Below are 71,541 nucleotides of genomic sequence, written 5' to 3'. Positions count from 1 at the left end.
CTCGAGTCAATTCAGCGACCATGAGTATTTAAAATTCTGAGAGATGTATGCAACATAAGCATAAAGGTCCTAGACAGGATGAGCAAAGTGGTTCGACGGGAACACATGAAAGGGAATTAGGCTTACACCTAGTTCCTAAATAATTTTGGTGGTTGAATTGCCTAACACAAATCTTTGGACTAACGAGTTTGCTCTAGTGTATAAGTTATACAGGTGCAAAAGGTTCACACTTAGCCAATAAAAGGACCATGTGTTGGGTTCAACAAAAGAGCAAAGAAGCAACCAAAGGCTCCTCTGGTCTGGCGCACCGGACTGTCCGGTGTGCCACCGGACATGTCCGGTGCGCCAGAGGACTCCGATTTCAAAGTCTTCGCTCTCGGGAATTTCCAGAAGCCTCTTCGCTATAATTCACCGGACTGTCCGGTGTGCACCGGACATGTCCGGTGCTCCAAGGAAGAGCGGCCTTCAGGAACTCGCTAGCCTCGGGTTTTCACTTCGGCTGCTCCGCTAAAATTCACCGGACTGTCCGGTGTACACCGGACTGTCCGGTGTAACAGCGGGGCAACGACTATTTCGGCGCCAACGGCTACCTGCGACGCATTTAATGCGCGCCAGAAGCGCGCAGTCATCAGGCACGCGGGAGCAGGCACACCGGACATTGAACAGTACATGTCCGGTGTACACCGGACATCAAGGCAGGCCCCGAAGACAGAACCTCAACGGTCGATCCAACGGCTATTTGGTGACGTGGCTGTCGCACCGGACATGTCCGGTGTGCACCGGACTGTCCGGTGCACCATACGACAGACAGCCCCACCAACGGTCAAGTTTGGTGGTTGGGGCTATAAATACCCCAACCACCCCACCATTCATAGCATCCAAGTTTTCCAACTTCTAACCACTATACAAGAGCTAGCATTCATTGCAAAGCACACCAAAAGAGATCAAATCCTCTCCAATTCCACACAAAGCCCTAGTGTCTAGTGAGAGTGATTTGTCGTGTTCATTTGAGCTCTTGCGCTTGGATTGCTTTCTCTCTTTCATTCTTTCTTGTGTTCAATCCTCACTTGTAACCGAGGCAAGAGACACCAATTGTGTGGTGATCCTTGCGGGGAGGTTTTGCTCCCGGTTGATTTAAGAAGAGAAAGCTCACTCGGTCCGAGGGACCGTTTGAGAGAGGGAAGGGTTGAAAGAGACCCGGCCTTTGTGGCCTCCTCAACGGGGAGTAGGTTTGAGAGAACCGAACCTCGGTAAAACAAATCCGCGTGTCTCACGTCATTATTCACTTGCGATTTGTTTTTGCGCCCTCTCTCGCGGACTCGTTTATATTTCTAACGCTAACCCGGCTTGTAGTTGTGATTATTTTTGAGAATTTCAGTTTCGCCCTATTCACCCCCCCTCTAGGCGACTTTCAATTGGTATCAGAGCCCGGTGCTTCATTAGAGCCTAACCGCTCGAAGTGATGACGGGAGATCACACCAAGAGGGAGATGGAGACCGGCGACAAGCCCACTACAAGCCAAGGGAGCACTTCATCGGAAGAGTCCCGCACCAAGAGGAAGGAGAAGAGGAAGGTCTCCTCCAAAGGGAAGGAGAAAAGATCTTCTTCACACCACGAAGAAAAGAAGAAGGACTCCTCCAAAGGGAAGGAGAAATCTTCTTCACATCACAAAGAGAAGAAGGAAAAGTCCTCTTCCCACAAGCCACATCGGAGCGGGGACAAGAAGAAGAGGATGAGGAAGGTGGTCTACTACGAGACCGATTCTTCATCGACATCCACCTCCGGCTCCGACGCGGCGTCCGTCACTTCTAAACGCCAAGAGCGTAAGAAGTATAGTAAGATTCCCCTACGCTACCCTTGCATTCCTAAACATACACCCTTACTTTCCGTCCCATTAGGAAAACCACCAACTTTTGATGGTGAAGATTATGCTATGTGGAGTGATTTAATGCGATTTCATCTAACCTCACTCCACAAAAGTATATGGGATGTCGTTGAGTTTGGTGTACAGGTACCATCTGTAGGGGATGAGGATTATGACACGGACGAAGTAGCCCAAATCGAGCACTTCAACTCTCAAGCTACAACCATACTCCTTGCTTCTCTAAGTAAGGAGGAATACAACAAGGTACAAGGGTTGAAGAATGCAAAGGAGATTTGGGACCTTCTCAAAACCGCGCACGAGGGTGATGAACTCACCAAGATCACCAAGCGGGAAACAATCGAGGGGGAGCTCGGTCGCTTCCGTCTTCGCCAAGGGGAGGAGCCACAAGATATGTACAACCGGCTCAAGACCTTGGTGAACCAAGTGCGCAACCTCGGGAGCAAAAAGTGGGACGACCATGAGGTGGTTAAGGTTATCCTAAGAGCACTCATTTTCCTTAACCCCACTCAAGTTCAATTAATTCGTGGTAATCCTAGATACCCACTAATGACACCCGAGGAAGTTATCGGGAATTTTGTGAGTTTTGAATGCATGATTAAAGGCTCAAAGAAGATCAACGAGCTTGACGAACCCTCCACGTCCGAGGCGCAACCGGTGGCATTTAAGGCAACGGAGGAGAAGAAGGAGGAGTCTACACCAAGTAGACAACCAATTGACGCCTCCAAGCTCGACAATGAGGAGATGGCTTTAATCATCAAAAGCTTTCGCCAAATCCTCAAGCAACGGAAGGGGAAAGACTACAAATCCCGTTCCAAGAAGGCTTGCTACAAGTGTGGTAAGCCCGGTCACTTTATCGCTAAATGTCCATTATCAAGTGACAGTGACAGGGACAACGACAAGAAGGGCAAGAGAAGAGAAAAGAAGAGGTACCACAAGAAGAGGGGCGGCGATGCCCACGTGTGCCGCGAGTGGGACTCCGACGAGAGCTCCACCGAGTCCTCCTCCGACGAGGACGCCGCCAACATCGCCGTCACCAAGGGGCTTCTCTTCCCCAACGTCGGCCACAAGTGCCTCATGGCAAAGGACGACAAAAGGAAGAAGGTTAAATCTAAATCCTCCACAAAATATGAATCCTCTAGTGATGATAATGCTAGTGATGAGGAGGATAACTTGCTTACCCTTTTTGCCAATCTTAACATGGAACAAAAGGAAAAATTAAATGAATTGATTAGTGCTATTCATGAAAAGGATGACCTTTTGGATTCCCAAGAGGATCTTCTAATTAAAGAAAACAAGAAACATGTTAAGGTTAAAAATGCTTATGCTCTGGAAGTAGAAAAATGTCAAAAACTATCTAGTGAGCTAAGCACTTGCCATGACACTATTGCCAACCTTAGAAATGAAAATGCTAATTTAATTGCTAAGGTTGATTCTCATGTTTGTGATGTTTCAATTCCCAATCCTAGAAATAATGATGATGATTTGCTTGCTAGGATTGAAGAATTAAACGTTTCTGTTGCTAGCCTTAAGATTGAGAATGAAAAATTGCTTGCTAAGGCTAAGGATTTTGATGTTTGCAAAGCTACTATTTCCGACCTTAGAACTAAAAATGATTTGTTACATGCTAAGGTTGTAGAATTGAAATCTTGCAAACCCTCTACATCTATTGTTGAGCACACTTCTATTTGTACTAGATGTAGAGATATTGATGTTAATGCTATTCATGATCACATGTCTTTAATTAAACAACAAAATGATCATATAGCAAAACTAGATGCTAAAATTGCCGAGCATAACTTGGAAAATGAAAAGTTTAAATTTGCTAGAAGTATGCTCTATAATGGGAGACGCCCGGGCATCAAGGATGGCATTGGCTTCCAAAGGGGAGACAATGTCAAACTTAATGCCCCTCCAAAAAATTTATCTAACTTTGTTAAGGGCAAGGCTCCCATGCCTCAGGATAACGAGGGTTACATTTTGTACCCTACCGGCTATCCTGAGAGCAAAATTAGGAGAACTCATTCTAGGAAGTTTCACTCTGGCCCTAACCATGCTTTTATGTATAAGGGTGAGACATCTAGCTCTAGGCAACCAACCCGTGCCAAGTTGCCTAGAAAGAAAACTCCTAATGCATCAAATGATCATGCTATTTCATTCAAAACTTTTGATGCATCATATGTGCTTACTAACAAATCCGGCAAGGTAGTTGCCAAGTTTGTTGGGGGCAAACACAAGGGCTTCAAGACTTGTGTTTGGGTACCCAAGGTTCTTGTTTCTAATGCCAAAGGACCCAAAACCGTTTGGGTACCTAAAGTCAAGAACTAAAATTGTTTTGTATGTTTATGCATCCGGGGGCTCAAGCTGGATACTCGACAGCGGGTGCACAAACCACATGACAGGGGAGAAAAAGATGTTCTCCTCATATGAGAAAAACCAAGATCCCCAACGAGCTATCACATTTGGGGATGGAAATCAAGGTTTGGTCAAAGGATTGGGTAAAATTGCTATATCACCTGACCATACTATTTCCAATGTCTTTCTTGTTGATTCATTAGATTACAATTTGCTTTCCGTATCCCAATTATGTCAAATGGGCTACAACTGTCTATTTACTGATATAGGTGTTACTGTCTTTAGAAGAAGTGATGATTCAATAGCATTTAAGGGAGTGTTAGAGGGTCAGCTATACTTGGTAGATTTTGATAGAGCTGAACTCGACACTTGCTTGGTTGCTAAGACTAACTTGGGTTGGCTCTGGCACCGCCGACTAGCCCATGTTGGAATGAAGAATCTTCATAAGCTTCTAAAGGGGGAACACATTTTAGGACTAACCAATGTTCATTTTGAGAAAGACAGGATTTGTAGCGCATGCCAGGCCGGGAAGCAAGTTGGCACTCATCATCCACACAAGAACATCATGACTAGTGACAGACCACTGGAGCTCCTACACATGGATTTATTCGGCCCGATCGCTTATATAAGCATCGACGGGAGTAAGTACTGTCTAGTTATTGTGGATGATTATTCTCGCTTCACTTGGGTGTTCTTTTTGCAGGAAAAATCTCATACCCAAGAGACCTTAAAGGGATTCTTGAGACGGGCTCAAAATGAGTTCGGCTTAAGGATCAAGAAAATTAGAAGCGACAACGGGACGGAGTTCAAGAACTCTCAAATTGAAGGCTTCCTTGAGGAGGAGGGCATCAAGCATGAGTTCTCTTCTCCCTACACTCCACAACAAAATGGTGTAGTGGAGAGGAAGAATCGAACTCTATTGGACATGGCAAGAACCATGCTTGATGAGTACAAGACACCGGATCGGTTTTGGGCGGAAGCAGTCAACACCGCTTGCTACGCCATCAACCGGTTATATCTTCACCGAATCCTCAAGAAGACATCCTATGAACTCCTAACCGGTAAAAAGCCAAACATTTCATATTTTAGAGTTTTTGGTAGCAAATGTTTTATACTTGTTAAAAGAGGTAGAAAATCTAAATTTGCTCCTAAAACTGTAGAAGGCTTTTTACTAGGATATGACTCAAACACAAGGGCATATAGAGTCTTTAACAAGTCCTCAGGACTTGTTGAAGTGTCTTGTGACGTTGTGTTTGATGAGACTAACGGCTCTCAAGTAGAGCAAATTGATCTTGATGAGATAGGTGAAGAACAGGCTCCATGCATAGCGCTAAGGAACATGTCCATTGGGGATGTGTGTCCTAAGGAATCCGAAGAGCCTCCACATGCACAAGATCAACCATCCTCCTCCATGCAAGCATCTCCACCAACTCAAATTGAGGATGAGGCTCAAGATGTTGAACAAGAAGATCAAGAAGATGAGCCACCTCAAAATGACGGCAACAATCAAGGGGGAGATGCAAATGATGAAGACAAGGAGGATGAACAACCAAGGCCGCCACACCCAAGAGTCCACCAAGCAATACAACGAGATCACCCCGTCGACACCATCCTCGGCGACATTCATAAGGGGGTAACTACTCGATCTCGTGTTGCACATTTTTCTGAACATTACTCTTTTGTTTCCTCTATTGAGCCACACAGGGTAGAGGAAGCACTTCAAGATTCGGATTGGGTGATGGCGATGCAAGAGGAGCTCAACAATTTCATAAGGAATGAGGTATGGCATTTAGTTCCACGTCCTAATCAAAATGTTGTAGGAACCAAGTGGGTCTTCCGCAACAAACAAGACGAGCATGGTGTGGTGACAAGGAACAAAACTCGACTCGTGGCCAAGGGGTATTCACAAGTCGAAGGTTTGGATTTTGGTGAAACCTATGCACCCGTAGCTAGGCTTGAATCAATTCGCATATTATTAGCCTATGCTACTTACCATGGCTTCAAGCTTTATCAAATGGACGTGAAGAGTGCCTTCCTCAATGGACCAATCAAGGAGGAGGTCTATGTTGAGCAACCTCCCGGCTTTGAAGACAGTGAGTATCCTAACCATGTCTATAGACTCTCTAAGGCGCTTTATGGGCTCAAGCAAGCCCCAAGAGCATGGTATGAATGCCTTAGAGATTTCCTTATTACAAATGGCTTCAAAGTCGGCAAAGCCGATCCTACTTTATTCACCAAAACACTTGATAATGATTTGTTTGTATGCCAAATTTATGTTGACGATATTATATTTGGGTCTACTAACAAATCTACATGTGAAGAATTTAGTAGGATCATGACACAGAAATTCGAGATGTCGATGATGGGGGAGTTGAAATATTTTCTAGGATTTCAAGTCAAGCAACTCCAAGAAGGCACTTTCATTAGCCAAACAAAGTATACTCAAGACATTTTAAGCAAGTTTGGAATGAAGGATGCCAAGCCCATCAAGACTCCCATGGGAACAAATGGGCATCTCGACCTCGACACGGGAGGTAAGTCCGTGGATCAAAAGGTATACCGGTCGATGATTGGTTCATTGCTTTATTTATGTGCATCTCGACCGGACATTATGCTTTCCGTTTGCATGTGTGCAAGATTCCAAGCCGACCCTAAGGAATCACACCTTACGGCCGTAAAACGAATCTTGAGATATTTGGCTTACACACCTAAGTTTGGGCTTTGGTACCCTCGGGGATCCACATTTGATTTGATTGGTTATTCGGATGCCGATTGGGCGGGGTGTAAGATTAATAGGAAGAGCACATCGGGGACTTGCCAGTTCTTGGGAAGATCCTTGGTGTCTTGGGCTTCAAAGAAGCAAAATTCGGTCGCTCTTTCTACCGCCGAAGCAGAGTATATTGCCGCAGGTCATTGTTGCGCGCAATTGCTTTGGATGAGGCAAACCCTGCGGGACTACGGTTACAAATTAACCAAAGTCCCTTTGCTATGTGATAATGAGAGTGCAATCAAAATGGCCGACAATCCCGTCGAGCATAGCCGCACTAAACACATAGCCATTCGGTACCATTTTCTTCGGGATCACCAACAAAAGGGGGATATCGAGATTTCATACATTAATACTAAAGATCAATTAGCCGATATCTTTACCAAGCCACTTGATGAGCAATCTTTTACCAGACTTAGGCATGAGCTTAATATTCTTGATTCTAGGAACTTCTTTTGCTAATTTGCACACATAGCACACAAGTATACCTTTGATCATATCTCTTTTATATGCTATGACTAATGTGTTTTCAAGTGTATTCCAAATCAAGTCATAGGTATATTGAAAGGGAATTGGAGTCTTCGGCAAGGACAAAGGCTTCCACTCCACTCTACTACTCATCCTTCGCCGTCGCTCCGCTCTCCTCTCCAACTTTGGTATAATCTTCACTCATTTATTTTATGACCAAAGGAGGAGAATGTACTTCATTGGGCTCTAATGATTCCGTTTTTGGCGATTCATGCCAAAGGGGGAGAAAATATGAGCCCAAAGCAAAAGGACCGCACCACCACCCTAATTTTAAAAAATTAATGATTTTCAATTGGATGGAAAATTTCAAAATTAGTATCTCTTTGTGTTCTAAAAGGGGAGCAAGTAGTATTTTCAAATTAATGTCTTAAAACCCTCTTGAACACTAAGAGGAGAATTTATTTGAGGGGGAGTTTTGTGTAGTCAAAGGAAAAGCTTTTAAAACAAGGGGATAAAATTTCAAAACTTGAAAATGCCTTGAAAATCCTATTCATTTTACCTTCGACTATTTGCAAAAGGATCTTGAAAAGAATTTACAAAAGGATTTGCAAAAACAAAACTTGTGGTGCAAATATGGTCCAATATGTCAAAAACAAAGAAACAATCCTCGCACATTATGTAAGTATTTATATTGGCTCAATTCCAAACAACCTTTGCACTTACATTATGCAAACTAGTTCAATTATGCACTTTTATATTTGCTTTGGTTTGTGTTGGCATCAATCACCAAAAAGGGGGAGATTGAAAGGGAATTAGGCTTACACCTAGTTCTTAAATAATTTTGGTGGTTGAATTGCCCAACACAAATCTTTGGACTAACGAGTTTGCTCTAGTGTATAAGTTATACAGGTGCAAAAGGTTCACACTTAGCCAATAAAAGGACCATGTGTTGGGTTCAACAAAAGAGCAAAGAAGCAACCGAAGGCTCCTCTGGTCTGGCGCACCGGACTGTCCGGTGTGCCACCGGACATGTCCGGTGCGCCAGAGGACTCCGATTTCAAAGTCTTCGCTCTCGGGAATTTCCAGAAGCCTCTTCGCTATAATTCACCGGACTGTCCAGTGTGCACCGGACATGTCCGGTGCTCCAAGGAAGAGCGGCCTTCAGGAACTCGCTAGCCTCGGGTTTTCACTTCGGCTGCTCCGCTAAAATTCACCGGACTGTCCGGTGTACACCGGACTGTCCGGTGTAACAGCGGGGCAACGGCTATTTCGGCGCCAACGGCTACCTGCGACGCATTTAATGCGCGCCAGAAGCGCGCAGTCGTCAGGCACGCGGGAGCAGGCACACCGGACATTGAACAGTACATGTCCGGTGTACACCGGACATCAAGGCAGGCCCCGAAGACAGAACCTCAATGGTCGATCCAACGGCTATTTGGTGACGTGGCTGTCGCACCGGACATGTCCGGTGTGCACCGGACTGTCCGGTGCACCATACGACAGACAACCCCACCAACGGTCAAGTTTGGTGGTTGGGGCTATAAATACCCCAACCACCCCACCATTCATAGCATCCAAGTTTTCCAACTTCTAACCACTATACAAGAGCTAGCATTCATTGCAAAGCACACCAAAAGAGATCAAATCCTCTCCAATTCCACACAAAGCCCTAGTGTCTAGTGAGAGTGATTTGTCGTGTTCATTTGAGCTCTTGCGCTTGGATTGCTTTCTCTCTTTCATTCTTTCTTGTGTTCAATCCTCACTTGTAACCGAGGCAAGAGACACCAATTGTGTGGTGATCCTTGCGGGGAGGTTTTGCTCCCGGTTGATTTGAGAAGAGAAAGCTCACTCGGTCCGAGGGACCGTTTGAGAGAGGGAAGGGTTGAAAGAGACCCGGCCTTTGTGGCCTCCTCAACAGGGAGTAGGTTTGAGAGAACCGAACCTCGGTAAAACAAATCCGCGTGTCTCACGTCATTATTCACTTGCGATTTGTTTTTGCGCCCTCTCTCGCGGACTCGTTTATATTTCTAACGCTAACCCGGCTTGTAGTTGTGATTATTTTTGAGAATTTCAGTTTCGCCCTATTCACCCCCCTCTAGGCGACTTTCAACACACAATAGTTTTCACACCAACATAGTGAAAATCTTCTCAGAATAACCTCTCGGTATACTCGCAACTTCGTGTTGCTAGCGACTACATGTCCTTTTATCTCATAGTTTGCTTCATGTCATTCAGCGACAAAGAGAGCAATGTGCTAACATCTGGTTGAGCCATGTTTGACTGAGATTTTTGGTCATAAATTATTTGGTAAGGTCATATTGCTTACTAATAAAATCCCAATTTGTGATGTCTTATGCCAAAAAGGCTTTCATGCATTATATTATATATCTTCAGGTTACTTCGGGTAAAACTTTATGCATGAGGAGAGAGCAGATAATTATTTATTTGTGTTTCATAGGTATTTCATTAACTTCCCAGATCTTACAAGCACCATAGAGCTTGTCAAAGTTAATATGGCCAATTGGCGATATATATAAATATATTAAGCCACACAACAAATGTCAAACAAAATATAGAGCCAAACTAAATTATTTATGAAGGTTGCGCTATGCTGTGACTTCAGGGGCTCGGATAACCCACCACATTCCGCGAGTACAAGCTCCAGCGTATCTGGCGGCAATACGGTTGCGGCCATCAGGGCTACGACAATATAGCAAGCCTTCGTAATAAGCGCAACAGGCACAATTATGGCTCGGTAATTGGGTACACGATAAATCCACGCAACGTACGCAACAGGCGTAATTTTGGCTCGCGTCAGACAGACAGTGCCTACAGGGCATGCAAAAAATACGCGACTCAGCGATGACGGTCTGACTCAACGGGAGCAATCCGTTTAATGGAGAGCGCGACATAGCAATCACATGACGCAGCCAAGTTCGAACGGCACAAATACTGCGTCGTGTTGCCAGGACGCAGCCAGTGCTCAGTCAATGCCATAACTCGGTCGATTAATAACGTAGTCTGATCGACGTGTCTGAGTACCCACTATACAATTTAATCGCTCGATGTGAGTCCAAAAGCTCAACACTACACAAATATTTAGAGCGATTTAAGTATACTCAATATAACCTTCACATGCATTTTAATAATTTTCTGCTATTTATTTACAGTGGGGATAAAAGCAGAAAAAATAACAAATTTAATGCATGAACATGACACATCAGGTGTAAAAGGTATTTCCCCATATTTAAGCATGTATTTTTGTTCAACTAATTATTTACTGCGGGTAATAATTAATTAAAATAAAATTGACTGAAAAACATGCATAATTCTTTTATTAAGGTAGAAATACGAAATTCAACATGTATATGAGCCGTCAATAGTTAGCAGATAAAATGTCGCTCGTAGCCTATCCGACGAGTTACTGTTTCCCAAAGAACAAGTCAAACATGCAAGAAACGTAAGGTCCACTTGATGGCTAGATTGAAGGATCCCAGCGATTGCATGCGCAAAACTCGCCAGTCGTCACTAGTGCGTACCCGCCGCTAAAATCGATGGGGACCCAACCACACGTCCACACCGTTCTTCAGCGTGTGCACCTCCATCTGCTACGCGTAGGGCGTGGAGGTCCTGATCCGGCCAAGTTGCTACGCACAAAGCAGGCAACAGAGCGCCCGGCGAGCCATGGATCCTTCGTCAGGCGGGCGAGGCAGAGCAGAGGCCGCGCTGGAGAAGAGGACGATCTCCACAGAAAAGAGCCATATCGCCCGTCACGCACGACAAGGAGGCCGACCGAGCGATTCGATCCAGCAGAGAACAGGTCGCAGCCTACCTGAAGGCATGCAGGCGGCCAATTCGTGGTATCTGCTGATTCGTGATGGCTGCAGGCGCAGGGGACTACCAGTCGCTGCGCGTAGGTTCGGACGTTCGACTGCTGGCCCTATCTGTCACGACGATTCATGTAGCGCGAGACCAAAGCCACCGTCGCATGTTCTTCTCCAACGAACAAGCAGATCCAATCTACTTAGAAGGACATACCATTCGATTGTGTAGTGGAATCGAAGTCTGTCGCGTAGGACAGTTCGGCTAGGCCGGAGACCTGCCGGATTGACGGAGAGTTGATGCAGATCCAATCCCGTAGCAACGTCGAGGTAGAGCGTGCTGATAACGTGTTGAGAACTACGTTACCACAGATCACCAGATCCGCTCCCTTCCCTCCCGTCAGCAGTAGAGGCGTAAGAAGATGTAGAGAACTCGTCTCTCTTCCCATAAGCACGACAGAGGAAACACACGAGACACTGAATATAGGGTTGGACCTCTAGCCTCTTTCTGATCTCTGTAATATGAAAGGGTGTACATGTTCTTTATATAGAGATGTGAGACCCCTCAGGAGTAAAGCTGGTATTTGCCTACATAACCTTAACTAGGGTTACTTAACAGTAGTAAACTTATTGGCGTGTTGATGTCAGCAGGTATGCTACTACAGCCATGCTATTGCTATGTGTTGGGCCCGTAAGCCGGCCTGCGTGTCGCTGAACTGTAAGTAGGCCATGGCCCGTTAAGTGACTGACATACCTACCTACCTAGAGAGGATGTGAGCACAAGGAAACAATATCTAAAGAGCTAGGTATGGACTTGCGGCGGCGATGCATGTGAAGTCTCATCTCGCCGCCGCTGGTTTGCATTACATCACCAGATCAGCCTGGTATATATGGAGGCCCACGCAGTGTGTTGCATTGGACGACTCTGGAACTCGATCGAAGATGCCACACGACACCACTGACTGCCACATCCCATGTGCTCGACCTGCTTGCTAGCTTCTCGGCGCCTCGGCGGCCACTTGCAAGTTGCAACGAAACCATGCATCCATCCAGGCTAGCAATTCAAAGCTAAGCGCAAAGCAGGCCTGTGAGAGGGTCCACGTCATCTCCTATGTTCTCAGCCGTCCGATCTTTTTCCAACGGCCACCAAACAACGATCATGAGCTTCTCAAAATCCGAAGAACAGTGTCGACGCCTCTCCTCCCTCACATCAGCACCGCACCACCGCCATTCCCACCTCGCCCAGCTCTGCCCCTGGCCCAACGCTTCTCCTCTCTCACCTCATCGCCGCACCACCACTGCACCACCTCTCCCAGCTCTGCTCCTGGCCTCGCCCGCAGCGATGCCAAGCCCTCGACGACGCCACTGCTCGCCACGACCCCGCTGCAGCGCTGCTCCAGCCTCTCCTGTCGTACCAGCACAGGCGACCACAGTGACGGCCCCTCTGCCCCTGGACCTGCCCGCGGCAACACTAAGTCCTCGGCGCAGCCGCTGCTCCATCATCTCCTGCCCCCCGGCACATGCGACCCCCCCCCCCCCCCCCCCCCCCCCCCCCCCCTCCCTGTGACCGGGCCGAGCCGATGTTTCAGTCGTCCCGATGCGGTGCCCTGTACGTCTGTACGTGAGCGCCTTGCCGATCTGGTGATTCCACTGCCACGCCCTCACTCTATTTCTGTCTCCTTAATTGTTTATACTACATATTTACTACTTTTCCACCTTTCAGCTATTTCGTGTTTGTATTTCTGGATCTGTGATTAATGATCTTTCTAATTCAATATCTATGTGCACAAACTCAGGCTACATAAATACCACACCCTGTACCCTCCCGTTCTCCAATTTCATATAGAACAAGTTGTTGCTTGATATTAGCGTCCCACTTGAATGAGTCTCTGTCAACTTTGTTTGTCTCTTGGTTTCTCCGTTATAATGCTTATATGCTCCCAAGTCAGTTCATGTCAACCAGTAAGTGTTCAATAACATTTTGTTTCAATTGTGCATACCATTTGATATGTTTGGTCATCTCAGCACAAAATTTTAGTTTGTTTTGGCTATCTGTTTTATGGAGAATTAAACCTTGGATAATTATGTTACTTTGGTGTGATTGGGCAGAATCCACTAACAACATATTTGTTCCTGTCAAACTGTGTATGAATGATTTAGTTTACATTTTAGAAGTGTCATCCATAATTTCTAGATCAAAGAAAATAAAAAAAAATTGGCGATGGCGGAGCAGGATGGCAACGTCCCCCACAGAACTTCGCAGGGCTCCCCAATATTCAGATATTATAAGTGTAACTTGCTAAATTCTTCGAACAGCCTTTTGCATTGAACATGGATATGGTATCTTTTACATATGGTTCCGTTTATTTTCACTGCAAATATGTGAACTTTGTGTGTGTATTATCCAGTGAATAGATTACAAAAGCTTCTGTTTGTAATCTTCTCGTGGCTGGATTCAAATTTTTAATCATTTTATATCATTTGAAAATAAGAATATATATGTAAAACCTTTCAAACTGTCATACATTTTTTATTATTTATGGCATCAGGATATATATGTTCCCTCAACAATCTGGAATGGCATCAGGATTATTGGAAATAGAAGCTTTGTTCTGTCTGACCTTTTTCTGCAGTAGTAGTTCTTTTCAAGTCTAACTATACATATGTAATAATATTTTACAATAACACAGAGGCTTCCAAAACGATTCTTTCAAAACAATTCTGGATACGTTTGATCCTCCCCCAAATATCACTGTAATGTATGTTATCATACATTTATGCTATGTATTTCAGTTTTCACCTCCACATGAATATCAATAGTCCCTGTACATATTGGATTGCGATTATGCACTTTTATTTACTGTATATAATATTAATAGACATTCTATATTCTGTTACAGAGCTGTATTTTTAGATAATGGAAACATTTCCAGCCTTCCCTTCAATAGAAGTTAGGGCCGAGTACAAAAGCATGACACTACCATCCACAAACAGACACACGCAATAGGAAAGCCATTAGATCGCCTATTACATGATAATGATTGCAAACCACCAACCATCCTTACATGTGTTTCTGTTTTATGCTGGGCTATCTGTACATGTAGGAATGATCTAATCTTTGACAAAAAAAAAACCCTCTCTCACTTATTTGCGAGTTCTTTTTTGAGTTACCTATTGGCTAAGGTTTTGGAGTAATCTGCAAAGGAAGGATGAAGATAAGGATTTAATAAAAGCAAGTTGCAGGTCCTTGGAGACAGTTGCTATGCAGATTTTTGCACACTTAGGTTACATTTTTCTTTTGCGTATGATTTTGTTTATTTTCATTTCGAATATTTAAAAAATATCTATAGTCATTGTGCATATTAAATTGCGATTATGCACCTTTATTTAATATATACAATGTTAATTGACATTGTATATTCTGTTATAGAGTTGTATAGACCTCCTTTTTTTTCTTTTGCATATGGTTTTGTTTATTTTCATTGCAAATATGTGAACTTTGTATACCTATTATCCAGTGAAGAGATTAGAAAAGCTCCCAGCCGCCGAGGTCCTGCAGCGGGGACAGGTCGACAAGAATGTTATAAATCTTAGATTTTGAGTGATCCCAACAATCTCGCTGCCCCCAGTACTCCTGATTTGATTACTCAAAATACGATATGCTGTTGGGAAAACAAGCATGGTGGTGTCGCTTGCTGTTGCTAACCATGATGAAAGGTCATTTCAAACTATTTGCTTAACTTCAGCTTCCACTTATAGCCTCAACTGATAGAGGTATATGCATGTTGCAAAAAAAACTTCTTTTTTTGCAAAATAACTTTGTAAGATACATTTGCTTCTAGAGTCTGCTGGTTAGGCGCGGTGGCGGCCATCCCTATCAGTCACGCAGGTATATTTGGGAGTTGAGACCTCCGGTGGTTGGCTCGCAAATAAAGGCCCCCCAAAGAGACGCAACTAGGACCAACCGCGAAGGCTCCATGGGACCTTTGCTCGACCTCGACGACAACAGCAAAGCCTTTCGAGCCAAAGGCTACATGCAAAAGATGACGGGACGGGACAAGCAAAGGGCCTAGAACGTGACTAAAGCCACTCCGAGGGCCTTTTGGGAAAACTTCAAGGGCTATGTGATGGAGGGCCCTTGGACCAGGATGCAGTTTAGCCTTCGCCTTTGAGGATCTGATGGCCCTGTAACCCTGGTAACGGCTCAACTAGGGCCCATTCAGTGAGGCTATTGTAATGAAGAATGACTCTTGAGCCCTTGTGAGGTATTTATATACTCCCTCCGTTCACATGAATTATTCGTTTTGGGTTTATCCTAACACTACAGGAAAACTGGGAACAAACGCCGACCTTGTATACATATTAAAAAAAGGAACTCCAGACAGCTGCACACGGCCTGCTGCTGTGCATGCAGTGGCCGTACTGCAATCACGCACGCATGCAGCCGATTCTGTGCATGGTCTGCCTGCCCCCTGGTGGTGAGTGCAGCAGTGAGCAGTGACTGAGTCGCACTTGTGTTGTCTCAGTGATTGCGCAAAGAAAAGAACGGACGTCCACGTCCATGCAGCCGCCTCAGCTTGACATGGTCGGCCCCTCTCCTCGCGCGCGCCGTGCAAAGGTGCAACGCACCCGTACCGTTGCCCCGCAGCTAGCTGGCCCATCTGTCTACTCGACTAGCAGCAGCTAGCTATGTACCTAGCAGTCCTAGCTGCCAGATCATGTCGATGATAGATAGATGCGGGTATCTCCTTCATAAATATATGATTTTTAACGAAAACTTATTATTTATTTTGTTATGATTTATTTTATTATTTAAGATAGTTTATGTTTAATTTAAAATTTTACATTTTTAAATAAATATTTTGAATAAGATGAATGATCAAAGTTTTTTTTAAAAAAAAGTTAACGATGTCATAAATATATTTATGAATAAAGGGTGTACATCACTACTCATTAGTGCCAGTGCTGCTGCATGCAGCATGTGATTGACATGCATATATGCCCAGCTTTATGATCATCATCATATCACCAACAAGAAACTGCAAGTGGTGCGTGCCACACTACACTACTACTCCGTACTGTATGCTTCCATGATTCTTTCTAATTTATCCGGTAGGCGCGCGTTGTTGGGTGCCATGGCAAGATTGGCTCCATCTCCATGCATGCTGCCTCTGAGACCGAGCTAGCTGGTCCGAGGCGCTATAAAAGACCGGCCCAACCTTGGTCCTCACAGTCACAGCACAGGCCGCCACACAAAGCTCTTGAGCTCCAAATCTAGCAGCAGCTAGAGCTAGAGCTACAATCACCGAAGAAGATAAAGATACACACGACTTTGTGCAACAATCACCGACACACACATAGCTAGAGCTAGAGATGGCGGCGGGAAAGCTGGGGCAGCAGCTGATGACGAGGCTGCACCTCGCGAGGACCCGACCGTCGGCGACGGCGGACGTGCCGCGGGGCCACCTGGCGGTGTACGTGGGCGAGGGGCGGAAGCGGCTGGTCATCCCAACGGCGTGCCTCAGCCACCCAGCCTTCGTCACGCTGCTGAAGCGGGTGGAGGACGAGTTCGGCTTCGACCACCGCTGCGGCGGCCTCACCATCCCCTGCGCCTCCGAGACCGAGTTCGCTCACATCGTGGGCGCCGCCGCCGCCGGGGACGGCCACCACCATCACTGACGATCGCGTGCGTGCCCGCGCCGATCGATCGAGTTAGAGTCCGGCCGTGTCGATAGATTAATTCCGCTTCCAGTTCCACCTAGCTAGGACAAAATTATTGTTCTCTTTTGGGGTGGTGTCGATCGTAGCAGCAATAGTGTTGGGTTTTGCTTGACGACACTGTAAAGATTGTGATTGGGAATTGGAAGAATAAGCTCTTCTCTCACCCTGCTTATTATTCTGACCAATGCTAGCTAGCTTCTACTCTACACAATTTTATGAACTATTTGTTTTCCCTTTTAAATTAATAAATAGTAGAGCTGATGCCATTGCTCTTAAAACAAAAATTCCATCCCATATCTACCTCAACCCCATGTCAAATTAACTGCTTTACCCAACCCACAATTTTATGGGGTTATGTCAACCAATCCAATTCATGAATTAGAAGTTGTTAGGATGGCAGGAAATGACCATATGGTAAAAACTTATGAGGGGAAATCCATCACCCATTAGCGGGGCATGCATTATTTGGGTTAAATCCCACTATAAATTTAATCTAGGTTTGCATAGGGTGAATCTATACCTTACACCCAATTCTATAGTGGGATTAAATCCATCATGCAATATCTTCATGGATTCAAACATAAACCCCCCTCGGGCGGCGGCGGTGGGAGAGAAGACGGGCGGAGGCAGCCGAATTTTTTGCATTTTGGCCCTTCCTAAAAAAAACATGTTTAGACCCTAGAAAATTTTAGTGTCATTTTTGGACCCTTTGCTTAGCGCCATATCCTATGGCGCCGAGGTAACACAGCTCGGCGCCATAGGCTATGGCGCCGAGGTACGTGTTGCGCTGACACAAACGGACGTCGTGGCGCAGACGTGACACCGAGCTTGGCGCCATAAATCTTGGCACCGAGCTCGCCGCCATAAATCTTGGCGCCGAGCTCAATTGTGTACACAAAGCCCGTCTAGCTCAGTTGGTAGAGCGCAAGGCTCTTGAAAGGGAATTAGGCTTACACCTAGTTCCTAAATAATTTTGGTGGTTGAATTGCCCAACACAAATATTGGACTGACTAGTTTGCTCTAGTGTATAAGTTATACAGGTGCAAAAGGTTCACATCTAGCCAATAAAAAGACCAAGTGTTGGATTCAATAAAGGAGCAAAGGGGCAACCGAGGGCACCCCTGGTCTGGCGCACCGGACTGTCCGGTGTGCCACCGGACAGTAAACAGTACCTGTCCGGTGCACCAGGGGACTCAGACTCCAACTCTTCACTCTCGGGAATTCTCGGAAGCCGGCGCGCTATAATTCACCGGACTGTCCGGTGTGCACCGGACATGTCCGGTGCTCCAAGGAAGCTCGGCCTCCTGAACTCGCCAGCCTCGGGTTCGCGCGGCAGCCGCTCCGCTAAAATTCACCGGACTGTCCGGTGTGCACCGGACTGTCCGGTGTGACAGCGGAGCAACGGCTCTCTGCGGCGCCAACGGCTCCCTGCGCAGCATTAAATGCGCGCGCAGCGCGCGCAGACGTCAGGGCTGCCCATACCGGTGCACCGGACATCAAACAGTGCATGTCCGGTGTGCACCGGACACCCAGGCGGGCCCACAAGTCAGAAGCTCCAACGGCTAGAATCCAACGGCAGTGATGACGTGGCAGGGGCACCGGACTGTCCGGTGTGCACCGGACTGTCCGGTGCGCCATCGAACAGAGAGCTCCCAGCAACGGCCACATTTGGTGGTTGGGGCTATAAATACCCCAACCACCCCACATTCATTGCTATCCAAGTTTTCCACTTCTCAACCACTTACAAGAGCTAGGCATTCAATTCTAGACACACCCAAAGAGATCAAATCCTCTCCAATTCCACACAAACCCTAAGTGACTAGTGAGAGTGATTTGCCGTGTTCATTTGAGCTCTTGCGCTTGGATCACATTCTTTCTTTCTCTTTTGCTCTTGTGATCAACACTCAATTGTAACCGAGGCAAGAGGCACCGATTGTGTGGTGGCCCTTGCGGGGAAGTTTTGTTCCCGGTTGATTGAGAAGAAGGAAAGCTCACTCGGTCCGAGGGACCGTTTGAGAGAGGGAAGGGTTGAAAGAGACCCGGCCTTTGTGGCCTCCTCAACGGGGAGTAGGTTTGCAAGAACCGAACCTCGGTAAAACAAATCCGCGTGTCACTCTCCTTATTTGCTTGCGATTTGTTTTGCCCCCTCTCTCGCGGACTCATTTATTATTACTAACGCTAACCCCGGCTTGTAGTTGTGTTTATATTTGTAAATTTCAGTTTCGCCCTATTCACCCCCCCTCTAGGCGACTATCAATTGGTATCAGAGCTCGGTGCTTCATTAGAGCCTAACCGCTCGAAGTGATGTCGGGAGATCACGCCAAGAAGGAGATGGAGACCGGCGAAAAGCCCACTACAAGCTACGGGAGCACTTCATCGGAAGAGTCCCGCACCAAAAGGAGGGAGAAGAAGAAGAGCTCCTCCAACAAAGGGAAGGAGAAGAAATCTTCTTCTCACCACAAAGAGAAGAAGGAAAAATCTTCTTCCCACAAGCCGCATCGGAAAGGCGACAAGCACAAAAGGATGAGGAAGGTGGTCTACTACGAGACCGACACTTCATCAACATCGACCTCCGACTCCGATGCGCCCTCCGTCACTTCTAAGCGCCAAGAGCGCAAGAAGTATAGTAAGATCCCTCTACGCTACCCTCGCATTTCCAAACATACACCTTTACTTTCCGTCCCACTAGGCAAACCACCAACTTTTGATGGTGAAGATTACGCTAGGTGGAGCGATTTAATGCGATTTCATCTAATCTCGCTCCACAAAAGCATATGGGATGTTGTTGAGTTTGGTGCGCAGGTACCATCCGTAGGGGATGAAAACTATGATGAGGATGAGGTGGCCCAAATCGAGCACTTCAACTCTCAAGCCACAACCATACTCCTTGCCTCTCTAAGCAAGGAAGAATACAACAAAGTGCAAGGGTTAAAAAATGCAAAGGAGATTTGGGATGTGCTCAAAACTGCGCACGAGGGAGATGAGCTCACCAAGATCACCAAGCGGGAAACGATCGAGGGGGAGCTCGGTCGGTTCCGGCTTCAAAAAGGGGAGGAGCCACAACACATGTACAACCGGCTCAAGACTTTGGTGAACCAAGTGCGCAACCTCGGGAGCAAGAAGTGGGATGACCACGAAGTGGTAAATGTTATTTTAAGATCTCTCATTTTTCTAAATCTCACTCAAGTTCAATTGATTCGTGGTAACCCTAGATATACTAAAATGACCCCCGAGGAAGTTATCGGGCATTTTGTAAGTTTTGAGTGCATGATAGAAGGCTCGAGGAAAATCAACGAGCTTGGCGAGCCATCCGAAGCTCAACCCGTTGCATTCAAGGCGACGGAAGAAAAGAAGGAGGAGTCTACACCAAGCCGACAACCAATAGACGCCTCCAAGCTTGACAATGAGGAGATGGCGCTCGTCATCAAGAGCTTCCGCCAAATCCTCAAACAAAGGAGGGGGAAAGACTACAAGTCCCGCTCCAAGAAGGTTTGCTACAAGTGTGGTAAGCCCGGTCATTTTATTGCTAAATGTCCTATATCTAGTGACAGTGACCGAGGTGACGACAAGAAGGGGAGACGAAAGGAAAAGAAGAGGTATTACAAGAAGAAGGGCGGCGATGCCCATATTTGTCGCGAGTGGGACTCCGACGAGAGCTCAAGCGACTCCTCCGACGACGAGGACGCCGCCAACATCGCCGTCACCAAGGGACTCCTCTTCCCCAACGTCGGCCACAAGTGCCTCATGGCAAAGGACGGCAAAAAGAAGGTTAAATCTAAATCCTCCACTAAATATGAATCCTCTAGTGATGACAATGCTAGTGATGAGGAAGATAATTTGCGTTCCCTTTTTGCCAACCTTAACATAGCTCAAAAAGAAAAATTAAATGAATTGGTTAGTGCTATTCATGAAAAGGATGACCTTTTGGATTCCCAAGAGGATTATCTAATTAAAGAAAACAAGAAACATGTTAAGGTTAAAAAGGCTTATGCTCTAGAAGTAGAAAAATGTGAAAAATTATCTAGTGAGCTAAGCACTTGTCGTGAGATGATTGACAACCTTAGAAATGAAAATGCTATTTTAAATGCTAAGGTTGATTCACATGTTTGTAATGTTTCAATTCCCAATCTTAGAGATGATAACGTTGACTTGCTTGCTAAGATTGATGAATTAAATGCATCTCTTGCTAGCCTTAGATTAGAGAATGAAAATTTAATTGCTAAGGCTAAAAATTTTGATGTTTGCAATGCTACTATTTCCGACCTTAGAACTAAGAATGAAATGTTGCATGCTAAGGTTGTAGAACTTAAATCTTGCAAACCCTCTACATCTAATATTGAGCATGTTTCTATTTGCACTAGATGTAGAGATATTGATGTTAATGCTATTCTTGATCATATGGCTTTAATTAAACAACAAAATGATCATATAGCAAAATTAGATGCTAAAATTGCCGAGCATAACTTAGAAAATGAAAAATTTAAATTTGCTAGAAGTATGCTCTATAATGGGAGACGCCCTGGCATCAAGGATGGCATTGGCTTCCAAAGGGGAGACAATGTCAAACTTAATGCCCCTCCTAAAAATTTGTCTAACTTTGTTAAGGGCAAAGCTCCCATGCCTCAGGATAACGAGGGTTACATTTTGTACCCTGCCGGTTATCCCGAGAGCAAAATTAGGAAAATTCATTCTAGGAAGTCTCACTCTGGCCCCAATCATGCTTTTATGTATAAGGGTGAGACATCTAGCTCTAGGCAACCAACCCGTGCCAAGTTGCCTAGAAAGAAAATTTCTAATGCATCAAATGAACATAGCATTTCATTTAAGACTTTTGATGCTTCTTATGTTTTGACTAACAAATCCGGCAAGGTCGTTGCCAAGTTTGTTGGGGGCAAGCACAAGGGTTCCAAGACTTGTGTTTGGGTACCCAAAGTTCTTGTATCTAATGCCAAAGGACCCAAAACAGTTTGGGTACCTAAAATCAAGAACTAAATTTGTTTTGTAGGTTTATGCATCCGGGGGCTCAAGTTGGATACTCGACAGCGGGTGCACAAACCACATGACAGGGGAGAAAAGGATGTTCTCCTCATATGAGAAAAACCAAGATCCCCAACGAGCTATCACATTCGGGGATGGAAATCAAGGTTTGGTCAAAGGATTGGGTAAAATTGCTATATCTCCTGACCATTCTATTTCCAATGTTTTTCTTGTTGATTCCTTAGACTACAACTTGCTTTCTGTTTCCCAATTATGTCAAATGGGCTACAACTGTCTTTTTACTGATATAGGTGTCACTGTCTTTAGAAGAAGTGATGATTCAATAGCATTTAAGGGTGTGTTAGAGGGTCAGCTATACTTGGTAGATTTTGATAGAGCTGAGCTCGACACATGTTTAATTGCTAAGACTAACATGGGTTGGCTCTGGCACCGCCGACTAGCCCATGTTGGGATGAAGAATCTTCATAAGCTTCTAAAGGGAGAGCACATTTTAGGACTAACCAATGTTCATTTTGAGAAAGACAGGATTTGTAGCGCATGCCAAGCAGGGAAGCAAGTTGGCACTCATCATCCACACAAGAACATAATGACGACTGACAGGCCACTGGAGCTCCTACACATGGATCTATTCGGCCCGATCGCTTACATAAGCATCGGCGGGAGTAAGTACTGTCTAGTTATTGTGGATGATTACTCTCGCTTCACTTGGGTATTCTTTTTACAGGAAAAATCTCAAACCCAAGAGACCTTAAAGGGATTCTTGAGACGGGCTCAAAATGAGTTCGCCTTAAGGATCAAGAAAATAAGAAGCGACAACGGGACGGAGTTCAAGAACTCTCAAATTGAAGGCTTCCTTGAGGAGGAGGGCATCAAGCATGAGTTCTCCTCTCCCTACACGCCACAACAAAATGGTGTAGTGGAGAGGAAGAATCGAACTCTATTGGACATGGCAAGAACCATGCTTGATGAGTACAAGACACCGGACCGGTTTTGGGCCGAAGCGGTCAACACCGCCTGCTACGCCATCAACCGGTTATATCTTCACCGAATCCTCAAGAAGACATCATATGAACTCCTAACCGGTAAAAAGCCCAACATTTCATATTTTAGAGTTTTTGGTAGCAAATGCTTCATTCTTATTAAAAGAGGTAGAAAATCTAAATTTGCTCCTAAAACTGTAGAAGGCTTTTTACTTGGTTATGACTCAAACACAAGGGCATATAGGGTCTTTAACAAGTCCACTGGACTAGTTGAAGTCTCTTGTGACGTTGTGTTTGATGAAACTAACGGCTCTCAAGTAGAGCAAGTTGATCTTGATGAGATAGGTGAAGAACAGGCTCCATGCATCGCGCTAAGGAACATGTCCATCGGGGATGTGTGTCCTAAGGAATCCGAAGAGCCTCCAAGTACACAAGATCAACCATCCTCCTCCATGCAAGCATCTCCACCAACTCAAAATGAGGATGAGGCTCAAAATGATGAAGAGCAAAATCAAGAAGACGAGCCACCTCAAGATGATAGCAATGATCAAGGGGGAGATACAAATGATCAAGAAAAGGAGGATGAGGAAGAACCAAGACCGCCACACCCAAGAGTCCACCAAGCAATCCAACGAGATCACCCCGTCGACACCATCCTCGGCGACATTCATAAGGGGGTAACTACTCGATCTCGGGTTGCTCATTTTTGTGAACATTACTCTTTTGTTTCCTCTATTGAGCCACACAGGGTAGAGGAAGCTCTCCAAGATTCGGATTGGGTGGTGGCGATGCAAGAGGAGCTCAACAATTTCACGAGGAATGAGGTCTAGCATTTAGTTCCACGTCCTAACCAAAATGTTGTAGGAACCAAATGGGTCTTCCGCAACAAGCAAGATGAGCATGGTGTGGTGACAAGGAACAAAGCTCGACTCGTGGCCAAAGGGTATTCACAAGTCGAAGGTTTGGATTTTGGTGAAACCTATGCACCCGTAGCTAGGCTTGAGTCAATTCGCATATTATTGGCCTATGCTACTTACCATGGCTTTAAGCTCTATCAAATGGACGTGAAAAGTGCCTTCCTCAACGGACCAATCAAGGAAGAGGTCTATGTTGAGCAACCTCCCGGCTTTGAAGACAGTGAGTACCCTAACCATGTCTATAGGCTCTCTAAGGCGCTTTATGGGCTCAAGCAAGCCCCAAGAGCATGGTATGAATGCCTAAGAGATTTCCTTATTGCTAATGGCTTCAAAGTTGGCAAGGCCGATCCTACACTCTTTACTAAAACTCTTGAGAATGACTTGTTTGTATGCCAAATTTATGTTGATGATATTATATTTGGGTCTACTAACGAGTCTACATGTGAAGAGTTTAGTAGGATCATGACACAGAAATTCGAGATGTCGATGATGGGGGAGTTGAAGTATTTTCTAGGATTCCAAGTCAAGCAACTCCAAGAGGGCACCTTCATTTGCCAAACGAAGTACACTCAAGACATTCTTGCTAAGTTTGGGATGAAGGATGTCAAACCCATCAAGACACCCATGGGAACAAATGGGCATCTCGACCTCGACACGGGAGGTAAGTCCGTGGATCAAAAGGTATACCGGTCGATGATTGGTTCATTGCTTTATTTATGTGCATCTCGACCGGACATTATGCTTTCCGTTTGCATGTGTGCAAGATTCCAATCCGACCCTAAGGAATCCCACCTTACGGCCGTAAAACGAATCTTGAGATATTTGGCTTATACTCCTAAGTTTGGGCTTTGGTACCCTCGGGGATCCACATTTGATTTGATTGGTTATTCTGATGCCGATTGGGCGGGGTGCAAAATCAATAGGAAGAGCACATCGGGGACTTGCCAGTTCTTGGGAAGATCCTTGGTGTCTTGGGCTTCAAAGAAGCAAAATTCGGTCGCTCTTTCCACCGCCGAAGCCGAGTACATTGCCGCAGGTCATTGTTGCGCGCAATTACTTTGGATGAGGCAGACCCTGCGGGACTATGGTTACAAATTAACCAAAGTTCCTTTGCTATGTGATAATGAGAGTGCAATCAAAATGGCCGACAATCCCGTCGAGCATAGCCGCACTAAGCACATAGCCATTCGGTATCATTTTCTTAGGGATCACCAACAAAAGGGGGATATCGAGATTTCTTACATTAATACTAAAGATCAATTAGCCGATATCTTTACCAAACCACTTGATGAACAATCCTTTACCAGACTTAGGCATGAGCTCAATATTCTTGATTCTAGAAATTTCTTTTGCTAAGCTTGCACACATAGCTCATTTGAATACCTTTGATCATATCTCTTGTATATGCTATGACTAATGTGTTTTCAAGTCTATTTCAAACCAAGTCATAGGTATATTGAAAGGGAATTGGAGTCTTCGGCGAAGAAAAAGCCTTCCACTCCGTAACTCATACTTCGCCATCACTCCGAGCAACTCTCTCTTCTTTGGGGGAGAAATGAGCATCAAGGAAAAGGACTTCATCCTTGAGGGAGAGAGTAAAAGCTCAAAAGCAAAAGGACCGGACCTCGTCTTTGGTATAATCTTAACTCATTTTCTTATGACCAAAGGGGAAGAAATTACTTCTAGGGCTCTAATGATTCCGTTTTTGGCGATTCATGCCAAAAAGGGGGAGAAATGAGCCCAAAGCAAAAGGACCGCACCACCACCACCAAATTCAAAAACTTAGTGCTTTCCAAAAGTCTTTATCATTTGGTATCCTATTGTGTTCAAAAGGGGGAGAAAGTAATATTTCAAAAATGGTATATCAAAACCCTCTTGAACACTAAGAGGTGGATCTCTTTTAGGGGGAGTTTTGTTTAGTCAAAGAAAAAGCATTTGAAATAGGGGGAGACAATTTCAAATCTTGAAAATGCTTTGCAAACTCTTATTCATGTACCTATGACTATTTGCAAAAGATCTTTGAAATGGATTTACAAAAAGAATTTGCAAAAACAAAACATGTGGTGCAAACGTGGTCCAAAATGTTATATAAGAAAGAAACATTCCTTGCATATCTTGTAAGTAGTTATATTGGCTCAACTCCAAGTAACCTTTGCACTTACATTATGTAAACTAGTTCAATTATGCACTTCTATATTTGCTTTGGTTTGTGTTGGCATCAATCACCAAAAAGGGGGAGATTGAAAGGGAATTAGGCTTACACCTAGTTCCTAAATAATTTTGGTGGTTGAATTGCCCAACACAAATATTGGACTGACTAGTTTGCTCTAGTGTATAAGTTATACAGGTGCAAAAGGTTCACATCTAGCCAATAAAAAGACCAAGTGTTGGATTCAATAAAGGAGCAAAGGGGCAACCGAGGGCACCCCTGGTCTGGCGCACCGGACTGTCCGGTGTGCCACCGGACAGTAAACAGTACCTGTCCGGTGCACCAGGGGACTCAGACTCCAACTCTTCACTCTCGGGAATTCTCGGAAGCCGGCGCGCTATAATTCACCGGACTGTCCGGTGTGCACCGGACATGTCCGGTGCTCCAAGGAAGCTCGGCCTCCTGAACTCGCCAGCCTCGGGTTCGCGCGGCAGCCGCTCCGCTAAAATTCACCGGACTGTCCGGTGTGCACCGGACTGTCCGGTGTGACAGCGGAGCAACGGCTCTCTGCGGCGCCAACGGCTCCCTGCGCAGCATTAAATGCGCGCGCAGCGCGCGCAGACGTCAGGGCTGCCCATACCGGTGCACCGGACATCAAACAGTGCATGTCCGGTGTGCACCGGACACCCAGGCGGGCCCACAAGTCAGAAGCTCCAACGGCTAGAATCCAACGGCAGTGATGACGTGGCAGGGGCACCGGACTGTCCGGTGTGCACCGGACTGTCCGGTGCGCCATCGAACAGAGAGCTCCCAGCAACGGCCACATTTGGTGGTTGGGGCTATAAATACCCCAACCACCCCACATTCATTGCTATCCAAGTTTTCCACTTCTCAACCACTTACAAGAGCTAGGCATTCAATTCTAGACACACCCAAAGAGATCAAATCCTCTCCAATTCCACACAAACCCTAAGTGACTAGTGAGAGTGATTTGCCGTGTTCATTTGAGCTCTTGCGCTTGGATCGCATTCTTTCTTTCTCTTTTGCTCTTGTGATCAACACTCAATTGTAACCGAGGCAAGAGGCACCGATTGTGTGGTGGCCCTTGCGGGGAAGTTTTGTTCCCGGTTGATTGAGAAGAAGGAAAGCTCACTCGGTCCGAGGGACCGTTTGAGAGAGGGAAGGGTTGAAAGAGACCCGGCCTTTGTGGCCTCCTCAACGGGGAGTAGGTTTGCAAGAACCGAACCTCGGTAAAACAAATCCGCGTGTCACTCTCCTTATTTGCTTGCGATTTGTTTTGCCCCCTCTCTCGCGGACTCATTTATTATTACTAACGCTAACCCCGGCTTGTAGTTGTGTTTATATTTGTAAATTTCAGTTTCGCCCTATTCACCCCCCCTCTAGGCGACTATCAGCTCTTAACCTTGTGGTCGTGGGTTCGAGCCCCACGGTGGGCGTTTAATATTTTTTTTGTCTTTGTCACTGATTTGTTTTTTGTTGTCCAGATTTTTCGTTTATGTCTCTGATTTGTCCGTCCAAATTTATTTCTCATCCAGATTTTTTTTATTTTTGTGACTGATTTGTTTATTCGTCCATACATTTTTTTGTTTATGCGGCGAGCACAACGGTTGTGTGCCACAATGGCCGCGAGACAAGTATATAATAGAGTATACTTTTATTTAGTGCATAGGAAAAAAGATGAATATGTGTGCTTCTTTTTATGTGGTCATGATTGAAGTAAGAGTGTTGTCATTTGATTTTTATTGTGGTTAGTTGAGCAAACAAGGGGAAGTTGATGGCTTACGGCCACTGTGGCACACAGTCGCTGTGCTTGCTGGATAAACAAAAAAAATCTGGACGAATAAACAAATCAGTCACAAAAACAAAAAAATCTGGATGAGAAATAAATCTGGACGGACAAATCAGCGACATAAACGAAAAATCTGGACAAAAAAACAAATTAGCGACAAAGACAAAAAGTATTAAACGTCCACCATGGGGCTCGAAACCACAACCATAAGCTTAAGAGCCTTGCACTCAACTGACTGAGCTAGACAAATTTTGTGTACACAACTAAGCTCGGCGCCAAGATCTATGGCGTCGAGATCGGTGCCACGTCAGTGCCACGACGTCCGCTCGTGCCAGCGCAGCACGTACCTCGACGCCATAGCCTATGGCGGCGAGCTGTGTTACCTCGGCGCCATAGGCTATGGCGCCGAGCAAAGGGTCCAAAAATGACATTAAAATTTTCTAGGGTCCAAACGTGATTTTTTTCCGAGAAAGGGCCAAAATGCAAAAAATTCGGTGGAGGCAGCGGCGGTGCAGAACACGAGCACGTCGGCGGTAGAAAATTAGAGACAGAGGAATGAAGCTTGGACTCTCGGGTGAGTCCCTAACAATAGTAACTCTCGTCGGCTTGGTCCAGATATCGACAGGGATTATTAACTCCCGTTGGCCTGGTAAAGCGACCGACGAGGATTATTAACGCCCGTCGGCTTCGTACAGAGACCGACGGGGATTATTTAATCCCCGTCGACTAGAGGACGGTCGACGGGGATTGCTTAATAACCGTCGACTTGGGACAAAACTGACGAGATCAAAATAGGCGACGGGGATTTTCAATATTCTTGTTGTGCCTCTCCAATAGCTCTCTAAACGAACTTCCTAAATTAGCTATTTCTCATCTAACTCCATTTCCTCTCTACATTTGACAAGCATTTACCAAGTCCCTAAACAAAAAAAACTAGTTGCATTATGTAGATAATGAATGTGGTTGTTGATATTTGTAACTTATTTTTTTGATATGGATAGATTCAAAAAAAACTACAACCTATATTTAGACAACTATTAGAGAACTCACAAATTTTGACTCCCAAAGTTATTTAGCAACTTCTTATATGTGTGATTAAGAGAGCAAAAAATTACATAACTATTGGAGTTGCTCTAATTGCCAACCTCTTTGATATGGGTACCATTTGCCATTTCACAATCACTATAGTAACAACTGGAACAAGGAGATAATGATAAAGCTACCACCGAATCATAAAATATATTCTGGTTGCTTGCCACATGCTTGAGAGTAGTATATGTGTGCTTACCTCGAATGGTTAGATAATAAATGAAACTGGACCAACTGCTAAAATTTTGCACATAAGGATGCACTACTAGTAAACTTCTTAAGAAAAGACAAAACTAAGGGGGCATTTGGTTTCTAAAGACTAATTTTTATAGTCCCTTTATTTTATTCCATTTTAGTCTTTAAATTGCCAAATATAGAAATTAAAACTCTATATTAGTTTTCGTACTTAGCAATTTAGGGACTAAAATGGAGGGACCAAAGAGCAATCTGAATATCCTTGAGATCGAGTTAGGAGACTACTTTCACCTAGTCACGTAAGTCTTATTGAGTATACAGTATACTTAGAGTTTGTTTCCCTCTGATGGAGGTAGCAGGTGGATGTTAACCATTGTTGTGTGTGGATACCTCCTGATAGGCTCAACAAGACTTTCTTTGTTATTGTGATCATGGAATTTTATTTGTTACATCTCTTCCCCTACTTTATTGTTCAAAAACTACTAAAGTTTCCACTGCTTTTGTAAAATGATCATCTTTTATTGTTTTTCTGAATCTTGCTCTATAAAATACCCTGATTTTATTACAATGTGACATATGAAACACTTTAAAAAAATGTTATAAGTTTTATCCATTTTTTATGGTCCTGATGAAAACATGAATTATTGGGTTCTTCTTTTTTGGTGTACTCGATAAATTACCGAGTTTAACTTGGTCGACTTCTCTATATTTAGTGTCAAATAACTGATATACGTACTTGTGATTAGGTTAAATTAGATGGTTATGCTACAATGGTATAATTATTAAATACATCATAGATCCACAAATCATTTAAGTGGTCATGCAACAATATATAAGCATTATTTTGATTCACGAGCATATTTGCTACTATACATGATATTCCAAGGAGTAAATATCCATGGTTAAGTTTTGGTGCATCACATTCTCCCTCCCCATTTTGTTTGTCCCTCCATTTCTTTGGTTTTACTAATTTTATTATGAATAACAATATGTGATGAATTAGAGAATATAATGCAAATTTGTTTGTTCCATTCACAATCTGAACCATGACTCGTGCTCATACAAGTTACGTAGCTGTATAACTACATTGCAGAGTCTAACCCAAAAAATATATGCACTCATATGAGTTAGAATAGCGTGTGCACATATATAGATGTATAACTCGAAAAATGCACTGAACATATTAAATATAGTTGTATATAAACCATGTTCATGATATTGTAGTGTATATAAATACAAAACTATAACAAATCACCAAATGTCAAGATGGCCGAGTTGGTCTAAGGCGCCAGTTTCAGGTACTGGTCCGAAAGGGCATGGGTTCAAATCCCATTCTTGACAATATTTTTTCTTCTTTAAAATATGTTTTTAAGATTTTCCCTCAAATTCAATGCAGGTCAGCTCGTGTTTTTTCTTTTCTTTTAAAATACATGTTTTTTTGGCTAGCAGATCTGAGCCGGCAAAACAAGACATGGTTGAAGTGGAAACTGTACTGAGAATTTGAGATAAGCTGCTTCAATGGCGTGTTCTTGGCTATGGTTTTGCCTCTATGTATACTGATACAAGTTGAAGGAGTGACATTGCTGACCTTGTAGAAACAAATTGACAATGCCGTGTCGTGCTCCTGCAACGAAACCAAACATCTTCATGACAAGCTGGAATACCTTTTTGTTGTTGTTGTTGTTGTTGGTTTGACCAGCTTGAGAGGCATCTCTAAATGCAGTGCAGCTTATGATCCACATGTGATGTCTAAGCCGGAAGCAGCAGCAAACTCATCTGCACGAGTATGTGTATTTCACCAATCTCTTATTGAGATTGTGAGATCGATGAGTAATCTTTGCATCCGGAGTAAAATAGACGGAAGGAACAGTTGACTTCACAGTTCATGCATGATTGTACACGTGCAAGCATTGCTGGCATGTTTGGCAAGCCTGCTGTTCTTGCAACATTTAGAATCTGAATTTTGTTGTTTCAAGATGATCCGCATGCTGTCCAAATTTATTATGCATTGGGTCTAGTCTAACTGAACTATGTGTTCATGTTCCTAGTATTGGCAACAAGAAGCAACATGCCAGCTTACTCCAGCTCCTATTACTGTCATATTCCCTGCGTGTTATTCCATCTTTCTGAAAGTGGCATGGTATTAGTTATTGAGAGCAAGATCCAGTTTACAAGGATTCTGTGCCTGTTGTTGAACCACATCACATGCCAAGCTACAGGAAAAATTAAGGAAGAGAGCACAAAAATTGACAACATCAGATGGATCAAAACATTGCTTTTTTATGGATTCAGTTTCTTTATATATACTCTCTCTCATATTTACATAAAAAAGATTGATGATCAGCAGATCCTCTAAAAAGTGGACGCTAATCACAGGCTGACAGACTTTTGTATGATCTATCTACAAACTAAGAGAATTCAGAAGAGGACCACTCTGCTCTGGATCAATGTCCTGAACAGAGCTTCAACTCCGTTCTCAAGATCAACAATGTCTAATTCTAACTCGTGCAATTGCTCCTCACTCACAACTCTCCTCTTCGGAGTGTCTTGAAGACAAGCGACCACTTGCTAGAAAGCAATTATGATTTGTCAAGAGATGTGACGTTTCTAGCATGGAGACTGCAACCTCTTTGGCTTCAGAAAATAGGTTGACAAGTGCACCGTCTCCTCTCTTGAGAGCCATCTGCATGTCCATGGTGTTCATCTAGAGTTCTCCAAAGCTCTTTTGCATAGTATGGCAGAGAACGAGCAAGACAAGTGAGCGTTCCAGCTCTTACTCCACTGTTTTCCTCTGTTGTGTAACTTGGTTGCTGGGCAAGCACGCCAGCTCGCAGATGCAGTTGTAGACTCCTCCGAGCTTTCTGAAACCAACACACATGGTTCCAATGGCCACAGATGATGAAGAAACTGTTGTCTTCACGCTCTGGGGCTGCTTATGAGCATCAACCTCGTTGCAGAGAGGACTACAAGGCACGCTAGCAGATCTGAGATGGTAAGCCAGGGTAGTAATGGAAACTGTGATGCTATTTTTCTCTCTAGAAAGTAAGAGAAGAGCAGATGCTGAACTGCTTCAATGGTGTCGACAGGGCTGTAGAGGCCTCTTTATATAACCAAACAATGTGAAGAAATGAACTCGTCGACGGTATCGACAACAAGAATCTCATTGATGGGAGGTGTTGTGCTGCTGCAACAAAACCACCTATCTGCATGACAAGCTGATGCTTTCGGTTTGTTTGTTTCCTTAGGTAAGAGGCAAAATGGTGTGCGCGAGTCTGTATTTTAGTGTTAGATCCAGATCATGGCATCAGTGAGCAAGCTGTGCAATGCAAGATGAGGAGCTGTTGCGAATGCTGGTGGAGGCAGCAGTTGACCTCACTGTTCATGCCTGCTACACTGTTGCCTGGTTCTGGTGGAATGGAATCCTCATGCAGCATCACTGGCATGTTCATTTTTTTGTTTAATTTAGCGCGTACTAGCATCTTTGGCAATCTCAAGATGATCTACTGATGTGCTTTGTAAATTGGTGGCTTTGTGCATATTGTGCTCCTGTTATCCACAACTTCCTTTTTTTTTGAAAGAATTTGTTATCCACAACAAAATACAGTCTAGCGCATTCACAAATCCTCAAATCAGGTATAGCTTTGTTATTGTCGATCTGGTTGATAAACACTAATAAATGAATTTATTATGTATCATTCAAGTAAATCTTGACAAAATTGTTTGAATTTTCTTACCTTTGCCGTCAATCTGAAGATCCATGCAATGAAAAAAGAGAATAGAAAAGGCATATTAAAGACTAATAAAATAGAGGACAGAAAGATCTAGCAATCCATTTTTGTGGGTCAAATTGTTCAGTGTCTAGCCAAATTATACTCATATACATAGGATAGAAGTAGATGAGACAATTTCATAAGTGATGGAAACAGGAAGGGTTACCCTTACTGATTATATATATTAACAAAAAAAAAAGAGATAAAGGTGCATACAAAGAGAAGGTCCATGTTACTAATATCTAACTGCGCAGTCAAATTTTCTCATAATACGATGACACAGCTCTCCTCATGTTCAAGGGAAAAAATGGGCAGTTGAAAGTTATTGGTGGAAACAAGCCATAGTATTACAAGATAAAGTCTCGTGGTCTGGAGTTGGCATGTTTTAGCTAGGGAGAGCAAGATCTTGTGCTTATTGTTGAGGCACATCTCACCTGAACAAGAATATTATGGCCGACTCATTTTTCTCATACTGATGTCAAATACTGTTTTTTGTTTTGTTGGTCTGCATCACGCAAAACAAAAAGAAATCACAGTAAAGAATACACACCACAAAATAGTCACAAGGGAAGAGACAGAGCAGAGGAGACAAAACGAAATAGACCAAAAACTTTGCTTCTCAATTGAGTATATTTCTGCACACTTTCTCTCATATATCTGTACATACAAAACTGTTTGTATGATCAGCAAATCCTCTAAAAGGCGGACGCTAATCACAGGGGGGGTCAGAGTGCTATATGATCTGCCTACAAACTAAGAGCATTGAGAAGAGAAACTCTGCTCTGGATCAACGTCCTGAACAAAGTCCCAACTCCGCTCTCAAGACCAGCAATCTCCGGCTCCAACCCTTGCAACTGCTCCGCCTCACACATGATTCTCTTCTTCTGGAACGATTTGGATACAAGTGACCACTTGCTGGGACTTGGGACCGCAATCTGCTTCGCCAGGAGATGCAGTGTCGACTCGAGGATCGATAGGGCAACTTCCCTCGCTTCAGCGACCAGGCTGATCACCCTGCATCCTTTGATGTCGGAGGCAGTCTTCTTGTTGACCTTCTTGAACAGCTTCTGTGCCTTCTTAGCTGAGCGCGCATAGCACTGAATCTTGGCATGAAGAGCCGCGTCGTCTCCTCTTTTGAGAGCCAACTGCGTCTCCTGGACACTGGCCTTGAGTTCTGCAAAGCTCTCTTGCATGGCGCTGCAGAGGTCAAGCAGGACAACGGAGCGCTCGAGCTCCTCCTCCATTGCCTTCCTCTGGCAGCTGGGCAGGGATGCGAGCGCGTCTATGTGGCTGTAGATGCTCCCGAGCTTGCTCAGACTATCCACCATGGTTTCGATGGTCACTGAAGGCAGAGAGATGGCTACTTTCAGGCTCAGAATCTGTTCCTCAACGGAGCGAGGGCTCGAAGGCATGCTAGCAGATCTCAGGTGGCACGCCATCCTTGGAACCGGTGAAAGCTGTGAAACGCTGAAAATTCTGGGTGGGAGTGGGAAAGAAGAAAGATCAAAGGCAAGCTGCTGCAATGGTGCCTTCCGGGCTTCGGTTTCCTTGTTTATATAGCTGCGGAGGTGAATGCAACCGCGGAGCTGAACCAGCAGATAGGGAGAATCATTCTCGTGTGTGTGTGACCAACTCATACGCTGCAACCGAAGCCAATCAAGAAGAACTGCTTTACTGAACTAGCTTGATTACGAGGCTGTCATGTCTGCGCTATTGCTGGCAAGCTCGCCTGCACGGCTGAAAGAGCATATAGATTAGCATCTGATCCAGATCATGAGATGGATTAATTAGCCTGCATGTTGCTGGTAGAGGGGTGACCATCTAGTTGACTTCGCCTCCCAGCTCTAGGTTCCCATGCATTCTGATGTAATGAGTTCTGACATGTTTAATTGAAGTGAGCATTGCTGGCATGCCCATTTTTTTTTGTTTAATCGAAGCGTGTAGCACCTTTCGCAATCTCAAGCTGATCTAAAACCATATTTTGTAATTTTGTGGCTTTGCTATAGCATGTTGTGCTCCTGTTGTCTGCAATAAACCATGACAATTCAGTCTAGCACATTCGTGCATCCTCTAACCCTTCTTTAATGGATAGAGGCATAGAACAGGGTTGGTGTCATGCGAGTCATATGTGTTGAGTTTGTGATCCAAATTCTGAAGAAGGCGGCCAAGTTGGCGAGCGAAGCGGAGGCCCGTCGCCGAACAGGGTTGGTGTCATGCGAGTCATATGCGTTGTTGCTAGATACATGTCTAATCCTGGTAAAGAGCATTGGAAAGCTGTTCAGTGGATTTTCAGATATCTACGTGGTTCTTCTAGTGCTTGTTTATGTTTTGGTAAATCTGGAGATGGTCTGATTGGCTATGTTGATTCAGATTATGGTGGTGATTTAGACAGGAGGAGATCTCTTTCAGGTTATGTCTTTACTATTGGAGATTGTGCTGTGAGTTGGAAAGCTCGTTTACAGGATACTGTTGCTTTGTCTACCACAGAAGCTGAGTATATGGCAATTGCAGAAGTTACTAAGGAAGCCTTATGGTTGAAAGGTATATATTCAGAGCTATGTGGAATTAAGTCTTGCATTACCATCTATTGTGATAGCCAGAGTGCCATTCATCTCACCAAAGATCAGATGATTACTGAGAAATCCAAACATATTGATATTCGTTATCACTTCATTCGTGATATCATTGGTACGGATCGTTTTAGGGTTTCACCTCTATAAATATCTTTGTAAGCCGCAGGAGATATCTATCTCTATTGTAAATCTCCTGCGATCTGTAACCACCCAAAAATAGTGAGAAGTTGCCGGCCGGCGCCCGTGGTTTTTTCCCCTTCACTTTGGAGGGGTTTTCCACGTTAAATTCGTGTCTTCTCTGTGATTGATCCTATTTGTGTCGCATTTATTTATAACAATATGGTCGGTAAGCACTTATTTTTAATGGATTTGCTATGTTTCATTCAAGAGAATTGATGAAATTACAAAAACTTTCTTACCTTTGGGTTTACTCTGATGATTCATGCTCTGAGTGACTGAGGGTTCACTCTGAAGATCCTTGCTCTGAAAAAAACAGTTATAAGAGGCTAGAAAAAACCATGTGTCCATGTTAATAAGAAAAAGAAACAAAAGATCTAACGAATTCATTTTGGCGAGTCAAATTAACAGTGTATAGCCAGAGCATACATAGAAGGCACAAAGTCCAATGAAATACCATAAAAATTATATAAGAGATTGCTGTTTTTTTAGGAGACTGGAGAGGTAAAACCCCTACTGATTATATATAAAAGAGTAGACCAAGTGTTGAAGGCTTCCACATGAATGGAGTCTAGGAAAGGAATAACCTGAGGCCAGCCTTCCCCTCACAAATGCGGAGAGTCAGTGACCTGGTGATTTAGCCATCACTACACCAGGCCTGCCTTTTCCCTACTAATTATATATGCTAAAAAAAGATAAAGGTGTATTCAAAGAAAAGGCCATATTAATATCAATTGTGCAGTTGTAAAGGGTTCCAGTCAATAGTAAATGCTACATTATAGGTTTCTTGGGCTTGCTTAGAGTTGGCATGTTTGAGGTAGGGACTAGGGAGAGCAAGATCCACTGTATAAGGATATTGGGCTTGCTGTTGAGGCACATCTCATGTGAACAAGATTATTCTGGCCAGCTCATTTTTCTCATAATGATATTGAATACAGGAGAACGTGTATTTGCACAGCAGTTTAAATGATATTGACCTTTGCATGATGTAAAACGTAAAGGCGTCACATGCAAGAATGGACGCTATAAAATTAATCACGAGAGAGACACCAGCTGACAACAAAATGGACGAAAAACTCTCAATTGGTAATTTTCTGTATATTTTCTCTCCTGTATATGTACACACAAAATTGTTTGGATATCAGTGAATCCTCTAAAAGGCGGATGCTAATCACAGGGGGTCAGACCTGTTGTATGATCTGTCTACAAGCTAAGAGCATTAAGAAGAGACACTCTGCTCTGGATCAACGTCCTGAACAATGTCCCAACTCTGCTCTCAAGATCAACAACGTCCAGCTCCAACCCTTGCAATTGTTCCGCATCGCATGATACAACACACTTCTTTCGGAATGACTTGGAAACAAGGGACCACTTGCTAGAGCTTGGAATCACAATTTGCTTCAACATGAGATGCAATGTCGATTCAAGGATCAACACGGCAATCTCTCTCGCTTCAGCAACCAGATTAATCACCCAGCATCCTTCGATGTCAGAGGCAGTCTTCTTGTTGACCTTCTTGAACAGCTTCTGTGCCTTCTTGGCCGAGCGCACATAGCACTGAATCTTGGTATGGGCAGCCGTGTGGTCACCTCGTTCCAGAGCCAACTGCACCTCCTGGACACTGGCCTTAAGCTCAACAAAGCTCTCTTGCACAGCGCTGCAGAGATCGAGCAGGACCAGGGAGTGCTCGAGCTCCTCCTCCACTGCCTTCCTCTGGCTCCTGGGCAAGCATGTGAGTGCGTCGATGTGGTTGTAGATGCTGCCGAGCTTGCTCAGACTATCCACCATGGTTTTGATGGACACTGAAGGCAGAGAGATGGCTGCTTTCAGGCTCAGAATCTGTTCGTCAATAGAGGTCTCACTGGAGCGAGAGCTCGAAGGCATGCTAGCAGATCTCAGGTGGCACACCATCCTTGAATTGGTGAAAGGTGTGAACCTCTGAAACTTCTGGGAGTGGGAAAGAAGAAAGATCAAAGGCAAGCTGCTGCAATGGTGTCTTCCGGGCTTCGGTTTCCTTGTTTATATAGCTACGGAGGTGGATGCCAGTGAATAGCTGAACCAGCAGACAGGGAGAATCATTCTCATGTGTGACCGACTCATACGTTGCAACCGAAGCCAACCAAGAACTGCATTATCAAACTAGCTTGATTCGAGGCTGTCATGTCTGCGCTATTGCTGGCAAGCTCGCCTGCACGGCCGAAAGGGCATAGAGATTAGCATCTGATCCAGATAATGAGATGGATTAATTAGCCTGCATGTTGCTTGTAGAGGGGTGACCATCTAGTTGACTTCGCCTCCGAGCTCCAGTGTCCCATGCATTCTGATCTGATGGACTGGCATGTTCATTCTTTTTGTTTAATTGAAGCGTGTAGCACCGTTGGCAACCTCAAGCTGATCTAAAACCATGTTTTGCAATTTTGTGGCTTTGCCATAGCATGTTGTGGTCCCGTTGTCTGCAATAAATCATGACAATTCAGTCTAGTGCATTCGCGCATCCTCTAATCCTTCTTTAATGGACAGAGGCATAGACCAGTGTTGGTGTCACATGAGTCATCTGGTTACTAAACACTTAATTTAATGAATTTGCTATGCTTCACTCAAGAGAATTGATGAAATTACAAAAAACTTTCTTGCTGTTGGGTTTACTCTGATGATTCATGCTCTAAGGGTTCACTCTGAAGATCCATGCTCTGAAAAAACAGTTATAAGAGGCCAGAAAGAATCATGTTAATAAGAAAAAGAGACAAAAAGATCTAACAAATTCATTTTGGTGGGTCAAATTAACAGTACATAACCTGATCATACGTAGATGGCACAAAGTCCAGTGAAATGCCATACAGCTATATAAGAGAGTGATGTTCTTTGAGGGACTGGAGAGGTAAAACCCCTACTGATTATGTATAAAAGAGTAGACCCAGTGTCAGAGGCTTCCACATGAATGGAGTCTAGGAAAGAAATAACCCGAGCCCAGCCTTCCCCTCGCAAATCCGGAGAGACTGCTTTAAACCCGTGCTCTCATCACTAGTCACTACACCAAGCCTGCCCTTCCCCTACTGATTATATATGTTAACAAAAAAAAAGATAAAGGTGTATTCAAAGAGAAGGCCATATTGATATCAACTGTGCAGTTGTACAAGATTCCAGTCAATAGTAAATGCTACATTATTGGTTTCTTGGCAACAAATCGTGGTAGGAGATAAATTCTCATGGTTTGGAGTTGGCATGTTTGAGCTAGGGAGAGCAAGATCCACTGTATAGGGATCCCGGGCTTGCTGTTGAGGCACATCTCATGTGAACAAGAATATTCTGGCCGGCTCATTTTTCTCACAATGATGTAGAACACAGGAGAACGCGCATTTGCATAACAGTTCAAATGATATTGACCTTGGCATGATGTAAAACGTAAAGGCATCACAGGCAAGAATGGACATCATAAAATTAATCACAAGAGAGACACCAATGATAACTTCTTATATGTTCAAAGGGTGATTATGAAGATGCACAAGAGGGGTCAGCCTGCGCTTTTCATCAAGTTTGACATCTCGAAAGCCTTCGACTCCATAAATTGGGCTTATCTCCTTGATGTATTAAAGGCCCTTGGTTTCTCCCAAAGGTGGCGAGACTGGATCGCTCTAATTCTGGGCTCATCTTCCTCCAAAATAATAATAAATGGAGAGCCGACAAATAGAATTAAACACAGGCGTGGTGTACGACAAGGGGACCCCCTTTCTCCATTTCTTTTCATTTTAGCAATGGACCCTCTCCAGCGTATGATCGATAAGGCGGCTCAGGCTGGGCTACTGGGAAGCGTCCTGCCTAAAGGGGCAAAGCTTCGTTGTTCCCTATATGCAGATGATGCTGGGGTGTTTGTGAGAGCAGACAAGTCGGACCTCAAAGTTCTCAAAACGATTCTGGAAGTCTTTGAAGGTTGTTCAGGGCTGAAGATAAATTTTGATAAAACAGAAATCTTTCCAATTCGCTATCCTCAGTCGCTTTGGTCAAATCTTGCCGAAGTGTTCCCGGGTAAATATGCTATCTTACCTGGAAAGTATCTTGGTCTTCCCCTCCACTTTAGGAAGATTAAAAGGATCTCCTTGCAACCGCTACTGGAAAAAATAAACAACAGACTGGCCGGATGGAAAGGCAGACTACTCTCTAAAGCAGGCAGAGAAACATTGGTTAAATCTGTATTAACAGCCCAACCGATTTATCATCTTACGGTTTTTCCAGTTCAAAAATGGCTGCTAAAGAAAATTGATAAGATAAGAAGAGGCTTTCTTTGGAAAGGAAACAACCCTGAAGCTTGCAGCGGAGGACACTGTTTGATCAACTGGTCTACAACATGTCAGCCAAAGAACAAGGGGGGACTTGGCATTCTGAACCTAGAACGCTTCGCAAGGGCTTTAAGAATCAGATGGCTGTGGATGCGTTGGAAGAACAGGGATAAGGCGTGGATTGGTTTGCAATCGCCATGCGACAAAATAGATGAAGAACTTTTCAATGCATCCACGGTAGTCAACGTTGGTAATGGGAGAACAGCAAGTTTTTGGAAATCTAGTTGGATCCATGGTCAGGCGCCTAAGAATATAGCGCCAATTCTGTTCAAGAAAGCAAGGAAGAAGAACATCTCAGTTTTTCATGCTCTTAGAGCCAATAGCTGGATTCAGCTATGTCTGCCATGCATACGAGAAGACGAAATAAAAGATTTTGTAACCCTATGGCAGGCTATCAGTAGCATGCACGAACTTAATAACTTGGAGGATTCCATCTCTTGGAGATGGACGACTGATGGCCAGTACAGTGCAAGCAGCGCATATAACATTCAGTTCTCAACAAACTTCTGCACAATGAAAATTTGTTCCATTTGGAAAGCAAAAACTGAACCCAAGTGTCGCTTCTTCGCTTGGACTCTTTTACACAATAGAGTGTTGACAGCAGAGAACCTTCAGAAAAGGGGATGGCCTCACAATCCTTCTTGTTGTCTCTGTAATTCGACCTTTGAAACGACGGTTCATCTCTGCAAGGACTGCCCCTTCAGCAGGGAGGTGTGGGACAGAATCTTGGCTTGGGCGAATCTTTCGTCCTTTAAGGGGATCTATGGCTCTGATTCATTGTACGACTGGTGGAGAAATTTGAGAAGTAGGTGCAACAAGCCTTGGAGAAGATCCTTTGATGGCCTTATCATTTATTTTTGGTGGAGCATTTGGTTAGAGAGGAACAATAGAATCTTTCACAGTCAGCTTAAATCAGCGGAGCAGGTCGCGCTAGTGGTCAAAGAGTTAGTTGGTTGTTTCCATGGCCTGGCTGGCTAGTAGGTACGCTTAGTAGGTCCGCTTAGTAATTTTGTTCAGGAGTTCGCTTCTAGTCTTGTAAGTCGTCTTGGTTTCTTGTAATTTCCTGTTAGTCCTACACCTTCTAATATATTGGAGCGGCAAGTCTTTTGCCTCTCCCTTTCAAAAAAAAAACAAAATGGATGAAAAACTATCTCTCATTGAGTAATTTTCTGTACATTTTCTCCTGTGTATGTGCACACAAAATTGTTTGGATATCAGCGAATCCTCTAAAAGGCGACAGGGGGTCAGACTTGTTGTATGGTCTGTCTACAAGCTAAGAGCATTAAGAAGAGACACTCTGCTTTGGATCAACTTCCTGAACAATGTCCCTACTCTGCTCTCAAGTTCAACAATGTCCAGCTCCAACCCTTGCAATTGTTCTGCCTCACATATGACACACTTCTTTCGGAATGACTTGGAAACAAGTGACCACTTGCTAGAACTTGTGACCACAATTTGCTTTGACAGGAGATGCAATGTCGATTCAAGGATCAACGCAGCAATCTCCCTCGCTCCAGCAACCAGATTGATCACCCAGCATCCTTCGATGTCAGAGACAGTCTTCTTGTTGACCTTCTTGAACAGCTTCTGTGCCTTCTTGGCCGAGCGCACATAGCACTGAATCTTGGTATGGGCAGCTGTGTGATCACCTCGTTTCAGAGCCAACTGTATCTCCTGGACACAGGCCTTGAGTTCAACAAAGCTCTCTTGCACAATGCTGCAGAGGTCGAGCAGGACGAGGGAGTGCTCAACCTCCTCCTCCACTGCCTTCCTCTGGCTCCTGGGCAAGCATGTGAGTGCGTCGATGTGGTTGTAGATGCTCCCGAGCTTGCTCAGATCATCGAATACGGTTTCGACAGTCACTGAAGGCAGAGAGATGGCTGCTTTCAGGCATAGAATCTGTTCCTCAACATTGGTCTCCCTGGAATGAGGGCTCGAAGGCATGCTAGCCGATCTCAGGCGGCAAGCCATCCTTGGAATTCGTGAAAGCTGACACACTGGAACTTCTTGGAGTGGGAGAGAAGAAAGATAAAAGGCAAGCTGCTAAATTGGTGTCTTCTGGGCTTCGGCTTCCTTGTTTATATAGCGAAGGAGGTGGATGCAACTGCAGAGCTGAACCAGCAGACAGGGAGAATCAGATGCACTGAGCAGAATCAGCAGACAAGGAGAATCATTCTCATGTGTGACCAACTGCATGGTCAAGCGTTGCAACTAAAGCCAACTAATAAGAATTGCATTGGCCATTGGGCTTGATTACAAGGCTGTCATGTCTGTGCTATGGTTGGCTAGCTCGCCTGCATGGATGCAACGGCATCGAGATTAGCATCTGATCTAGACCGTGAGATGGATTAATTAGCATGGAAGTTGCCGGTGGAGGGGTGAACACCCAGTCGACTTCGCCTCCCAGCTCCAGGTTCCCATGCATTCTAGTCTGGTGGGTCCTCATACGTTTAATTGAAGTCAGCATTGCTGGCCTGTTCATTCTTTTTTGTTTAATTGAGGCGTGCAACACCTTTGGCAACCTCAAGATGATTTACAGGCGTGTTTTATAGTATTGTAGCTTTGATAGAGCATGTTGTGCTCCTGTTGTCTGCAAAAAATCATGACAATTCAGTGTAGCGCACTCGTGCATCCTCTAACAGTCTAACCCTTCTCTAATGGATGGAGCAGTGTTGATGTCATGCAAGTCATCTGGTTTTTTTGAAGGATCAGGAGGGGGAACCCCTACTGCGCATTTTATTAGAAAGCGAAAAGTAAAAGTTAGAACCTGGTACTTTTACAATCAATAAAAAGAAGAGAAAAAGAAAAGAAAAAGAAAGAACTATTCCTATGTTTGCCACAAACTTAGCCAATTCGGGATTGAGGTGTCAAATTCCCCCCGCGCTCTGAATGATCAGTCGCAATTCTCTACTAAATTCCTGAGTACAGCGGAGCACCGAGGGATCTTTGGTTGAAAACAGCCACTCGTTTCGGCTTTTCCAGATGCTCCAAGTCATAAGAATAATGATCTCCATAAAGAAGGGAACGTTGAGCTGGTGCTTGAGGTTCACTAATGCCTCTTCAGGATTAGAAATTCTGGGCGGGGTAATGCCAATTGAGTTCCAGCAGGCTTTCGCGAAGTTGCATCTGAGGAAAAGATGGTAAAGTGTCTCCTCTCTTTGCAAAGGCAGTTTTCGTAAGAATAGAAATCTAGCTCCATGTTTCTCCTTCTCAATATATTTTAATGAATTAATGAAACATAAATTTTAATGAATTTTCTATGTATCATTCAAGTTAAATCTTGATGAATTAATGAAACTTTCATACCTTTGAGTTTACTTTGAAGGTCCATGCTCTGAGGGTTCACTCTGAAGATCCATCTTCCCGGAAAAAACAATTACAAGAGGCTAGAAAGAACCATATTAATAGGAAAAAGAAAGACAAAAAATCTAATAAATTCATTTCGGATGGTAAAATTTTGAATGCGTAGCCTAATATCTCATATCATATCTCCTATCACAATATTCTTTAGGAGATCTCCTAAATCCACCACCATCACTCCTAAAGAAAGGGGACCTCTCCCTCTCCTAGATCAGGATTCAGGATGAGGTTTTGGCAATCTGCTGCAGCAAAGGTTTCTCATATCCTTAAGTTATTTTTGAGAGATCTCCTATAACTGGTTATAGGAGAGGTGGAATAGGAAATCTGGTGGAGATGCTTGGGCTTGCTGTTGAGGCACATCCCATGTGAACAAGAATAGTATGGTCAACTCATTTTCTCATGCTGATGTTGAATACCAAAAACATGTATTTCCATAACAGCTCTAATGATGTTGACCTTAGTTATTGTTTCGCTGGCCTTTCCATGATGTAAAAAATAAAGGAACCACATGCAAGGATGCACACTGTAAAATTAGCCACCAGGGAGAGACAAACTGCCAGAAGAAAATGGGCCAAAAACTTTGCCTCTCATTTGAGTATTTTTTGTACACTTTCTGACATATACATATCTGCCATGCAAAATTGTTTGTATGATCAGCAAATCCTCTAAAAGGCGGATGCTAATCGTATGGGTTCAGAGTCGTCGTATGATTTGTCTACAAGCTAAGAATATTCAGAAAAGACACTCTGTTCTGGACCAATTTCCTGAACAATGTCCCAACTCTGTTCTCAAGATCAACGAAGCCGAGCTCCAGCCCTTGCAATTGATCCGCCTCGCACATGACTCTCTTCTTTTGGAAAGACTTAGAGACAAGTGACCACTTGCTACAACTTGGCATTGCAATTTGCTTTGACAGGAGATGCAATGTTGATTCTAGGGTTGACACAGCAATCTCCCTCGCTTCAGCAACAAGGTTGATCACCCTGCAACTTTCGATGTCAGAAGCAGTCTTCTTGTTGAACTTCTTGAACAGCTTCTGTGCCTTCTTGACCAAGCGCGCGTAGCACTGAACCCTGGTCTGGAGAGCCGCGTCGTCTCCTCTTTTGAGAGCCAACTGCATCTCTTGAACACTGGCCTTGAGCTCCACGAAGCTCTCTTGCAAGACGCTGCAGAGGTCAAGCAGGACGAGGGAGCGCTCGAGCTCTTCCTCCACCGCCTTCCTCTGGCTGGTGGGCAAGCATGTGAGCACATCAATGCGGTCGTAGATGCTCCCGAGCTTGCTCAGACCATCGACCATGGTTTTGATGGTCACTGACGGTGATGAGATGGCTGCCTTCAGGCTCTGCAGCTGTTCCTCAACATGGATCTCATTAGAGCGAGGGCTCGAAGGCACGCTCGCAGATCTCAGATGGCACACCATCCTTGGAATGAAGCTACTGGAGGTGGAAGAGAAGGAAAGAGCAAATGCAAGCTGTTGTAATGGTGTTCTCCCTTCTAAGCTTTGCCTTGTTTTATATAGCCAGAGAGGTTGAAGCAACTGCAGCTGACCATCAGACAGAAAGAATCATTCTCATGTGTGACCAACTGCGTCCCCTTGCACTGCAAGCGAAGCCAAGAATCTCATCGCTCATTGAGCTTGATCACGAGGCTGTCGTGTCTGAATTATGGCTAGCAAGCTCGCCTGCACGGGCGAAAGGGCGTCGAGGTTAGCATCTGATCCAGATCGTGAGATTGATTAATTAGTCTGTTATAGTTGCCACCTTGCCGGCGGAGGGACGAACACTAGTTGACTTGGTTCGCCTCCAGCCTCGAGGCTCCCAAGCAATCCAGTCCGGTGGGTTCTGCATTGTTATGGCGCTGTCATGTCGCAACTAGAGGTCACAACGGATCCGCTCGAGCGTACAAGATGATGCACACGCTTGGTCGCTTGCCATGGATAAAAATAGGGACCCTCAAAACAGAAGAGGGGAACAGAGTGAAGAGGGTAATGGCAGAGGCAAGTGGGGGGCTGACCAGAGAGTTTCCGGGGACCGTAGCGTAGTCCTTGGTTGCAGCTCTGTTAACAACTCTAATGGTGGACCGGACCAGGAAGGGACAGGAAATGAAGCTGTTGGAGATGAAGGGAAGCCGTAAGCTGTCCAGAAACTAAGAAGAGGTACGCGAAGCCGAATGCAAAATATATTGGTGCCAACTGGATGTAACAGAACCACAGGGTTGTTAGGCTATGACTTTGCTTTTTGATCTCAAGTATAAAAGGAAAGCATCTGCGCTATTGTAAAGTGACTTTTGGTATTAGACACAATTGAACTTGGAAAGCAAGAAAGAATAATCGAACTACTCTGTTATCCGAGAGTCTGCCTCTGTCATCTGTATGCGCCTAACATTTGGTATTCAGAGCCTACACTGGATCCTCATCACGAGTACAACACGAGATTGCATGCCAGAGCGGGAGCGATGGCGCCCCCGAGAGTGGAAGACCCCATGGCGCTGTTGTTGGCCAAAATCGATGAAGGCAGTAAGGAAACCTGCCGACGCATGGAGGCAATCCATTCTACAATGGAGAAGATGGAGATCACAGTGCAAGGACTGGTCTCCAATCAGAGCGACTTCAAGAAGTGGCAGCCCGAGATCGAGAGGAAGGTGGTGGAGATGGCGGAAACCCTAGTGAAGATCCAAACGAAGATAAGTAATACGACCCCGTCTACCACTTCTTCGGGAGCAGTACCAGCGGTCGCCAACGTCTCGATGTCGGAAACAGCTTCGGTGGTGGTGGGGGAGAAGATGGCGGGTTCTACCCTGCACCGTACGGCGGATCCCTTCCGACGACCTGCTGCCGAATCGAAGGTGAACCAGATGTCGCTGCCCTTGGGAGGTATGGCCACGCCTAATCCTCATGCTCCTTGGTTATTCGGCCAAACCTCTGTGAGTCCCTTTGCATCTCCAACCTGGTCACAAGGATTGGGAGGAAACATGCCACCGATGAATTTTCCAGTGTTTGATGCATCCAATCCTAAGCTATGGAAAAATCGGTGTGAAACTTATTTTGAGTACTATGCTGTCCTAGTGGATATGTGGATTCGATTGGCTATCATGCACTTTGAGGGGCCGACTCTATTTTGGCTGCAGTATATGGAAGGTAGAACGAGGGAAATGAATTGGGGTGAACTTTGTGCAGCTCTGCTCACCAGATTCGGTCGTGACCAGCATAATTTGCTCACTAGACAATTTTACCATATATTCCAGACAGGATCAGTATCAGATTATATTGAACAATTTGATTTGTTATTGCATCAGTTGTTGGCTCATGAAAATCATCTCACCACTACCATGGTTACTGCCCGTTTTGTTGATGGACTGAAAGACGAACTAAGGGCAGCGGTAATCATACAGCGGCCAGCTGATTTGGATACAACATGTTCTCTAACATTATTACAAGAAGAGGTCATGAGTACTTCCGGACGTAGAGAACTGAGAAAAGTGGATACTAACTCCATTGTCAGAGTTCCAAACAAACCCAATGCCTTGCCTATGTTGTCAGGTAGTCGGATATCAGGGGTACAGGATGAACGGAGGTCTATGGCAACAGTGGGTGCTAAAGGTGAAACGAGTAAAATGGAAGCCCTCAAGGCATATCGGAAGGCTAAGGGACTGTGTTTTAAGTGTGGAGAAAGATGGGGTCAACTTCACACGTGCTCTAACACAGTGCCTTTACATCTGGTTGAAGAAATGTGGGCTCTAACAATGGGTGCATCTGAGCCGGAGATGGACTCTGAAGAGCCTGCAACTGAGACTAGCCTCGAGAGTGTGCTTGCTATTTCTGTTGCAGCAGTATCTGGCAGCGAAGGGAGCAAAACTATCAGACTGTGGGCATCCATTTATTGCCAACAGGTTTTGGTGTTAGTGGATTCTGGTAGCTCCGCGAGTTTTATGGATAACCATCTCACAGGAGTAATGTCCACAATGAAGCCATTACCAATGCCTTTGCAAGTGAAGGTTGTCGATGGAAGGACACTATGGAGTACTCACTTTGTTCCTGATTGCCAGTGGCTATGTGGGGGACATACTTTCATCCATGACTTCAAAATATTACCATTGAGTGGGTATGATCTGATTCTTAGTATGGACTGGCTGGAAAAATATAGCCCAATGTCTATACACTGGGGGGAAAAGTGGTTCCAATTTATATATAAAGGGAAGTCAGTATGGCTGCAAGGTGTTTTACCCAATACTCGGTCTTGTTTTTCCCTAAATTGTCTCCAGTTTGATTCCCTTGTCAAACAAGATGCAATTGAGCAGTTACTGGAGTTGCAAGTCGTACCACTTAGTGAACCCACTGACATGCCTATGGTGGTGGCTGATTTGGTTAACCAGTTTAACCATCTGTTCGATGAGCCAAAAGAGTTACCGCCCAAGAGGTGGATTGATCATGCTATACCACTAATCCCAGGAGCTCAACCTTTTCGACTCTGACCGTATCGGTATACACCACAGTAGAAAGATGAAATTTAAAAACAAGTGAAGGAAATGTTGGGCAATGGTATTATTCAGCAGAGTACAAGTCCATTTGCTTCACATGTTCTTCTTGTCAAGAAAAAAGATGGTGAGTGGCGGTTGTGTGTAGACTACCGCAGACTTAATGCATATACAGTGAAGAACAGGTATCCTATGCCCATTTTCAATGAGATAACAGATGAGTTGAGTGGGGCTGTTATCTTTTCTAAGCTCGATCATAGAGCGGGGTACCACCAGATACGGATTAAAGAAGGGGATGAGCCGAAAACAGCCTTTCAGACACATTCGAGCCATTTTGAATATCGTGTTATGCCATTTGGGTTAACGGGAGCACCTGCTACTTTTTAGGAGTTCATGAACCATATTTTGGCCCCATTACTGCACAAGTGTGTAGTTGTTTTTTGGACGATGTGCTTGTTTACAGTCCTAGCCTGGAACTTCATGTGCAGCACTTGAAAGCAGTATTTCAGATACTGAGTGACCATCAGCTACATCTCAAGCGATCAAAGTGTCTGATGGCTCAAGATATTTTGGAATTTTTGGGCCATGTGATCAGTGCACGAGGTGTATCTACAGATCCACGCAATGTCTAAATAATTCAAGATTGGCCAGTTCCAAATTGTGTTAAAGAACTCTGGAGTTTTCTTGGTATGGTCGGTTATTATAGAAAGTTTGTGCAGCATTTTGGCATCATCAGTACACCCCTTACTAATCTTTTGAGGAAGGACACAGTGTTTGTCTGGACCACTAAAACTCAAAAGTCTTTTGATATTCTAAAGCAAGCTTTGGCTCAAGCTCCGGTTCTAGCTATTCCTAATTTTCAGAAAACTTTTTTAATTGAGACTGATGCTAGTGGAGGCGGTATTGGGGTTGTGTTGCAGCAGGAAGGACATCCAATTGCATATATTAGCAAGGCACTTGGACCAAGAAATTTGGGTTTATAGATCTATGAGAAGGAATGTCTCGCCATTTTATTTGCGGTCGACCACTGGCGTTCGTATCTTCAGCACGGGGAATTTATCATTAAAACATATCAGCAAGGCCTTATTCACCTTGATGATCAACAGTTGTCTACAAGCTGGCAATAGAAAGCTTTGACAAAGCTTCTTGGTTTGCAATACAAGATTATCTATCATCAAGGGACCAACAACCGGGTAGCCGATGCTTTGTCACGCCGACCGGGGCTGGAACGGGATGCACCACATCTTCAACTGAATCTAGTGGCAACTTCAACAGTGGTTCCCAGTTTGTTACATCAAGTAGTTCAGGGGTATGAGCAAGATCCCAGTGCTCAAAAACTTTTGCAGATATTAGCCACTGGGACGGACCAGGGTCGGTATACTCTGACAAATGGAGTGATCAGATACAAGGGTCGTATTTGGTTGGGAACCAATCCTGTTTTGCAGCAGACAGTCATGACCGCCTTGCATGACAGCGCTCTAGGAGGTCACTCTGTTTTCCCAGTAACATACCGGCGTCTCAAAGCTATATTTGCCTAGCCTGGTATGAAGAAGCAGGTGAAGGAATTTGTGCAATCGTGTGTCACATGTCAACAGGCCAAACCTGACCGGGTCAAGTACCCTGGTCTCCTGCTGCCACTACCAGTTCCAACACATGCCTGGAATACTGTTAGCTTGGATTTTATCACCGGATTGCCTCAGTTCAATCGGTCTAATTGCATCTTAGTGGTGGTGGACAAGTTTTCTAAGTATGCTCACTTTCTTCCCTTGGCTCATCCCTTTACAGCTCTTTCAGTGGCTAAACTATATTTGTTAGAAGTCTATCGGCTACATGGGTTACTAGTTGCTATGATTTCAGACATGGACCCGGTCTTTACGAGTCACTTGTGGCAAGAACTGTTCAAAATGGCTGGTACTCAGTTATGCTTAAGCAGTGCATATCATCCTCAGTCGGATGGACAAATAGAGCGAGTGAATCAGTGTCTGGAGACGTATCTTCGCTGTTTTGTCCACTCTTCTCCCAAGAAATGGGCGCACTGGTTGCCGTTGGCTGAGTTTTGGTACAATACTTGTTCTCACTCGGCTCTTGGAACTTCTCCGTTTGAAGTGTTGTATGGCCACTCACCTATACATTTTGGGCTTGTTGACAATGGTCAGTGTACAGTACCTGATCTTCAAGAGCTGTTGGTAGAGAGACAGCTGATGCTCCAGCAAGTCAAGTTGCATCTCAATCGTGCCCAGCAACGTATGAAAAAACAATCGGATAAAGGGAGGACAGATCATGTTTTTGAAGAAGGACATCAAGTGTTTCTCAAACTTCAACCTTATTGTCAATCTTCTGTAGCTTCACGTCCTTATCCCAAATTGGCTTTTAAGTTCTTTGGTCCATTTACCATTGCTCGCAAGGTTAATGTTGTAGCTTATGAGTTGGCTCTTCCACCAGGTTGTGGTATTCATCCGGTATTCCATGTTTCTCAGTTGAAGCCTCAAGTTGGTTCCAATACACCTGTTAGCTCATTAGTACCCGATATGTCGATTGGTTTGCAAGTGCCTGAACAAATATTGGACTCCAAGTTGGTTTGGCGTGGAGGCAAAGCACTTTCCCATGTGTTGGTTAAATGGTTGGATTGGGATGTCTCTCTAGCTACGTGGGAAGATGAAGCAGTGCTGAAGCAACAATTCCCTGCAGCACCAGCTTGGGGACAAGCTGTATCTCCAGGGGGAATATGTTAACAACTCTAATGGTGGACCGGACCAGGAAGGGACAGGAGATGAAGCTGTTGGAGATGAAGGGAAGCCGGAAGCTGAAGCTGTCCAGAAACTAAGAAGAGGTACGCGAGCACGGAAGCTGAATCCAAAATACATTGGTGTCAACTGGATGTAATAGAATCACAGGGTTGTTAGGTTGTGACTTTGCTTTTTGATCTCAAGTATAAAAGGAAAGCATCTGCGCTATTGTAAAGTGGCTTTTGGTATTAGACACAACTAAACTTGGAAAGCAAGAAAGAATAATCAAACTACTCTGTTACCCGAGAGTCTGCCTCTGTCATCTGTCTGTGCCTAACAAGCTCCCACCCCACGAGTTCGGTGGCGGACCCGAGACAGTGGCGGCGACGACCTTCGGGGCTGTCCTGGCAGTGGCCTTGCGCCTCGGTGACCATGGGGGCGGCCAGCCTGCGGTGGAGATGCTGTCGCTAAAATGGCTCTCCATCAAGAGCAGGGGCAGCAGATCCTGGCACGTCCGCGACTCTGCCGCCGCCGACGATCGGAGGGGAAGCGTCGCGACTATACGTAGTTCTGGATGAGAAATTTGGAATTCTTCCATTACGAAACTCAGGATTCGCTAAAATGCTATTATAGGAACACGCTTCGCTAAGAGACCACTATCAATCGTATGTTTAGAGGTTATTTGAAAGATCAACGTTTTTTTACTGTGATGTCAACAGTTGATTGGACAGTTTTGCCCCTAGAACCAAAAGCGTCATTCTCCTCTCCTTTTCTTATCCTGTCTCCCTGAGCTCGCTCGTATCTCCTCTCTCGACCAACCTCTCTCGACCAACAGAAACTGCATAGTACGAACAAAAACTGCACAGTACGACCAAAAGCGGCATGAACAGAGGAACGCGACGGCGTCCTTTTACCTGGGTTCAGTGCCAACAGCCATTGCAAAGCATCACACACTGGGTTTCTCCTAAATTTTGCGAGAACCAGATCAAAACTGCTACGAACAGAACACCACAGGATAAGCCTGCATTCAGTTTCTCTGTAACTTATTAGCATACGAAACCAAGATTAAAGTTCTATGAATTTAGGATTTAGAGGGCCCGACAGGTGAACTGCCACATTAACCGATGCCATAAAAAATTGGAATTGTTGAGCATAACAACACACATTTTGTCCAAAGTAACTAGCACGACAAAGAGAACAACTATAAATCCTTGACTGGTCCATCTCCCAGCAACAACTTATTAAGAGAACTAAAATATTGGATAACACATAAAAACAACAACTTATTGGACTCTCTTCAGCTTCCTTGGTGTTCTTCACTAGCATCTTCTTAGGAGTTGTATTCTTGAGAGGTGACTGTCCATCTCCCAGCAACATAGCAAGCTTGCTGAAAAATTAAAGAACAATATAATTTAATGACACAACTAGTTGCGACTTTATGCAACATAATCGTAATTACCTCCTAGTGACTCTGATTGGGCTGTCCTGTAAAATAGACTCCCTTGTTGGTGTAATCGAAAGAGAAACTTCGAGTTGGATAGCTTCTTCAAGTTGGACACCATTATCACTTTGGAAAGCACCATGATCTTGAACAATTTCAAGTTCGACAGTAGCTTCACCTTGGACACTTTCTTGAAGTTGACTTTTGGGGATTTTGGCATTATCCCCATACTTTGTTCTATTCATGCGAGGCTTTCTCTTCCTACAAGTTGGACAACACAGTTAGATACAAATATAACAGTGCACATGTTCAAATTAGACATTTCATCACTTACCTTTTCTTTGTTCCGTTTACTGGGCACTTGTAGCTAGTTTCACTCTGACCTAATTCTCCACATCTTTTGCACTTTCTTTTGCCTCTAATCATCTTCCTTTTCCCCTTCTCAGATTAGTTTGAACCCTCCATGTCAGCTTCTAGTACTGCATTCTTGTCAGCTTCCTTGCCTTTCTCTGTAGCTACTTTACCCCTTTGCTATTCCCACCTTCCAAACAACTCTTAATTCTTAGTTTCTTATACCTTCCTTTACCTCTCTTGTCAAGTGGTGCAGCAACCACATAGGGCAGATCCACTGTTGGCCATTGAGACCTATCAGGTAGTGGTTCAATTATTCTCTTATATGCATTTTGAACCTTTGTACTGAGTAGAACTCATGCACAAAATCTTCCAATTCCACATGCTGGGGTACACTGTTCTAATATCTATACAAGGCTTGTCTGGGTCATGCAACATCACCCTCTCATCTGGAATTTCATCATCAATAGGGATGGCTGCATCAATAGTTTCATTCTCACTATAACTTCTATTGACATCACCCTCTTGCATCTTGAACGCTTCACCCGCCTTCTCAACAGCTTCATCCTCAGCTCTTAACCCGATCAACTCATACATTCTGTCATCGTCAACAATTTCTATCCTACCTTCCTCATCTTGGCTCTCAACAATTTGAAGTGTGTCCCAGTCAATACCAACCTTTGGGTGAGCATTAGGATGTACTACCAATGCTAAGCTAGGCGAAAGCTCATCATCAAAGCTGAAAATAAAAAATAAAAATGTACAATCATACTACTTCATTCGATTTCTATAAAAGTTGTTAAATGTAGAATCATACCCGTACATATAATCATTCCAGCTGTAATCCATCTAGCCAACTCTTGGTGACCAATAATGTGATTTGTTCAAGTAATCCAAGTGCAAGACAAATTTGTAGTCCAACTGTTGGTGACCAATAATGTAAAGATGTTGGGAGGTCTCAGCTGCTGCTAACTCAAATCAGAACAAACCCTAAAGTCTAAAGCCTAAATCCTAAAGCCTAAAGCCTAAAAGCCTAAAACCCTAAAGCCCATGTGCATACCTGGAGCTCGTCGAGGGTAGCTGAGGGGAACCGGCCACCGAGGGTAGCCGAAGGGAAGCCGCTATAGACGAGAGGAAGCCGGTGCCGAGGGTAGCCGAGGGGAAGCCGATGTAGCTCGCCGAGGGGAACCGGCCGCCGCCGTTGGAGCTCGCCGTGGGGAGCCGACCAACGCCGGTGGAGCCCGCCGTTGGTTTTGGCCCACCGAGGGGAGATCTCGCTGTGGTGCTGCTGCTAACTCAAATCAGCTTTTTGTTGGTCCAGAGAGGAGATACGAGTGAGCTTAGGGAGACAGAGGATAAGAAAAGGAGAGAAGAGAATAACGCTTTTGGTTCTAGGGGTAAAACTGTTCGATCAACTGCTCACAGCACAGTAAAAGATGTTGATCTTTTAAATAACCCCCTAAATGATATTTTGTCTGTAAATTAACATACGATTGATAGTGGTCTCTTAGTGAAGCGTGTTCCCATAATGACATTTTAGCGAATCCTAATTTTCATAATGACATAATTCTAATTTTCTCGTTCTCGATCGAGCGGTCGAGCCTCGCCTCTCGGGCTCTCAGCCATACATTTTGCATATAGGCTCCTCATTTGGATAAATATTATTAATTACAATCAAAATCACATATAGTTCCAGCATAGATAAAAAAAGAGAGCGACAAAATAACAATTATTTTTAAATATTAGCATAAAGCACCCCACATTGGATCCGACATTTTCCTTATTAGTCCCTCATTCCGCCATTCGGCCATTTCAATCCGGCGATAACTGCCGCCCTCGCCGCCGCCGACATGGACTTGCCTGAGAACCACGGTCCACGGCTGCTCTTGGGTGTGGATGTTCCGTTGTTCTTCCTTGTGGATCCTTCTGCCAAATCATGCATCCATATGTTTCCGCAGCGGCAGAGGCGCTTTGCTGTGGACACTCGATGGAGCTCAACGGTGAGAGGTTCCTGTGTTCTCCCCCGCCCATATATTTAATACTAGCGATTACTTATTTTGCTAGCATTGTATGTCTCTTTGCAAAAAGCTTGCTGGCTTGTAGTATAACTTAGTGGAGATTACACATTTTTATGTTTGGCAACATCAGTGTTATTTTCTGTTGGAATGCTTGTCTGTTTCACTGAATATACTGAACATTTCTTTGGTGACATGGCGACATTGTAAGGGGAGAAAAACATAAGAAATTGTTTTCGCTGGTAGGTAACAATTTTTGTTTGCACAAATAGGAATACTGAAATGACGCCAAGAAATGGATCTAAAACTTTGGTTCTCAATTGAGTAACTTTCTGTACACCTTCTATCATAATATATATACACACACATCAAAATTGCTTTCATGACAGCAGACCCTCTAAAAGGCGGTTGCTAATGGCAGGGGGTAGAGCTGTTTATGATCTATCTACAAGGTGAGAGTATTTAGAAGGGAAACTCTGCTATGGATTAATGCCCTGAACAAAGACTCAACTCCACCCTCAAGATCAATGATGTCCAGCTCTAACTCCTGCAGTTGCTCCTCCTCGCAAACAAAACTTTTCTTCTGGAATGTCTTGGAGAAAAGAGACCACTTGCTGGAACTCATCATGATTTTTCTTGACAGCAGATACGATGAGGATTCCAGCATTGAGGCAACAATCTCTCTGGCTTCAGACAGCATCTTGACCACCCTGCAACTTTCTTGATCTGCTGTGGTGCGCTTTTTGCTGATTTTCTTGAACTGTTTCTGTGCCTTCTTGGCAACGCGTATGTAGGACTGGATCTTGGCTTGTACAGCTGTATGATCTCCTTTCTTGAGTGCCAATTGCATGTCGAGGATGGTTTCTTTGAGCTCAGAGAATCTCTCTTGCATAGTGTTGCAGAGATTGAGAAGGACAAGGGATTGGTCGAGCTCTTGCTCCACTGCTTTCCTCTGCTGTCTAACTTGGTTGCTGGGTAAGCACACAAGCTCGCCGATGGTGTTGTATACTTCTCCAAGCTTTCTCAAACCATGGCACATGGTTCCAATGGTCACAGAAGACAAAGAGACGGTTCTCTTCAATCTCTGCATCTGTTCCTCAACACCAATGCCATTCGAGCGAGGGCTGGAAGGCACACTAGCAGATCTGAGGTGGCAAGCCATGGTTGTAGTGGAACTGTAGTGCTTCGTTTTTTCTCAAAAAAGGAAGACAATCAGAAGAGGAGAAACCTTCAATGGTGTCTTCTCGGTTGTGGTTTGCCTCTATATATAACGAAATGAACTGATGAAGTGGCATCGCTGACCTGCTAGACAGCAAGAATCGAATAAGACAATGAGGTGTGTGCTGTTGCAAACAAGCCAGCTATCTCCAATTCTCCATGACAAGCTAATGCCTTTTCTTTTAGTTTATTCCACTTGAGAGGCATTTTGAGCTGCATTGGAGCTTATTATCCACGTATCATGTCTCAAACAGAGGAAACAAACTCATCTGCATGAGTGTGTACTTTAATGTTAGATCCAGATTGCTTGATAGGTGAGTAAGCTCCGCATGATTCTTCATGCCGGAGTGCATTTTTTGGTTGATGCATGCTAGTAGCAGGAGCACTTGACTTCAGAGTTCATGGTTCTTTATGTGGGATTGCATTGCTGGCATGTTCCGCCTGCCTACTATGATTACAGCATATAGGATCTGAATTTTGCACTTCCAAGATGATGTGCATGCCATCAAATTTATTATGCATTGAGTCTGACTAAATTGCACCATCATGTTTCAAGTATTACTAACAAGAATCTGCGTTGAAGCTTACGCTACTACTGGCTACCATCACGCTCTCTGGCATGCTATCAGGTGTTGATACTTGAGAGCAACATCCAGTTTGCAAGGATCTTGTGCCTGTTATTGAGCCACATCCCATGTAAATATTCAAAATGGTCCTCTCATTTGTTGTTTTGATATACATACATGAATCACTACTATAATTGCTTCATGGTGCAAATAATGATTAACATCTTCAAAGTAATTTACTTGTTTCATGATCAAACTTCAAATGAAGCTCCCAATTTTAGGTGATTATTTTACTTGGTACCATGTCAAGTTATGAGAAATCTGGAAGAAATAAAATAGTTGACCGCATGAAATGGATAAAAATAATTTTGGTTTATCTAAACTGACTTTCTTTCTATACTCTCATATGTACATCAAAACTGTTTGCATGATCAGCCGGTCCTCTAAAAGGCAGATGCTAATCATAGGTCATACTTGGATGATCTATCTACAAGCTAAGAATGTTCAGAAGAGAAACTCTGCTCTGGATCAATGTATGGAACAAAGACTCAACTCCATTCTCAAGCTCAACAATGTCGAATTCCAACTCCTGCAATTGCTCATCCTCGCAACAACTCTTCTCTTCTGGATTGTCTTGCAGATAAGGAACTATCTGGTGGAACTTGTCATCACAATTTCCCTCGACAGGAGATGCAATGAGGATTCCAGCATTGAGGAGGCAATCTCTTTGGTTTGAGACAACATCTTGATCACCCTGCAACTCTGTTGATCTGCTGCAGTGGACTTCTTCCTGTTTTTCCTGAATCGTTTTTGTGCCTTCTTGGCAACACGGATATAGGACTAGATCTTGGTTTGGACAATGGAAATACTTAGCATACACAATAATGAGCTAACTACTAAGCTAGAAAACATTGGTAGCACCCCAGGGACATCTTTAGTTCAAATTTCTGAAATTATTAAGAAAGATGCTTCTACTTCCTGTCTTCCCCTGCAACCAAGTTCTCGTTGAGAATATTGTTGTAGAAACATGTTCGGATGAGGTTGCAAAGGAAAATGAGAAATTAAGGCAAGAAGTGGATCGCCTTGGAAAAGCTTTGTATGACAAGAAAGATAAAGCCAAACAAATCCAACCTCCACAGGATAACACCACTGCGGGAGTGAACAAGCCTATGGAGGACGAAACTATGATTTGTAGGCTATATCACAAAGAAGGTCACAAGTCTTTCCAATACAAGGCGAAGACCGGGGATAAGCAAAGGCAAAAGCTCAAGCAAAAGAGATATGGGTGGTTTGGAGCTATAAATACACCTCCAACCAGCCCATCTAATACACAAGAGCTAAGCAATAACTCCAATTCATTAGAGTAAGACTCCCAAATAGATTAAGCCTCTCAAGTGTCATAAAAGAGATAATTGAGCAAAGAGATAGTCTTTTGTAGGGATGGATTCGGATCAGATACGCATGAAAACGGATCCAAATGTCACTGTTTACCATATTTTAATTCGAATACGAATACAAATACTATCGGATACGAATACAAAACGGATATTTCGAATTCGGATTTACATTCGGATACTTATTTGATTTGGAACATAGCATCATAATAAGTATTAATTTGTTTTATCGATGGATTTATAGTTGATAAAAATCATATTACAAGCAAATTATGAACAATAGTACATATACATTATTTAGTTGAAACTTAGTTGAATATCATATTTTAAATAAATTATTTATACCTGGTTTATTTATATTTTGGACTCTAATTATAATCTTTTTGTTTATTAGTTATATTTGTATTTTGGACTCTAAAACTCCAATAATTTAATGTATTCAAAATTAGACTTTTTTATATTAATTAAAATTTATCATTGTATATCACTAGTAATGTAAGATTAACACCGTCATTTGTTTATGATATAAATATTTTTAGCATTTTAAATGGTGTACTTCAGTTTTTAGTATATTATTTAATGTTTAAAATTATTTGTAATTAGTAATTAGTAATAAAAGTAAGTTTAAATTGATTTTATTGAATACTTTTTCCTTTTGGATACGGATAGTATCGAATATTTCACGGTTTTGTCGAATGTTGTCGAATACGAATCTTAAACCGGATAGAGAAAAAACGAATTCGAATATGTTTGTTTAACATCCATATTAAAATTGAATACGGATACGAATATCCATATTAGCACTTTATCCGAATACGAATTCGAATAATTCGGATCTTCAGACATCCGAATCCATCCCTAGTCTTTTGTGTGTAGTTTATGATGGAGCTTTATGGTAGAGAAAAAGAGAAGAATGTGTGCTATGTTTTTGAGCCTTGGTGCAAAGCACCTATCTAATGTAAATGCTAGCAAGAGCCTCCAAGTGTGTGGAGTGCCTTGTGGAAACTTCAGTCTTTTGGTTGAGAAGAGAAAGGGGATCAAGTTGATCTTGGTGATCACTTGGGGGAGGAAAGGGTTAAGTGAGACTTATTCCTTCATGGACTCCACAACAGAGATGTAGGTTTCGTTGTGAAACAGAACTATGGTAAAAAAATTGTCATGTCCTTATGTTCCTACCATTTGCAATTTGTTTTCTCCTTTTCTCCCTTAGTTCACTTGTGATTGATCTTGATATTCATTCTTATTGCTCTAAATCCATATTCTGTATACCTTCACTAGAGCAACTCAAGCAAGTTGAACTAATCCATTCTCCCACTAAGCCTTATATTGTTCTAATCATTAATTGGGATCAAGTTGTGCTTTTAGTTGTAAAATTTTATGTTTCACCTATTCACCCCCTTCGAATCGACTTTCAGTTACCTTTGATGGTTTGCTTGTAAACTTTGTTGTTCCTCATTAAGTAGGTGTGATATCCTTGCTTCTGCCCTAGAGCTTTCTCAGGCTGAACTAAAAAAATAGTAAGGTCGATTTCTAAAATCGGTTTGGCCAGTTATACAAAAGTACAGTGGTGTTTGGTTCACCATTGATTTTGAGAAGCTAGATGTCGGGTATCGTAAGTAGGGGTACATAGATTACGCCCCTAAAACGCGCTTAACCCCAAGACCACTGTCAGAAACATTCCCCGAGGACAAGAAATAGTAAACCACGATTCGCCCAAGGCCCCTCTCAGCGGTCACTCATAACTCTGCCTCGCATGAGCCTGCCCTCGGACAAGGTACATACTAGGGGAAATCCTTGTCCCGACCGACGTCCCTCTCCGCTGAACCACCATTTCTGCCTCGCCCGAGCTCGTCTCGAGCAAGGAAGACAACCCCGAGCCAGGCCTTAGCCAAAGGCCCCAAGGGGACATGAGCATTCAATGCGCGTACCTACCCCACGTAACGTCGCAGGCGAACATGACCGATAGGATCGCAGTCCTGTCGGCTTTCACCAACTACGATGATGCATGCCTAGGTACAACGACTATTGTCCCCCCACATCGTCTGCCAACTCCTGATGGGACGCGCGTATGAAAGAGCGTGGGCTCACCCTCCTGGAGAAACACTGTCTCGCCCGAAGCTGGCCTCAGCCTCGGAACAAACTTCGCCTCGCCTGAGCCTGGCCTTGGCTACCTGCTCCCCGCGAATCCCGTAGTAGGCCACTTCTTTGACTGTGTCCTGCATGGAATCAAGCCTAGAGCAGGCTCGGCCATGGCCTCGGGAAGACTTCCACCTCGCCCGAGCATGGCTTCGGTCTCGATACTACCAACAAAGGGGCGCCCGATGTCACCGGAAATAGCAGAGCTGACATATTACTAGGAGCTTTTTGTCATACTCATCACTGCTCCAACCACTATGTAACACCCGGTTTTAAAGGACAAAGCCGGGTGCATCTCATACATGCGCCAAGAAGACAACATATATAATGACAGAGTGTATAGAGATAAATGTCATAATACATCAGAGTATTTATTACATAGCGGGAGTCTTATTACAAAATAAAGATAAATATAAAACGAACTAAGGATCGTCGGCGCCAATGTCGACTGGGAAACGCCACCTAGATCAGATCGAACTCCTCAGTGTTAGGCGGCTCCTCCTGAACCACCTGATCATCTCCTGTGGGGGGGGGTGTGAGACAGCAAGGGTGAGCTCACACATGATCATCGCTCAACAAGTTGTGGGGAATAATGTGACATGAACTCACCAAAGGTGGGAGCTCATGTGAAGTGTAAGGCTGATCAATGATAGGGGTTAAAGCTGAGCATTGCTTTTAAGTAGTTGGTCAAAATTTTATTAGCAGTTACTAAGTGTAAGTAAATACCAAACCTTAAATAAAGTAATTGAACAAATTAATAATAAACCCATGCATATGCAAATGACAAAATTGAATTTAAGTTCCATAATTTAAACATCAGAGAGTCCTGAGCTGCTCATGACCGTGAGCTCGGCTAGTATACCAGTTTTACACTCTGCAGAGGTTGTACCCTTTACCCACAAGTCATGTTACCCATCTGCCAAGGGGTCATGAATCCCATACACCTCTACCTAGGAAGCGCGGCAGGGCAACACTACGAGGCCTTTACAAAGTTCCACTAGCTTCCGAAAACCCGCTACAGTTTATGGGAAGATCCAGTACAGGGTTCCTGGCTGACAGCCATCGCAGCAAAATCAACCAGGGACCTCCCCGCACTGACCTCTCCCCTACTGCCCTTGCCCCTTTCGGGTAAGGTAGTCTTCCACTAGCTTTCCTAATTAGTCAGCCAAGGGCGTCCCATTAAACCCTTGTGGTGGCACGTGTTACTCAAGTTAAGCTCTATGTTCCAATTAACATTAATGAACTTGACATGAACATAAACAGAATAACATAAAGAATTGGAACATAGAGGTAATAAGTGATTATCCCAAAACCATGTAAAGCATTAGCAAACTACCCAAGTGATTCAGGGGTAAACAAGGTAATGAGATAAACAATTCTAGGGTGACCTATTGGGTCCCATCAAAATTAACCTATGCATGGATAAGTGATATTAAAGAGCATTATTAGGTAAAGGTCAAGGGCACAACTTGCCTTCAATGAGCTCCTGCTCAGCTACTTCAACCTGCTGCTCACCAGGATCCTCAGCAACGGGCTCTTCTACTCGCCACAATACAAACAAGCACAGTGTATATAGAGAAATTAACATTATACCAAACATATCAATAAAATACACAGTAATAATCTACATATTAAAATAAAATCCTAGGAACAGGAATCATAATTTTTGGAGTTATAGAATTTAAGTTATGGATTTTCAAAGGTTTTATGTGTTTAAAGTAGGATTAAGTGAGGAATTAAATTTCTTGCTGTTGTCATGATAAAACAGGGACACTAAGTGATAGAGAATTAAATTACAAAATTTTAGAAACTGGAATGGATTAATTTGGAGTTCATATGTATTTTATATGAATTAACAAAGTTCTAGCAATTATTTTGTATTAAAAAGTGATTTCTGCAATTAAATAACTGAATTTAAAGAGCTCTGGACCGGGCCTCATTAACTGAAAAACGCAGGGGCTACGGGGTAAAATTCCAGAGACACAGCGAACAGTGTAACTGGACGGCGGGTTCTATTTTCCGAAAACAGAGGGTCTCTTTAATAAATGTACACGGCGAAGGGGTATCTTCTATTCTGGGCCGGACGATCCAGATCCTGCGGCCCGGATTGAATCTAGTCTTTAATGTAACTGTACGCGCCGAGGATCGTCGATCATGAAATCTACGGTCACGGTCGAACGCGCGAAGGGGTATGCCAACTCCTAATCTGCACCAGTCGTTCCGAGATCAACGACGCGCAATGACTCTATGTCCAGCCCCGATCCTAGCCGTCGGTTATCTAATCAAGGGCCCACGCGTCATCACCTTCCTCCACCAGACCGCGACGCCGGCGCGACCTGACCGTGCGGCGGCAAGACCGCCGGTGCTGCAAAACCGGCGACACCGTACACTATTTGCCAATTAACTCGTCCCTCGCAACCCTGAAGACTCCCTGAACTCCAATCTACAACCAATTTTGGACAACACCGAGCACATGATTCGGTACACGGTGCGCCACGGCGCCATTGCCCTATGCCCACACGCCCGAGCCCCCAGCGAGCGCCCCACCTCAATTCAACGAAACCAGATGTGAAGGTGAATAGTACGAACATAGTGGAGGCGCCATTACCTTGATTAACGCGGTGCCAACACCTATCCACCAAGCGCGGCGGAGACCACCGTCCGGTGACGAATTCCGGCCGCCCCGGGTCGCCCACACGCGCGGAGTAGCCACGAAATCACTCCTCGCAGCTCCCTTGATTACCCCTTAGCACTAACGGGTCAAGGTCACACGACGTAGAGAGGGGGGGGTCGCGACGGCTCTGCTCAACAATGGCGGCGGCTCTCTGCGCAATCTGAGGAAGCGGCTGGGGATAAGAAGGGGAGAGGGCTTTAGCTCGCCATTTATTGGCCGAGTGTGCGGGAGACAAATCCGCCAAGCAGTTGCGCCAGCTGACCGAGAACTCCGTGGTGGCAATGATCGGCGTCCGAAATCGGCGGGTTTGTTACCGACGCGAGGAAAGCGGGGAAGGGAGAAATCTGACGACCCGACCCCACCCGGCAGCGAGTACCCGTGTGCGCGCAAGCGCGGGGAAGGAACTAGCACGTGGGCCCCGCTCGTCAGAGAGTGGGAGCACGCGGTGGATGAGCCGCCTGGCCAGCGCGGGCGTGAATTCGGGTTGGGCCGAATTCCAGGTTCGCTGGCCCATCAGGTATAGTATTCCTTTTCCTTTTTCTTTTATTTTTCTTTTATTTTCTCCTTTCTCCATTCTTTCACAAATTCAAATTTAAATCCTAATTTGAATTCAAACTGGTTTGTGAGCTTCTTAACTGAGTTAAGTACTTAAATTAAAATATTAGTGAGGACAAAATATATTCTTTCATACATTTATTTCCTCTATTTTGTATAACCTCCTCCTTCTCTCTTTTCTTAATTCTAGGATTATTTAGGATTTAAATCCCTTTTTGGTCTTTAATATTTTCTTGTTACAAAATGCACACAAAAATAAAATATTCAGCATGATGCAATGATTTAGTAGCATATCTTTTTATTAATTGTTCTTGGGCATGGTGTTCTCATATGATGATGCATGAAGGTCAAACTCACATAAAGAGGAATTGTTTCTCTATTGGTATTATTTCTAGCAAATTACAAAGTGGGTGTTACAAATCCTACCCCCCTTAAAAATAATCTCGTCCTCGAGATTTAAGATGAACTAGAGAAAAGGTGGGGAAAATCTATACGAAGCTCTTCTTCTCTTTCCCAAGTTGCTTCATCTTCACCATGGTGACTCCATTGGACTTTGCACATCTTTATAACCTTATTCCTTGTAACTCGAGTCAAAGTGTCCAGAATCTTGATCGGGTACTCCGTGTAAGTCAAATCACCTTGAACACTGAGCTCATCCATGGGTAACTGCTCCTCAGGAACACGGAGACACTTCTTAAGTTGAGACACGTGGAACACATTATGCACATCTGATAGACTAGCAGGTAACTCAAGTTGGTAGGCCATCTCTCCAACTCTCCTAAAGATCAAGAATGGTCCAATATAGCGAGGGGACAATTTGCCCTTAACTTTGAATCTCCTCATTCCACGCAGTGGTGACACCTTGAGGTACACATAATCTCCTTCTTCAAATTCCAGTGGCCTTCTTCTATTATCAGCATAACTCTTTTGCCTGGTTTGAGCCACTCTCAAATTCTCTCGAATTATACGGACTTGTTCTTCTGCTTCTTGAATCAATTCAGGCCCAAAGAACTGTCTCTCTCCAGTCTGATCCCAATACAAAGGAGTCCTGCACTTCCTCCCATATAAAGCTTCAAAAGGTGACATCTTCAGACTGGCCTGGTAACTATTATTATACGAAAACTCAGCATAAGGTAGACTCTTATCCCAACTTCCTCCATGCTGAAGGGCACATGCTCTCAACATATCTTCCAATACTTGATTAGTCCTTTCAGTCTGTCCATCAGTCTGAGGGTGATAAGCTGTACTAAAATTCAACTTTGTACTCATGTTCTCATGAAAACTTCTCCAAAATCTTGAGGTAAACTGCGAACCTCGATCAGACACGATCTTCTTTGGTACTCCATGTAAACACACAATTCGAGCCATATATAACTCTGCTAGCTGAGAACCTTTATAAGTAGTCTTGACAGGAATAAAGTGAGCCACTTTAGTCAATCTATCCACAATCACCCATATAGCATCATATCCTTTCTGGGTGCGAGGCAATCCAGTAATAAAATCCATACCAATCTCTTCCCATTTCCACTCGGGTATCTTCAGTGGATGCAATAGTCCAGCTGGCCTCTGGTGTTCAGCCTTAACTCTTTGACATACATCGCACATAGCCACATGTGCAGCCACATCTTTTTTCAATCCATACCACCAATACTTCCGCTTCAAATCCTGGTACATCTTGGTACTACCAGGATGAATAGAATAATCCGAATCATGGGCCTCCTTCAATATAGTCTCTCGAAGGCTTTTAATATCAGGAACACACATCCTGTCCTTGAACCATACAGTGCCCTGCTCATCTTCCGTGAATTCCGGAACTCGACCTTCAGTAATCAGATCCTTAATCTCTTGTATCTTAGCATCGCCAATTTGTCCTTTGCGGATCTCTTGTTCCAGAGTAGGTTCCACATCAATAGTAACTCCCTCAGTGTGAGCAACTATCCCCAGGTTAAGTCTTCTGAAGTCCTCAACAATCTCATCGGGTAGCTGGGCAACAACAGCTGAATGAACATGCTCCTTGCGACTCAAGGCATCTGCAACCAAGTTTGCCTTGCCCGGGTGATAGTGAATCTCCAAATCATAATCCTTAATAAGCTCCAACCAACGGCATTGCCTAAGGTTGAGATCCTTCTGGGTGAATATATACTTCAAGCTCTTATGGTCCGTGTATACTTGGCACTTAGTTCCCATGATGTAGTGTCTCCAAATCTTAAGTGCATGCACAACGGCTGCCAATTCCAAGTCATGAGTAGGGTAGTTCAATTCATGCTTGCGTAACTGACGAGAAGCATAAGCAATCACATGTCCTTCTTGCATGAGCACACATCCTAAGCCTTGGCCACATGCATCACAATAGATATCAAATCCTTTCTGTAGATCTGGCATAACCAATACTGGTGGCGACATCAACTTCTTCTTCAATAGATCAAAGCTGTTTTGACACTTCTCGTCCCACTTAAATTCTTTTCCTTTCTCCAAAAGCGAAGTCATAGGCTTAGCAATTTTAGAAAATCCTTCAATAAATCTCCGATAATAACCTGCTAATCCCAAGAAACTCCGAATCTCGGTAACTGTAGTGGGTACTCTCCACTCCATTATCTCCTTAACCTTAGCAGGATCCACTGCTATTCCTCCATTAGAAATGATATGACCAAGAAATGGCACCTCGCCAATCCAAAACTCGCACTTGCTGAACTTGGCATATAGTTGATTATCTCGTAGCTTCTGTAGCACCATCCTCAGATGTTCCTCGTGATCACTATCACTCTGAGAATAAATAAGAATATCGTCGATGAATACCACGACGAATCTGTCCAAATACTCCATAAACACCTTGTTCATCAAGTTCATAAAATAAGCTGGTGCATTGGTTAATCCAAATGACATAACAGTAAACTCATATAATCCATATCTCGTCGAGAAAGCTGTCTTAGGAATATCCGATGGTCTAATCCTCATCTGATGGTAACCGGAGCGGAGATCAATCTTCGAGAATACTCTAGCACCTCGCATCTGATCAAATAAATCCTCAATACGGGGCAACGGATACTTGTTCTTCACTGTAACATCATTAAGAGATCTATAATCCACACACATCCGCTGCGATCCATCCTTCTTCTGTACAAACAAGACCGGTGCTCCCCAAGGTGAGGAACTCGGACGAATGTACCCAGCCTCTTGTAACTCAGTTAACTGTTTCTTAAGTTCCTTCAACTCCTCTACGGACATCCTATATGGCCGTTTAGAAATAGGGGCAGTTCCAGGTAAGAGGTCAATAACAAACTCAACTTCTCTATCAGGTGGCATCCCTGGTAACTCCTCTGGAAAGACATCCGGAAAATCTCTAACCACCCGGATATTGTCACCAACAAACTCCTCAGGCATAAAGAACATTGCACGCATAGATGAGGAGGTTACTGCAATATTAACTTGAAACCTTTCTCCTTTAGTAGTAGTGAGTTCTACGGTACCTCTACCACATGCTATAACGGCCTTTGCCTTTCTTAGCCATGACATACCAAGGATCAGATCTATACCGCTTGACTCCAATATTATAGCAGTGGCTCCAAATTCTCTACCCATAATGGTTAATGTCAATCTACGTGTCATTTGATTCGCCTCAACAGGCCCTTTAGGTGTAATTACTATCATGGGTTTTCTCATATTTAGCAGTGGTATTTTATTTGTGTTGGCATATCTAGCAGACATGAATGAATGTGTAGCACCAGAATCAAATAATATGGTTGCAGGAATTTCATTAACGTAAAACATACCAATCACGAGGTCCCCTCCATCCGGAGTAGCATCAACGCTGACTTGATTAACCTTGGCAATAGAATATCCCTTGCTAGAAACTGGTGTTTGCTGCCTGTTCTGAACTGGTGTAGTAGCAATCCTCTGTGGGCAGACATTTGCATAATGACCAATCTTCCCACACTTGAAACATTGAGTGCCCGGACTCTGTCCTGCAAACTTTGTCGGGGTGCCCGTGGGAGTAGCCTGTCGAGGAGGTGGAGTCCTCAGTGGTGATTGCTGAACTGGGCGTGGTCCTCCGGGTCGAGTCGGTGTACCCTGTGGTGAACTGTAGCGAGGACGAACACTGCTGCTACCCTGTCCCTGTGAGATAGCCTTCCTCTTCAAATCACCCAGTTGAACACGCTTGTGTTCAATAGCAAGAGCCTTATCCAGTAGCCTCTGAAATGATGGAAAAGTGTGTGCCACTAGAGCATACTGCAGCGGTCCATTAAGTCCTTCAATAAAATGCTCCTGCTTTCTCTCATCCTCAGCAACTTCCTCTGGAGCATATCTCGACAGCTGAATAAATTTATCTCTGTACTCGCTGACTGACATACTTCCTTGCTTCAGCGACAGAAATTCCTTCTTCTTGATCTTTATCATCCCAGCTGGAATATGGTAGTTCCTGAACTGCGTACTGAACTCTGCCCAGGTAATAGTATCCGCAGCATCATGGGCAGCAGTATAAGAATCCCACCAGTCAGCAGTAGGACCAGTCAGACGTCCAGAAGCATATAAGACCTTCTCCCGATCAGTGCATTGTGCAATATTCAGCATCTTCTCAATTGACTTCAGCCAATCATCCGCGTCCAGTGGATCAGGTGAGCTAGCGAATGTAGGTGGCTTATGACTCATAAACTCCCGGTGCTTATCACGAGGTGGAACCGGTGGTGGTGGTGGAGGCAGTGGCACTTGTTGCTGTTGTTGCTGCTGTTGCATTTGTTGCTGCAGTTGCTGTTGTTGCGCCCTCCTTTCTTGGCGTATCTCATCTCTCTCCTGGCGCAACTCCTGGCGTATGTCTTCTCTTTCCTGACGCATCTCTTGGCGTTCCTGCTGCATCTGGGCACGCATATCAGCCATAGTATCTGCCATTTGCTGCATCACCGCCATCTGAGCAGCAACCAGTGGGTCAACTCCGCCTGGTGGAGGATTAGGAGGATTCATCTCTGCAGGCTGTGGCTGAGGTTGTCTATATATCCTTCGTGTGTGTCGGTTAGGAGGCAAATCAATTCCACCACCCCTCCTGGTATTGACCATCTGAGTTAGATACATATGGTAAGAAAGAGCAGTAGACAAGGCAGTAATTACAATCGTGTTACTTTGGGGGATTTATTAGCTAAGCAGATTAATATTTCACCTACTATAGCTAATTCAATACCTTATGTTGGTACATGCTAAGATGTCCATCTATAATAATTCAATCAATCAAAGAAGCAAATCAGACATTTAGCATCAGCACAATCAACCAACATTTTTTTTAAGAAAATAGTTTTAACTTTCGTTTCGGGTTCCCTAACTCTTAAGAATGTCATAGGGGTAGGGATTCCAAGGTGTGAAATCCATCTTGTCTTAGAGTAGAGAGGTAAGAATGATCAGAGTAGAATAGCAAAAGGTGAGACAAGACCAAGATGAGGTAAGTATAGAATGAATCAGAGTAAGGTAAGTAAGAGAGGGTTTGTCCATTTCTATCTAGGTCTCGTCCTACAGTCAACATTTCCTCTGATACCACTTCTGTAACACCCGGTTTTAAAGGACAAAGCCGGGTGCATCTCATACATGCGCCAAGAAGACAACATATATAATGACAGAGTGTATAGAGATAAATGTCATAATACATCAGAGTATTTATTACATAGCGGGAGTCTTATTACAAAATAAAGATAAATATAAAACGAACTAAGGATCGTCGGCGCCAATGTCGACTGGGAAACGCCACCTAGATCAGATCGAACTCCTCAGTGTTAGGCGGCTCCTCCTGAACCACCTGATCATCTCCTGTGGGGGGGGTGTGAGACAGCAAGGGTGAGCTCACACATGATCATCGCTCAACAAGTTGTGGGGAATAATGTGACATGAACTCACCAAAGGTGGGAGCTCATGTGAAGTGTAAGGCTGATCAATGATAGGGGTTAAAGCTGAGCATTGCTTTTAAGTAGTTGGTCAAAATTTTATTAGCAGTTACTAAGTGTAAGTAAATACCAAACCTTAAATAAAGTAATTGAACAAATTAATAATAAACCCATGCATATGCAAATGACAAAATTGAATTTAAGTTCCATAATTTAAACATCAGAGAGTCCTGAGCTGCTCATGACCGTGAGCTCGGCTAGTATACCAGTTTTACACTCTGCAGAGGTTGTACCCTTTACCCACAAGTCATGTTACCCATCTGCCAAGGGGTCATGAATCCCATACACCTCTACCTAGGAAGCGCGGCAGGGCAACACTACGAGGCCTTTACAAAGTTCCACTAGCTTCCGAAAACCCGCTACAGTTTATGGGAAGATCCAGTACAGGGTTCCTGGCTGACAGCCATCGCAGCAAAATCAACCAGGGACCTCCCCGCACTGACCTCTCCCCTACTGCCCTTGCCCCTTTCGGGTAAGGTAGTCTTCCACTAGCTTTCCTAATTAGTCAGCCAAGGGCGTCCCATTAAACCCTTGTGGTGGCACGTGTTACTCAAGTTAAGCTCTATGTTCCAATTAACATTAATGAACTTGACATGAACATAAACAGAATAACATAAAGAATTGGAACATAGAGGTAATAAGTGATTATCCCAAAACCATGTAAAGCATTAGCAAACTACCCAAGTGATTCAGGGGTAAACAAGGTAATGAGATAAACAATTCTAGGGTGACCTATTGGGTCCCATCAAAATTAACCTATGCATGGATAAGTGATATTAAAGAGCATTATTAGGTAAAGGTCAAGGGCACAACTTGCCTTCAATGAGCTCCTGCTCAGCTACTTCAACCTGCTGCTCACCAGGATCCTCAGCAACGGGCTCTTCTACTCGCCACAATACAAACAAGCACAGTGTATATAGAGAAATTAACATTACACCAAACATATCAATAAAATACACAGTAATAATCTACATATTAAAATAAAATCCTAGGAACAGGAATCATAATTTTTGGAGTTATAGAATTTAAGTTATGGATTTTCAAAGGTTTTATGTGTTTAAAGTAGGATTAAGTGAGGAATTAAATTTCTTGCTGTTGTCATGATAAAACAGGGACACTAAGTGATAGAGAATTAAATTACAAAATTTTAGAAACTGGAATAGATTAATTTGGAGTTCATATGTATTTTATATGAATTAACAAAGTTCTAGCAATTATTTTGTATTAAAAAGTGATTTCTGCAATTAAATAACTGAATTTAAAGAGCTCTGGACCGGGCCTCATTAACTGAAAAACGCAGGGGCTACGGGGTAAAATTCCAGAGACACAGCGAACAGTGTGACTGGACGGCGGGTTCTATTTTCCGAAAACAGAGGGTCTCTTTAATAAATGTACACGGCGAAGGGGTATCTTCTATTCTGGGCCGGACGATCCAGATCCTGCGGCCCGGATTGAATCTAGTCTTTAATGTAACTGTACGCGCCGAGGATCGTCGATCATGAAATCTACGGTCACGGTCGAACGCGCGAAGGGGTATGCCAACTCCTAATCTGCACCAGTCGTTCCGAGATCAACGACGCGCAATGACTCTATGTCCAGCCCCGATCCTAGCCGTCGGTTATCTAATCAAGGGCCCACGCGTCATCACCTTCCTCCACCAGACCGCGACGCCGGCGCGACCTGACCGTGCGGCGGCAAGACCGCCGGTGCTGCAAAACCGGCGACACCGTACACTATTTGCCAATTAACTCGTCCCTCGCAACCCTGAAGACTCCCTGAACTCCAATCTACAACCAATTTTGGACAACACCGAGCACATGATTCGGTACACGGTGCGCCACGGCGCCATTGCCCTATGCCCACACGCCCGAGCCCCCAGCGAGCGCCCCACCTCAATTCAACGAAACCAGATGTGAAGGTGAATAGTACGAACATAGTGGAGGCGCCATTACCTTGATTAACGCGGTGCCAACACCTATCCACCAAGCGCGGCGGAGACCACCGTCCGGTGACGAATTCCGGCCGCCCCGGGTCGCCCACACGCGCGGAGTAGCCACGAAATCACTCCTCGCAGCTCCCTTGATTACCCCTTAGCACTAACGGGTCAAGGTCACACGACGTAGAGAGGGGGGGGGGTCGCGACGGCTCTGCTCAACAATGGCGGCGGCTCTCTGCGCAATCTGAGGAAGCGGCTGGGGATAAGAAGGGGAGAGGGCTTTAGCTCGCCATTTATTGGCCGAGTGTGCGGGAGACAAATCCGCCAAGCAGTTGCGCCAGCTGACCGAGAACTCCGTGGTGGCAATGATCGGCGTCCGAAATCGGCGGGTTTGTTACCGACGCGAGGAAAGCGGGGAAGGGAGAAATCTGACGACCCGACCCCACCCGGCAGCGAGTACCCGTGTGCGCGCAAGCGCGGGGAAGGAACTAGCACGTGGGCCCCGCTCGTCAGAGAGTGGGAGCACGCGGTGGATGAGCCGCCTGGCCAGCGCGGGCGTGAATTCGGGTTGGGCCGAATTCCAGGTTCGCTGGCCCATCAGGTATAGTATTCCTTTTCCTTTTTCTTTTATTTTTCTTTTATTTTCTCCTTTCTCCATTCTTTCACAAATTCAAATTTAAATCCTAATTTGAATTCAAACTGGTTTGTGAGCTTCTTAACTGAGTTAAGTACTTAAATTAAAATATTAGTGAGGACAAAATATATTCTT

General features: G+C 44.2%; 6 protein-coding genes, 1 long non-coding RNA gene, 1 other non-coding gene and 1 pseudogene across 8 annotated transcripts; 3 read left to right on the top strand and 6 right to left on the bottom strand.

The window, feature by feature from the left end:
- Positions 1-12,826: 12,826 nt before the first annotated feature.
- LOC103653124 (uncharacterized) lies at positions 12,827-15,588 on the top strand. Its single transcript, XR_002269062.3, has 2 exons — positions 12,827-12,934; positions 13,843-15,588. It is a non-coding gene; the product is annotated as an uncharacterized lncRNA (long non-coding RNA).
- Positions 15,589-16,434: 846 nt separating this feature from the next.
- Positions 16,435-17,195, top strand: LOC103653123 (auxin-induced protein 15A). The gene has a single exon (XM_008680087.4). The coding sequence runs from the start codon at positions 16,667-16,669 to the stop codon at positions 16,970-16,972; it is 306 nt and encodes a 101-aa protein (XP_008678309.1). The 5' UTR covers positions 16,435-16,666; the 3' UTR covers positions 16,973-17,195.
- Positions 17,196-30,412: 13,217 nt separating this feature from the next.
- On the top strand, positions 30,413-30,493 carry TRNAL-CAG (transfer RNA leucine (anticodon CAG)). The gene has a single exon. It is a non-coding gene; the product is annotated as a tRNA-Leu (tRNA).
- Positions 30,494-31,412: 919 nt separating this feature from the next.
- On the bottom strand, positions 31,413-32,222 carry LOC109945502 (uncharacterized; annotated as a pseudogene).
- A 1,299-nt stretch (positions 32,223-33,521) lies between these two features.
- LOC103653122 (uncharacterized) lies at positions 33,522-34,691 on the bottom strand. The gene has a single exon (XM_008680086.4). It carries the CDS (start codon positions 34,557-34,559, stop codon positions 33,669-33,671), a length of 891 nt encoding a protein of 296 aa, XP_008678308.2. The 5' UTR covers positions 34,560-34,691; the 3' UTR covers positions 33,522-33,668.
- Positions 34,692-36,681: 1,990 nt separating this feature from the next.
- On the bottom strand, positions 36,682-37,678 carry LOC109945501 (uncharacterized). The gene has a single exon (XM_020551822.1). It carries the CDS (start codon positions 37,581-37,583, stop codon positions 36,876-36,878), a length of 708 nt encoding a protein of 235 aa, XP_020407411.1. The 5' UTR covers positions 37,584-37,678; the 3' UTR covers positions 36,682-36,875.
- Positions 37,679-41,142: 3,464 nt separating this feature from the next.
- LOC103653121 (uncharacterized) lies at positions 41,143-42,043 on the bottom strand. The gene has a single exon (XM_020551821.1). The coding sequence runs from the start codon at positions 41,975-41,977 to the stop codon at positions 41,273-41,275; it is 705 nt and encodes a 234-aa protein (XP_020407410.1). The 5' UTR covers positions 41,978-42,043; the 3' UTR covers positions 41,143-41,272.
- Positions 42,044-43,920: 1,877 nt separating this feature from the next.
- Positions 43,921-44,870, bottom strand: LOC103653120 (uncharacterized). Its single transcript, XM_008680084.3, has one exon. It carries the CDS (start codon positions 44,784-44,786, stop codon positions 44,082-44,084), a length of 705 nt encoding a protein of 234 aa, XP_008678306.1. The 5' UTR covers positions 44,787-44,870; the 3' UTR covers positions 43,921-44,081.
- A 9,200-nt stretch (positions 44,871-54,070) lies between these two features.
- On the bottom strand, positions 54,071-55,708 carry LOC103653118 (uncharacterized). The gene has a single exon (XM_008680082.4). It carries the CDS (start codon positions 55,532-55,534, stop codon positions 54,818-54,820), a length of 717 nt encoding a protein of 238 aa, XP_008678304.1. The 5' UTR covers positions 55,535-55,708; the 3' UTR covers positions 54,071-54,817.
- Between the last annotated feature and the right edge of the window lie 15,833 nt (positions 55,709-71,541).

This window comes from Zea mays, chromosome 4 (assembly GCF_902167145.1).
Source record: "Zea mays cultivar B73 chromosome 4, Zm-B73-REFERENCE-NAM-5.0, whole genome shotgun sequence".
Lineage (NCBI taxonomy): Eukaryota > Viridiplantae > Streptophyta > Magnoliopsida > Poales > Poaceae > Zea > Zea mays.
Note: the sequence above shows the minus strand (reverse complement) of the source record. Positions and strands in the feature narration are given on the sequence as shown.

Excerpts from the sequence above, each read along its gene's own strand:
- LOC103653123 (XM_008680087.4), top strand. The coding sequence starts at position 16,667 with ATGGCGGCGGGAAAGCTGGGGCAGCAGCTGATGACGAGGCTGCACCTC.
- LOC103653122 (XM_008680086.4), bottom strand. The coding sequence starts at position 34,559 with ATGAGTTGGTCACACACACACGAGAATGATTCTCCCTATCTGCTGGTT.
- LOC109945501 (XM_020551822.1), bottom strand. The coding sequence starts at position 37,583 with ATGGTGTGCCACCTGAGATCTGCTAGCATGCCTTCGAGCTCTCGCTCC.
- LOC103653121 (XM_020551821.1), bottom strand. The coding sequence starts at position 41,977 with ATGGCTTGCCGCCTGAGATCGGCTAGCATGCCTTCGAGCCCTCATTCC.
- LOC103653120 (XM_008680084.3), bottom strand. The coding sequence starts at position 44,786 with ATGGTGTGCCATCTGAGATCTGCGAGCGTGCCTTCGAGCCCTCGCTCT.
- LOC103653118 (XM_008680082.4), bottom strand. The coding sequence starts at position 55,534 with ATGGCTTGCCACCTCAGATCTGCTAGTGTGCCTTCCAGCCCTCGCTCG.